The sequence below is a fragment of the Triticum urartu genome, chromosome 7 (assembly GCF_003073215.2).
Source record: "Triticum urartu cultivar G1812 chromosome 7, Tu2.1, whole genome shotgun sequence".
Lineage (NCBI taxonomy): Eukaryota > Viridiplantae > Streptophyta > Magnoliopsida > Poales > Poaceae > Triticum > Triticum urartu.
Genome location: NC_053028.1, coordinates 230,749,346 through 230,820,249, shown reverse-complemented (window position 1 = coordinate 230,820,249; position 70,904 = coordinate 230,749,346). Strand labels below are relative to the sequence as shown.

Sequence of the window (70,904 nt, the reverse complement as noted above, 5' to 3'; positions counted from 1 at the left end):
TTTTCAGTGAACTGATGCAATACATATATACCATGTTACTCCATCTGACCCATATTACTTGTTGATTTAGTACAAAGTTAGTACAACTATGGCATTGACATGAGCCTTTTCTCAACTAGACTATCAGAGCTTGATCATGATAAAATGAAGGAACTCGGACCCGATCTAGACAACTTGAGGAGAAAGTTAGAGCTATTAAGAATTCATGGATAAGATCCAAGCAGATCTAGCCGAACATATGCAACAACATGGTGAAGAGTTTCAAGCTCAAAAAAATTACAACAACATTTTGAGAAGCAATTAGGTTTTTCTATTTTTGAAATGTAGAGAGGTTAGTGGCTTCAACCTCACACAAAGAGGATAGATGCAACACCTTTTGACGCCAAAATATAACTTTGTACTAAACCAACAACAAGTAATATGGATTGAAGGGAGTACAAATTTCCAATTCGATGGACAAATAAATTCGTCCATTAATACTTCTATGTTGGAGTTTTTTTAAATTTGTATGATAAGTTAAATATACATCGTGTCGACTCAATTATTGTATTAGAACTTGTTTCGCGGTGTTTGTGTGTGGGCACAACTCACAACAGTTGTCTTTTTGGAAACATGCCATAGTTCACAGCTTACAATAGCTTTATCAGAATCCACAATACAACCAAACACCTTGATTCTTAGGAAAAGTTGACGAAAATCATAGAATGAGAAAATTTTCTATGGTGACACTATTCATGCATGTAATTCAAAGGAATGGACTATATGAATGGAGTAATTTTTCTTTGGATCAAAGTTTCATAGGAAAAAAAAGGTTGACAATCCACTCAACCTCAATTTTACATTGCTATGCACAAAGAACAAGACAAATGTCATAAGTAGCATAATATTAACTTCATCTTACCTTTACATATGTTTTTTACCTTAATTTAACCATGATTTTTAGGATTCTTGTGTTTTTCCTATTTATGCGAGCCAAACATCCAGTTCCGTAGAATCAATACACACTTCCGCAAATTTATGTGTTTTCACAATCCTCTACTTTGGACATGCAATCCTACCTAATTCCCATGTTTTGAAATTCTGGAATCAAAGAGGCCCTCAATGTTTCTAAGGGCCTCTTTGGATCATATGATTTTAGGAGATTCAAATCCTAAGAATTTTTTTCCGTAAGGAAGCCCTTTGACATGATCGGGGTTTTAAAATTCCTATGGAATCCATTCCTATATACACATTCCATGGAAATATGAATACGAGCTCCAACCTCATTTTCTTTTTTCCTTTTAGAAGTCCAATGCACTTTCACTCTATCTCCCTCCACCCTCTCTCCTCAATCCTCTAAAGTCCACATGTTTCTTTTTCCTGTGCACCATCCAAAGGCATATATTGCAGAATTCATGTGTTTCAAAATCATTTAGGATTCCATGCTACACGACATCTAAATCCTGCGTTTTTTCCTACCTACGCTTCAAATCCCTATACCTGAGTATATCAATCAGGCTCACACTATCTGCATAGGGTCAGTCCTTATGACTGACAAGGCTGTTGAGGATGCACCACAGGTCACTGCCCCTGCACTTCAGACAGAGGTGGATCTTCTTGGAACAGCAGGTGCTAAGATCTGGAAAACCCATTTTGCTCGATCTCATCACAGCAAGGATATTATTCAGGTTCCATCTGATTGGGTTAATTGTTTGGCAGTTAATTTCTTATCACCAGAAAAGTTTGATTGGGCCAAGAGTTTTGTTAACTCCAATGTATGGACTATCATTGTGTAAGGATCTACTTGTCCTACCTCTCTGCCTTTTGTTATCCCTGAAAAGTGCCCTGAGCCTACCAATCTCACTAACTCTACTTCACTTTCTGAACAGGCCACCTCTACAGAAGCTGACCCACCCGAAGTGACTTCTGCTTCCTCCACTTCAGGGCTGCAGAACAAGAAAAAGAGGAAGGACAAAATCCCACTGGTTGAGACTGAGGTAAGGAGAAGTTGTAGACTCATAAAGCTATCTAAGGGTTATAAACAATCAGTATGTTTGGACAAAGATTGTTTTGCTTGTTCTACTAGGCCACCCCTATCTCTGCTAAAGTGGTTAAAAGTCTGAATATCTCTTTCTGCAAGGTTACTAACAAAGACACCACTGAAGAAATCCTATCCAAGAGGCCCAAGAAGTCCAAAGGTGTATGCTCTCTGCAGGATGGCAGCAAGAACTGTTGGGTTTCGTAGTAATTTCAAAAATTTTCCTACGCACACGCAAGATCATGTGATGCATAGCAACGAGGGGGAGAGTGTTGTCTACGTACCCAACGCAGACCGACCGCGGAAGCGATGACACGACGTAGAGGAAGTAGTCGTACGTCTTCACGATCCAACCGATCAAGCACCGAAACTACGGCACCTCCGAGTTCGAGCACACGTTCAGCTCGATGACGATCCCCGGACTCCGATCCAGCAAAGTGTCGGGGAAGAGTTCCGTCAGCACGACGGCATGGTGACGATCTTGATGTACTACAGCAGCAGGGCTTCGCCTAAACTCCGCTACAGTATTATCGAGGTATATGGTGGCAGGGGGCACCGCACACGGCTAAGGAATAGATCACGTGGATCAACTTGTGTGTCTAGAGGTGCCCCTTGCCTCCGTATATAAAGGAGTAGAGGGGGGAGGCTGGCCGGCCAAGCTTGGTGCGCCAGGAGAGTCCTACTCCCTCTGGGAGTAGGATTCCCCCCCCCAATCCTAGTTGGAATAGGATTCGCGGAGGGGGAAAAGAGGAGGAGGGGGCCGGCCACCTCTCCTAGTCCTAATAGGACTAGGGGAAGGGGGGAGGCGCGCAGCCCATCTAGGGCAGCCCCTTCTCTTTTCCACTAAGGCCCACTATGGCCCATATAGCTCCCGGGGGGTTCCGGTAACCCTCCCGGTACTCCGGTAAAATCCCGATTTCACCCGGAACACTTCCGGTATCCAAATATAGGCTTCCAATATATCAATCTTTACGTCTCGACCATTTCGAGACTCCTCGTCATGTCCCCGATCTCATCCGGGACTCCGAACTCCTTCGGTACATCAAAACTCATAAACTCATAATATAACTGTCATCGAAACCTTAAGCGTGCGGACCCTACGGGTTCGAGAACAATGTAGACATGACCGAGACACGTCTCCGGTCAATAACCAATAGCGGGACCTGGATGCTCATATTGGCTCCCACATATTCTACGAAGATCTTTATCGGTCAGACCGCATAACAACATACGTTGTTCCCTTTGTCATCGATATGTTACTTGCCCGAGATTCGATCGTCGGTATCTCAATACCTAGTTCAATCTCGTTACCGGCAGGTCTCTTTACTCGTTCCGTAATACATCATCTCACAACTAACATATTAGTTGTAATGCTTGCAAGGCTTATGTGATGTGTATTACCGAGAGGGCCCAGAGATACCTCTCCGACAATCGGAGTGACAAATCCTAATCTCGATATACGCCAACCCAACATCTACCTTCGGAGACACCTGTAATGCTCCTTTATAATCACCCAGTTACGTTGTGACGTTTGGTAGCACCCAAAGTGTTCCTCCGGCAAACGGGAGTTGCATAATCTCATAGTCATAGGAACATGTATAAGTCATGAAGAAAGCAATAGCAACATACTAAACGATCGTGTGCTAAGCTAATGGAATGGGTCATGTCAATCAGATCATTCAACTAATGATGTGACCTCGTTAATCAAATAACAACTCATTGTTCATGGTTAGGAAACATAACCATCTTTGATTAACGAGCTAGTCAAGTAGAGGCATACTAGTGACACTTTGTTTGTCTATGTATTCACACATGTATTATGTTTCCGGTTAATACAATTCTAGCATGAATAATAAACATTTATCATGATTATAAGGAAATAAATAATAACTTTATTATTGCCTCTAGGGCATATTTCCTTCAGTCTCCCACTTGCACTAGAGTCAATAATCTAGATCACATCACCATGTGATTAACATTGATAGTTCACATCATCATGTGATTAACACCCATAGTTCACATCGCTATGTGACCAACACCCAAAGGGTTTACTAGATTCAGTAATCTAGTTCACATCGCTATGTGATTAACACCCAAGGAGTACTAAGGTATTATCATGTTTTGCTTGTGAGAGAATCTTAGTCAACGGGTCTGCCACATTCAGATCCGCATGTATTTTGCAAATTTCTATGTCAACAGTGCTCTGCATGGAGCTACTCTAGCTAATTTCTCCCACTTTCAATATGTATCTAGATCGAGACTTAGAGTCATCCAGATCAGTGTCAAAACTTGCATCGACGTAACCCTTTACGGCGAACTTTTTTGTCACCTCCATAATCGAGAAATATATCCTTATTCCACTAAGGATAATTTTGACCGCTGTCCAGTGATCTACTCCTAGATCACTATTGTACTCCCATGCCAATTAGTGTAGGGTATACAATAGATCTGGTACACAGCATGGCATACTTTATAGAACCTATGACTGAGGCATAGGGAATGACTTTCATTCTCTTTCTATCTTCTGCCGTGGTCGGGCTTTGAGTCTTACTCAATTTCACACCTTATAACACAGGCAAGAACCCTTTCTTTGCTTGATCCATTTTGAACTTCTTCAAAATTTTGTCAAGGTATGTGCTTTGTGAAAGTCCAATTAAGCGTCTTGATCTATCTCTATAGATCTTAATGCCTAATATGTAAGCAGCTTCACCGAGGTCTTTCATTGAAAAACTTTTATTCAAGTATCCCTTTATGCTATCCAGAAATTCTATATCATTTCCAATTAGCAATATGTCATCCACATATAATATCAGAAATGCTACAGAGCTCCCACTCACTTTCTTGTAAATACAGGCTTCTCCGAAAGTCTGTATAAAACCAAATGCTTTGATCACACTATCAAAATGTTTATTCCAACTCCGAGAGGCTTGCACCAGTCCATAAATGGATCGCTGGAGCTTGCACACTTTGTTAGCTCCCTTTGGATCGACAAAACCTTCCGGTTGCATCATATACAACTCTTCTTCCAGAAATCCATTCAGGAATGCAGTTTTGACATCCATCTGCCAAATTTCATAATCATAAAATGCGGCAATCGCTAACATGATTCGGACGGACTTAAGCATCGCTACGGGTGAGAAGGTCTCATCGTAGTCAATCCCTTGAACTTGTCGAAAAACCTTTCGCGACAAGTCGAGCTTTGTAGACAGTAACATTACCATCAGCGTCAGTCTTCTTCTTGAAGATCCATTTATTCTCAATTGCTTGCCGATCATCGGGCAAGTCAACCAAAGTCCATACTTTGTTCTCATACATGGATCCCATCTCAGATTTCATGGCTTCAAGCCACTTTGCGGAATCTGGGCTCACCATCGCTTCTTCATAGTTCGTAGGTTCATCATGATCTAGTAGCATGACTTCCAGAACTGGATTACCGTACCACTCTGGTGCGGATCTTACTCTGGTTGATCTACGAGGTTCAGTAGTATCTTGTTCTGAATTTTCATGATCATTATCATTAACTTCCTCACTTATTGGTGTAGGTGTCGCAGAAACAATTTTCTGTGATGTACTACTTTCCAACAAGGGAGTAGGTACAGTTACCTCGTCAAGTTCTACTTTCCTCCCACTCACTTCTTTCGAGAGAAACTCCTTCTCAAGAAAGTTTCCGAATTTAGCAACAAAAGTCTTGCCTTCGGATCTGTGATAGAAGGTGCATCCAATAGTTTCCTTTGGATATCCTATGAAGACGCACTTCTCCGATTTGAGTTTGAGCTTATCAGGATGAAACTTTTTCATATAAGCATCGCAACCCCAAACTTTAAGAAACGACAGCTTAGGTTTCTTGCCAAACCATAGTTCATACGGTGTCGTCTCAACGGATTTTGATGGTGCCCTTTTAATGTGAATGCAGCTGTCTTTAATGCATAACCCCAAAACGATAGTCGTAGATCAGTAAGAGACATCATAGATCGCACCATATCTAATAAATTACGGTTATGACGTTCGGACACACCATTACATTATGGTGTTCCAGGTGGCATGAGTAGTGAAACTATTTCACATTGTTTTTAACTGAAGGCCAAACTCGTAACTCAAATACTCTTCTCTACGATCAGATCGTAGAAACTTTATTTTCTTGTTACGATGATTTTTCACTTCACTCTGAAATTCTTTGAATATTTCAAATGTTTCAGACTTATGTATCTACAAGTAGATATACTCATATCTGCTCAAATCATCTATGAAGATCAGAAAATAATGATACCTGTCGCGAGCCTCAATATTCATCGGACCACATACATCAGTATGTATGATTTCCAACAAATCTGTTGCTCGCTCCATTGTTCCGAAGAACAGAATCTTAGTCATCTTGCCCATGAGGCATGGTTCGCAAGCATCAACTGATTCATAATCAAGTGATTCCAAAAGCCCATCAGCATGGAGTTTCTTCATGCGCTTTACACCAATATGACCTAAAAGGCAATGCTACAAATAAGTTGCACTATCATTATTAACTTTGCATCTTTTGGTTTCAATATTATGATTATGTGTATCACTACGATCGAGATCCAACGAACTATTTTCATTGGGTGTGTAACCATATAAGGTTTTATTCATGTAAACAGAACAATAATTTATTCTCTTACTTAAATGAATAACCGTATTACAATGAACATGATCAAATCATATTCATGCTCAATGCAAACACCAAATAACACTTATTTAGGTTCAACACTAATCCCGAAATTATAGGGAGTGTGCGATGATGATCATATCAATCTTGGAACCACTTCCAACACACATCGTCACTTCACCCTTAACTAGTCTCTGTTTATTTTGCAACTCCCGTTTCGAGTTACTAATCTTAGCAACTGAACTAGTATCAAATACTGAGGGTTTGCTATAAACACTAGTAAAGTACACATCAATAACATGTATATCAAATATACTTATGTTCACTTTGCCATCCTTCTTATCCGCCAATCACTTGGGGTAGATCCGCTTCCAGTGACCAGTCCCTTTGCAGTAGAAGCACTTAGTCTCAGGCTTAGGACCAGACTTGGGCTTATTCACTTGAGCAGCAACTTGCTTGCTGTTCTTCTTGAAGTTCCCCTTCTTCCCTCTGCCCTTTTCTTGAAACTAGTGATCTTGTCAACCATCAACACTTGATGTTTTTCTTGATTTCTACCTTCGTTGATTTCAGCATCACGAAGAGCTTGGGAGTTGTTTCCGTTATCCCTTACATATTATAGTTCATCAAGAAGTTCTACTAACTTAGTGATGGTGACTAGAGAATTCTGTCAATCACTATCTTATCTGGAAGATTAACTCCCATTTGATTCAAGCGATTGTAGTACCCAGACAATCTGAGCACATGCTCACTAGTTGAGCGATTCTCCTCCATCTTTTAGCTATAGAACTTGTTGGAGATTTCATATCTCTCAACTCGGGTATTTGCTTGAAATATTAACTTCAACTCCTGGAACATCTCATATGGTCCATGACGTTCAAAACGTCTTTGAAGTCCCGATTCTAAGCCGTTAAGCATGGTGCACTTAAACTATCAAGTAGTCATCATATTGAGCTAGCCAAACGTTCATAACTTTTGCATCTGCTCCTGCAATAGGTCTGTCACCTAGCGGTGCATCAAGGACATAATTCTTCTGTGCAGCAATGAGGATAAACCTCAGATCACGGATCCAATCCGCATCATTGCTACTAACATCTTTCAACACAATTTTCTCTAGGAATATATCAAAATAAGCATATGAAAGCAACAACGCGAGCTATTGATCTACAACATAGATATGCTAATACTACCAGGACTAAGTTCATGATAAATTAAAGTTCAATTAATCATATTACTTAAGAACTCCCACTTAGATAGACATCCCTCTAATCCTCTAAGTGATCACGTGATCCAAATCAACTAAACCATGTCCGATCATCACGTGAGATGGAGCAGTTTCATTGGTGAACATCACTATGTTGATCATATCTACTATATGATTCACGCTCGACCTTTCGGTCTCCGTGTTCCGAGGCCATATCTGTATATGCTTGGCTCGTCAAGTATAACCTGAGTATTCTGCGTGCGCAACTGTTTTGCACCCGTTGTATTTGAACGTAGAGCCTATCACACCCGATCACGTGGTGTCTCGGCACGAAGAACTTTCGCAACGGTGCATACTCAGGGAGAACACTTATTGATAATTTAGTGAGAGATCATCTTATAATGCTACCGTCAATCAAAGCAAGATAAGATGCATAAAAAGATAAACATCACATGCAATCAATATAAGTGATATGATATGGCCATCATCATCTTGTGCCTGTGATCTCCATCTCCGAAGCACCGTCATGATCACCATCGTCACCGGCGCGACACCTTGATCTCCATCGTAGCATCGTTGTCGTCTCGCCAATCTTATGCTTCCACGACTATCACTACCGTTTAGTAATAAAGTAAAGCATTACATCGCGATTGCATTGCATACAATAAAGCGACAACCATATGGCTCCTGCCAGTTGCCGATAACTCGGTTACAAAACATGATCATCTCATACAATAAAATTCAGCATCATGCCTTGACCATATCACATCACAACATGCCCTGCAAAAACAAGTTAGACGTCCTCTACTTTGTTGTTGCATGTTTTACGTGGCTGCTACGGGCTTAAGTAAGAACCAATCTCACCTACGCATCAAAACCACAACGATAGTTTGTCAAATAGACTCCGTTTTAACCTTCGCAAGGACCGGGCGTAGCCATACTTGGTTCAACTAAAGTTGGAGAGACAGTCGCCCGCAAGCCATCTCTGTGCAAAGCACGTCAAGGGAACCGGTCTCGCGTAAGCGTACGCGTAAGGTTGGTCCGGGTCGTCTCGTCCAACAATACCGCCGAACCAAAGTATGACATGCTGGTAGGCAGTATGACTTGTATCGTCCACAACTCACTTGTGTTCTACTCGTGCATATAACATCAACATAAATAACCTAGGCTCGGATGCCACTGTTGGGTTTCGTAGTAATTTCAAAAATTTTCCTACGCACACGCAAGATCATGTGATGCATAGCAACGAGGGGGAGAGTGTTGTCTACGTACCCAACACAGACCGACTGCGGAAGCGATGACACGACGTAGAGGAAGTAGTCGTACGTCTTCACGATCCAACCGATCAAGCACCGAAACTATGGCACCTCCGAGTTCGAGCACACGTTCAGCTCGATGACGATCCCCGGACTCCGATCCAGCAAAGTGTCGGGGAAGAGTTCCGTCAGCACGACGGCGTGGTGACGATCTTGAGCGTGCGGACCCTACGGGTTCGAGAACAATGTAGACATGACCGAGACACGTCTCCGGTCAATAACCAATAGCGGAGCCTGGATGCTCATATTGGCTCCCACATATTCTACGAAGATCTTTATCGGTCAGACCGCATAACAACATACGTTGTTCCCTTTGTCATCCATATGTTACTTGCCCGAGATTCGATCGTCGGTATCTCAATACCTAGTTCAATCTCGTTATCGGCAGGTCTCTTTACTCGTTCCGTAATACATCATCCTGCAACTAACTCATTAGTTGCAATGCTTGCAAGGCTTAAGTGATGTGCATTACCGAGAGGGCCCAGAGATACCTCTCCGACAATCGGAGTGACAAATCCTAATCTCGAAATACGCCAACCCAACAAGTACCTTCGGAGACACCTGTAGAGCACCTTTATAATCACCCAGTTACGTTGTGACGTTTGGTGGCACACAAAGTGTTCCTCTGGTAAACGGTAGTTGCATAATCTCATAGTCATAGGAACATGTATAAGTCATGAAGAAAGCAATAGCAACATACTAAACGATCAAGTGCTATGCTAACGGAATGGGTCAAGTCAATCACATCATTCTCCTAATGATGTGATCCCATTAATCAAATGACAACTCATGTCTATGGTTTAGGAAACATAACCATTTTTGATCAACGAGCTAGTCAAGTAGAAGCATACTAGTGACACTCTGTTTGTCTATGTATTCACACATGTATTATGTTTCCGGTTAATACAATTCTAGCATGAATAATGAACATTTATCATGATATAAAGAAATAAATAATAACTTTATTATTGCCTCTAGGGCATATTTCCTTCAGTCTCCCACTTGCACTAGAGTCAATAATCTAGTTCACATCGCCATATGATTTAACATCAATAGTTCACATCACCATGTGATTAACACCCATAGTTCACATCGACATGTGACCAACACCCAAAGGGTTTACTAGAGTCAATAATCTAGTTCACATCGCTATGTGATTAACACCCAAAGAGTACTGAGGTGTGATCATGTTTTGCTTGTGAGAGAAGTTTAGTCAACGGGTCTGCCACATTCAGATCTGTAAGTATTTTGCAAATTTCTATGTCAACAATGCTCTGCACGGAGCTACTCTAGCTAATTGCTCCCACTTTAAATATGTATCCAGATTGAGATTTTGAGTCATCTGGATCAGTGTCAAAACTTGTATCGACGTAACCCTTTACGACGAACCTTTTGTCACCTCCATAATCGAGAAACATATCCTTATTCCACTAAGGATAATTTTGACCAATGTCCAGTGATCTACTCCTAGATCACTATTGTACTCCCTTGCCAAACTCAGGGCAGGGTATACAATAGGTTTGGTACACAGCATGGCATACTTTATAGAACCTATGGCTGAGGCATAGGGAATGACTTTCATTCTCTCTCTATCTTCTGTCGTGGTCGGGCTTTGAGTCTTACTCAATTTCACACCCTGTAACACAGGCAAGAACTCTTTCTTTGACTGTTCCATTTTGAACTACTTCAAAAACTTGTTAAGGTATGTACTCATTGAAAACTTATCAAGCGTCTTGATCTATCTCTATAGATCTTGATGCTCAATATGTAAGCAGCTTCATCGAGGTCTTTCTTTGAAAAACTTCTTTCAAACACTCCTTTATGCTTTGCAGAATAATTCTACATTATTTTTGATCAACAATATGTCATACACATATACTTATCAGAAATGATGTAGTGCTCCCACTCACTTTCTTGTAAATACAGGCTTCACCGCAAGTCTGTATAAAACTATATGCTTTGATCAACTTATCAAAGCGTATATTCCAACTCCGAGATGCTTGCACCAGTCCATAGATGGATTGCTAGAGCTTGCATATTTTATTAGTATCTTTAGGATTGACAAAACCTTCTAGTTGCATCATATACAACTCTTCTTTAATAAATACATTAAAGAATGCAGTTTTTGTTTATCCATTTGCCAGATTTCATAAAATGCGGCAATTTCTAACATGATTCGGACAGACTTAAGCATAGATACGAGTGAGAAACTCTCATCGTAGTCAACACCTTGAACTTGTCGAAAACCTTTTTGCGACAATTCTAGCTTTGTAGATAGTAACACTACTATCAGCGTCCGTCTTCCTCTTGAAGATCCATTTAATCTCAATGGCTCGCCGATTATTGGGCAAGTCAATCAAAGTTCATACTTTGTTCTCATACATGGATCTCATCTCAGATTTCATGGCCTCAAGCCATTTCGCAGAATCTGGGCTCATCATCGCTTCCTCATAGTTCGTAGGCTCATCATGGTCAAGTAACATGACCTCCAGAACAGGATTACCGTACCACTCTGGTGCGGATCTCACTCTGGTTTACCTACGAGGTTCGGTAGTAACTTGATCTGAAGTTACATGATCATCATCATTAGCTTCCTCACTAATTGGTGTAGTAGTCACAGGATCAGAATTCTGTGATGAACTACTTTCCAATAAGGGAGCAGGTACAGTTACCTCATCAAGTTCTACTTTCCTTCCACTCACTTCTTTCGAGAAAAACTCCTTTTCTAGAAAGGATCCATTCAAAGCAACGAATATATTGCCTTCGGATCTGTGATAGAAGGTGTACCCAACATTTTCTTTTGGGTATCATATGAAGACGCACTTCTCCGATTTGGGTTAGAGCTTATCAGGTTGAAACTTTTTCACATAAGCATTGCAACCTCAAACTTTAAGAAACGACAACTTAGGTTTCTTGCCAAACCGTAGTTCATACGGTGTCGTCTCAACGGATTTAGATGGTGCCCTATTTAACGTGAATGCAGCTGTCTCTAATGTATAACCCCAAAACGATAGTGGTAGATCGGTAAGAGACATCATAGATTGCACCATATCTAATAAAGTACGGTTATGACGTTCGGACACACCATTACACTGTGGTGTTCTAGGTGGCGTGAGTAGTGAAACTATTTCACATTGTTTTAACTGAAGGCCAAACTCATAACTCAAATATTTTACTTCTGCGATCATATCGTAGAAACTTTTATTTTTGTTACGATGATTCTCCACTTCACTCTGAAATTCTTTGAACTTTTCAAATATTTCAGACTTGTGTTTCATCAAGTAGATATACTCATATCTGCTCAAATCATCTGTGAATAACAGAAAATAATGATACCTGCCACGGGCCTCAATATTCATCGGACCACATACATCAGTATGTATGATTTCCAACAAATCTGTGGCTCGCTCCATTGTTCCGGAGAACGGAGTCTTAGTCATCTTGCCCATGAGGCATGGTTCGTAAGCATCAACTGATTCATAATCAAGTTATTCCAAAAGTCCATCAGCATGGAGTTTCTTCATGCGCTTTACATCAATATGACCTAAACGTCAGTGCCATAAATAAGTTGCACTATCATTATTAACTTTGCATCTTTTGGTTTCAATATTATGAATATGTGTATCACTACGATCGAGATCCAATGAACCATTTTCATTGGGTGTATAACCATAGAAGGTTTTATTCATGTAAACAGAACAACAATTTATTCTCTTACTTAAATGATAAGTCATGAAGAAAGCAATAGCAACATACTAAACGATCAAGTGCTATGCTAACGGAATGGGTCAAGTCAATCACATCATTCTCCTAATGATGTGATCCCATTAATCAAATGACAACTCATGTCTATGGTTTAGGAAACATAACCATTTTTGATCAACGAGCTAGTCAAGTAGAAGCATACTAGTGACACTCTGTTTGTCTATGTATTCACACATGTATTATGTTTCCGGTTAATACAATTCTAGCATGAATAATAAACATTTATCATGATTATAAGGAAATAAATAATAACTTTATTATTGCCTCTAGGGCATATTTCCTTCAGAACTCCAAGGAGCCTTGAAAGAAATGGATTTAGTCCATTCCTTCATATTATCAGTAGTAGTCTTTTGGGTGCTGAGTTGGCTGTTAGAGATGGTATCCAGTGGGTTGTGTTAAGTGATTTATATCTTGTAAAAGACTTCTCATATCTACTTCTGCCATGTGTGTCTGTATGAACTTTGGAACAATTTTGTTCTTTTGGGGGCCTGTTGAAAAGGGGACTCACTTTTATCTGTACTAATTGCAAACACCTGCTATGTGTGACTGTTTGATCTGCTCCCCTCAATTTTCTGTGAAAGTTCTGCATTACCATCCATCATGAACAGAGAATGGAATATTCTAAATTGGAATATCAGAGGCATTAATGACCCCAAGAAAATGGACTGCTATTAATAACAAGATTGAGGAGTCACAATGTGCTATTGTATGTCTTCAAGAAACTAAAAGAGAGACTTTTGACAGTTCATATCTCAAAAGTTTCTGTCCCAGGAGAATTGGAAATTTTGAATATCTTCCCTCAGTAGGAGCAGCAGGTGGAGTACTAGTTGCATGGAATGAACATATTTTTGGGGGTCAGGTTATTCACAGTAACAATTATGCTCTCTCTATCCAATTCACCTCTAAACATAATGGGGAACAATGGATTCTTACCAATGTTTATGGTCCCCGTGAAACTCAAGAGAAACAATTATTCATTGACTGGTTTAAAAATTTCCACATTGCAAATGATATTAGTTGGATTGTTTTGGGAGACTTTAACTATATCAGGTACCCTCATAACATGAATAGAGGGGAAGGTTGCATTGAGGACATGCTCAGTTTTAATGAGGCCATTAACCACCAAGCTTTGATTGAAATTCCCCTAAAAGGCATGAACTATACTTGGAGCAACATGCAAGATGCTCCTCTGCTGGAAAAGTTGGATTGGTGCTTTACCTCAGAATCATGGACATTACAATACCCTAATACACTTGCTTATCCTTTGGCCAAGGCTACCTCTGATCATGTGCCCATCAATATAAAAATTGGCTCTTCTGTCCCTAGATCTAACATCTTCAGATTTGAAAATTTGTGAATCAAACATCCACAGTTTAAAGAGGTGGTCAAATTGAAGGAAATATGCCCTAGAGGCAATAATAAAGTTATTATTTATTTCCTTATATCATGATAAATGTTTGTTATTCATATATCATGATAAATGTTTATTATTCATGCTAGAATTGTATTAACCGGAAACATAATACTTGTGTGAATACATAGACAAACAAAGTGTCACTAGTATGCCTCTACTTGACTAGCTCGTTAATCGAAGATGGTTATGTTTCCTAACCATAAACAAACGAGTTGTTATTTGATTAACGGGATCACATCATTAGGAGAATGATGTGATTGACATGACCCATTCCATTAGCTTAGCACCCGATCGTTTAGTATGTTGCTATTGCTTTCTTCATGACTTGTACATGTTCCTATGACTATGAGATTATGCAACTCCCGTTTGCCGGAGGAACACTTTGTGTGCTACCAAACGTCACAACGTAACTGGGTGACTATAAAGGAGCTCTACAGGTGTCTCTAAAGATACATGTTGGGTTGGCGTATTTCGAGATTAGGATTTGTCACTCCGATTGTCGGAGAGGTATCTCTGGGCCCTCTCGGTAATGCACATCACATAAGCCTTGCAAGCATTGCAACTAATGAGTTAGTTGTGAGATGATGTATTACGGAACGAGTAAAGAGATTTGCCGGTAACGAGATTGAACTAGGTATTGAGATACCGACGATCGAATCTCGGGCAAGTAACATACCGATGACAAAGGGAACAACGTATGTTGTTATGCGGTCTGACCGATAAAGATCTTCGTAGAATATGTGGGAGCCAATATGAGCATCCAGGTTCCGCTATTGGTTATTGACCGGAGACGTGTCTCGGTCATGTCTACATTGTTCTCGAACCCGTAGGGTCCGCACGCTTAAGGTTTCGATGACAGTTATATTATGAGTTTATGAGTTTTGATGTACCGAAGGAGTTCGGAGTCCCGGATGAGATCGGGGACATGACGAGGAGTCTCGAAATGGTCGAGACGTAAAGATCGATATATTGGACGACTATATTCGGACATCGGAAAGGTTCCGAGTGATTCGGGTATTTTTCGGACGGGGAGTTACGGGAATACGTATTGGGCCTTTGGGCCATACGGGAAAGAAGAAAAGGGCCTCAAGGGTGGCCGCACCCCTCCCCTTGGTCTGGTCCGAATTGGACTAGGGAAGGGGGCGCCCTTCCTTCCTTCTCCTTTTCCCTTCCTCTTTTCCTATTCCATATGGGAGGTGGAATCCTACTAGGACTAGGGAGTCCTAGTAGGACTCCACACTTGGCGCGCCCCCTCCTAGGGCCGGCCTCCTCCTCCCTTGCTCCTTTATATACGGGGGCAGGGGGCACCTCTAGACACAAGTTGATCCACGTGATCATATTCTTAGCCGTGTGCGGTGCCCCCTTCCACCATAATCCTCGATAATATTGTAGCGGTGCTTAGGCGAAGCCCTGCGACGGTAGTACATCAAGATCGTCACCACGCCGTCGTGCTGACGGAACTCTTCCCCGACACTTTGCTGGATCGGAGTCCGGGGATCGTCATCGAGCTGAACGTGTGCTAAAACTCGGAGGTGCCGTAGTTTCGGTGCTTGATCGGTCGGGCCGTGAAGACGTACGACTACATCAACCGCGTTGTGCTAACGCTTCCGCTTCGGTCTACAAGGGTACGTAGATCACACTCTCCCCTTCGTTGCTATGCATCACCATGATCTTGCGTGTGCGTAGGAATTTTTTTGAAATTACTACGTTCCCCAACAGTGGCATCCGAGCCTAGGTTTTATATGTTGATGTTATATGCACGAGTAGAACACAAGTGAGTTGTGGGCGATATAAGTCATACTGCTTACCAGCATGTCATACTTTGGTTCGGCGGTATTGTTGGATGAAGCGGCCCAGACCGACATTACGCGTACGCTTACGCGAGACCGGTTCTCCCGACGTGCTTTGCACAGAGGTGGCTTGTGGGTGACAGTTTCTCCAACTTTAGTTGAACTGAGTGTGGCTACGCCCGGTCCTTGCGAAGGTTAAAACAACACCAACTTGACAAACTATCGTTGTGTTTTTGATGCGTAGGTAAGATTGGTTCTTGCTTAAGCCCGTAGCAGCCACGTAAAACTTGCAACAACAAAGTAGAGGATGTCTAACTTGTTTTTGCAGGGCATGTTGTGATGTGATATGGTCAAGACATGATGCTGATTTTTATTGTATGAGATGATCATGTTTTGTAACCGAGTTATCGGCAACTGGCAGGAGCCATATGGTTGTCGCTTTATTGTATGCAATGCAATCGCGATGTAATGCTTTACTTTATCACTAAACGGTAGCGATAGTCGTGGAAGCACAAGCTTGGCGAGACGATAACGACGCTACGATGGAGATCAAGGTGTCACGCCGGTGACGATGGTGATCACGACGATGCTTCGGAGATGGAGATCACAAGCACAAGATGATGATGGCCATATCATATCACTTATATTGATTGCATGTGATGTTTATCTTTTATGCATCTTATCTTGCTTTGATTGACGGTAGCATTATAATATGATCTCTCACTAATTATCAAGAAGTGTTCTCCCTGAGTATGCACCGTTGCGAAAGTTCTTCGTGCTGAGACACCACGTGATGATCGGGTGTGATAGGCTCTACGTTCAAATACAACGGGTGCAAAAGTTGCACACGCAGAATACTCAGGTTATACTTGACGAGCCAAGCATATACAGATATGGCCTCGGAACACGGAGACCGAAAGGTCGAGCGTGAATCATATAGTAGATATGATCAACATAGCGATGTTCACCATTGAAAGTACTCCATCTCACGTGATGATCGGACATGGTTTAGTTGATTTGGATCACGTGATCATTTAGATGATTAGAGGGATGTCTATCTAAGTGGGAGTTCTTAAGTAATATGATTAATTGAACTTAATTTATCATGAACTTAGTCCTGATAGTATTTGCAATTATGTTGTAGATCAATAGCTCGCGTTGTTGCTTCCCTGTGTTTTTTGATATGTTCCTAGAGAAAATTGTGTTGAAAGATGTTAGTAGCAATGATGCGGATTGGATCCGTGATCTGAGGTTTATCCTCATTGCTGCACAGAAGAGTTATGTCCTTGATGCACCGCTAGGTGACAGACCTATTGCAGGAGCAGATGCAGACGTTATGAACGTTTGGCTAGCTCAATATGATGACTACTTGATAGTTTAGTGCACCATGCTTAATGGCTTAGAATCGGGACTTCAAAGACGTTTTGAACGTCATGGACCATATGAGATGTTCCAGGAGTTGAAGTTAATATTTCAAGCAAATACCCGAGTTGAGCGATATGAAGTCTCCAACAAGTTCTATAGCTAAAAGATGGAGGAGAATCGCTCATAGTGAGCATGTGCTCAGATTGTCTGGGTACTACAATCGCTTGAATCAAGTGGGAGTTAATCTTCCAGATAAAATAGTGATTGACAGAATTCTCTAGTCACCATCACCAAGTTAGTAGAACTTCGTGATGAACTATGATATGCAAGGGATAACGGAAACGATTCCCAAGCTCTTCTAATGCTGAAATTGACGAAGGTAGAAATCGAGAAAAACATCAAGTGTTGATGGTAGACAAGACCACTAGTTTCAAGAAAAGGGCAGAGGGAAGAAGGGGAACTTCAAGAAGAACAGCAAGCAAGTTGCTGCTCAAGTGAAGAAGCCCAAGTCTGGTCCTAAGACCTGAGACTAAGTGTTTCTACTGCAAAGGGACTGGTCACTGGAAGCGGAACTACCCCAAGTGATTGGCAGATAAGAAGGATGGCAAAGTGAACATAGGTATATTTGATATACATGTTATTGATGTGTACTTTACTAGTGTTTATAGCAACCCCTCAGTATTTGATACTAGTTCAGTTGCTAAGATTAGTAACTCGAAACGGGAGTTGCAGAATAAACAGAGACTAGTTAAGGGTGAAGTGACGATGTGTGTTGGAAGTGGTTCCAAGATTGATATGATCATCATCGCACACTCCCTATACTTTCGGGATTAGTGTTGAACCTGAATAAGTGTTATTTGGTGTTTGCGTTGCATGAATATGATTTGATCATGTTTATTGTAATACGGTTATTCATTTAAGTAAGAGAATAAATTGTTGTTCTGTTTACATGAATAAAACCTTATATGGTTACACACCCAATGAAAATAGTTCGTTGGATCTCGATCGTAGTGATACACATAATCATAATATTGAAACCAAAAGTGCAAAGTTAATAATGATAGTGCAACTTATTTGATAGTGCAACTTATTTGTGGCACTGCCGTTTAGGTCATGTTGGTGTAAAGCGCATGAAGAAACTCCATGCTAATGGGTTTTTGGAATCACTTGATTATGAATCAGTTGATGCTTGTGAACCATGCCTCATGGGCAAGATGACTAAAACGCCGTTCTCCGGAACTATGGAGCGAGCAACTGACTTACTGGAAATAATACATACTGATGTATGAGATCCGATGAGTGTTAAGGCTCGCGGCGGGTATCATTATTTTCTGACCTTCACAGATGATTTGAGCAGATATGGGTATATCTACTTAATGAAACACAAGTCTGAAATATTTGAAAAGTTCAAAGAATTTCAGAGTGAAGTGGAGAATCATCGTAACAAGAAAATAAAAGTTTCTATGATATGATCGCAGAGGTAAAATATTTGAGTTACGAGTTTTACTACTCACGCCACCTAGAACACCACAGCATAATGGTGTGTCCGAACATTATAACCGTACTTTATTAGATATGGTGCGATCTATGATGTCTCTTATCGATCTACCACTATCGTTTTGGGGTTATGCATTAAAGACAGCTGCATTCACGTTTAAAAGGGCACCATCTAAGTCCGTTGAGACGACACAATCTGAACTGTGGTTTGGCAAGAAACCAAAGTTATCGTTTCTTAAAGTTTGGGATTGTGATGCTTATATGAAAAAGTTTCATCCTGATAAGCTCAAACCCAAATCGGAGAAATATGTCTTCATAGGATACCCAAAGAAGACTGTTGGGTACACCTTCTATCACAAATTCGAAGGCAAGACTTTTGTTGCTAAATTCGGAGTTTTTCTAGAGAAGGAGTTTCTCTCGAAAGAAGTGAGTGGGAGGAAAGTAGAACTTGATGAGGTAACTGTACCTGCTCCCTTGTTGGAAAGTAGTTCATCACAGAAATTTGTTCCTGTGACTACTACACCAATTAGTGAGGAAGCTAATGATGATGATCATGTAACTTCAGATCAAGTTACTACCGAATCTCGTAGGTAAACCAGAGTGAGATCTGCACCAGAGTGGTACAGTAATCCTGTTCTGGAAGTCATGTTACTAGACCATGACGAACTTGCGAACTATGAGGAAGCGATGATGAGCCCAGATTCCGCGAAATGGTTTGAGGCCATAAAATCTGAGATATGATCCATGTATGAGAACAAAGTATGGACTTTGATGGATTTGCCCGATGATCGGCAAGCCATAGAAAATAAATGGATCTTCAAGAGGAAGACGGACGCTGATAGTAGTGTTACTATCTACAAAGCTAGAATTGTCGCAAAAGGTTTTCGACAAGTTCAAGGTGTTGACTACGATGAGAGTTTCTCACTCGTATCTATGCTTAAGTCTGTCCGAATCATGTTAGCAATTGCCGCATTTTATGAAATCTAGCAAATGGATAAACAAAACTGCATTCCTTAATGTATTTCTTAAAAAAGAGTTGTATATGATGTAACCAGAAGGTTTTGTCAATCCTAAAGGTGTTAACAAAATATGCAAGCTCCAACGATCCATCTATGGACTGGTGCAAGCATCTCGGAGTTGGAATATACGCTTTGATAAGTTGATCAAAGCATATAGTTTTATACAGACTTGCGGTGAAGCCTGTATTTACAAGAAAGTGAGTGGGAGCACTACATCATTTCTGATAAGTATATGTGTATGACATATTGTTGATCGGAAATAATGTAGAATTATTCTGCAAAGCATAAAGGAGTGTTTGAAATGGAACAGTCAAAGAAAGAGTTCTTGCCTGTGTTGCAAGGTGTGAAATTGAGTAAGACTCAAAGCCCGACCACGGCAGGAGATAGAAATAGAATGAAAGTCATTCCCCATGCCTCAGCCATAGGTTCTATAAAGTATGCCATGCTGTGTACCAGATCTATTGTATACCCTACACTGTGTTAAGCAAGGGAGTACAATAGTGATCTAAGAGTAGATCACTGGACAGCGGTCAAAATTATCCTTAGTAGAATAAGGAAATATTTCTCAATTATGGAGGTGACAAAAAGGTTCGTCGTAAAAAGTTACGTCGATGCAAGTTTTGACACAGATCTGGATGACTCTAAGTCTCGATCTAGATACATATTGAAAGTGAGAGCAATAAGCTAGAGTAGCTCCATGCAGAGCATTGTTGACATAGAAATTCGCAAAATACTTACGGATCTGAATGTGACAGACCTGTTGACTAAAATTATCTCACAAGCAAAACATGATCACACCTTAGTACTCTTTGGGTGTTAATAACATAGCGATGTGAACTAGATTACTGACTCTAGTAAACCCTTTGGGTGTTGATCACATATCGATGTGAACTATGGGTGTTAATCACATGGTGATGTGAACTATTGCTGTTAAATCACATGGCGATGTGAACTAGATTATTGACTCTAGTAAAAGTGGGAGACTGAAGGAAATATGCCCTAGAGGCAATAATAAAGTTATTATTTATTTCCTTATATCATGATAAATGTTTATTATTCATGCTAGAATTGTATTAACCGGAAATATAATACTTGTGTGAATACATAGACAAACAAAGTGTCACTAGTATGCCTCTACTTGACTAGCTCGTTAATCGAAGATGGTTATGTTTCCTAACCATAAACAAACGAGTTGTTATTTGATTAACGGGATCACATCATTAGGAGAATGATGTGATTGACATGACCCATTCCATTAGCTTAGCACCCGATCGTTTAGTATGTTGCTATTGCTTTCTTCATGACTTGTACATGTTCCTATGACTATGAGATTATGCAACTCCCGTTTGCCGGAGGAACACTTTGTGTGCTACCAAACGTCACAACGTAACTGGGTGACTATAAAGGAGCTCTACAGGTGTCTCTAAAGATACATGTTGGGTTGGCGTATTTCGAGATTAGGATTTGTCACTCCGATTGTCGGAGAGGTATCTCTGGGCCCTCTCGGTAAATCTCTGGGCCCTCTCGGTAATGCACATCACATAAGCCTTGCAAGCATTGCAACTAATGAGTTAGTTGCAGATGATGTATTACGGAATGAGTAAAGAGACTTGCCGAGTAACGAGATTGAACTAGGTATTGAGATACCGACGATCGAATCTCGGGCAAGTAACATATATGACAAAGGGAACAACGTATGTTGTTATGCGGTCTGACCGATAAAGATCTTCGTAGAATATGTAGGAGCCAATATGAGCATCCAGGTTCCGCTATTGGTTATTGACCGGAGACGTGTCTCGGTCATGTCTACATTGTTCTCGAACCCGTAGGGTCCGCACGCTTAAGTCGATGACAGTTATATTATGAGTTTATGATTTTGATGTACCGAAGAGTTCGGAGTCCCGGATGAGATCGGGGACATGACGAGGAGTCTCGAAATGGTCGAGACGTAAAGATCGATATATTGGACGACTATATTCGGACATCGGAAAGGTTCCGAGTGATTCGGGTATTTTTCGGAGTACCGGAGAGTTACGGGAATTCGCCGGGGAGATATGGGCCTTATTGGGCTTTAGGGGAAAGAGAGAGGAGAGGTTGGGCGCCCCCCCAAGGCCTAGTCCGAATTGGACTAGGAGGGGCTGCGCCCCCTCCTTCCTTCTCTTCTCCTTCCCTTGCCTTGACTCCTACTCCTACTACTTGGAAGGGGGGAATCCTACTCCCGGTGGGAGTAGGACTCCCCAGGGCGCGCCATAGGGCCGGCCCTCCCCCCTCCTCCACTCCTTTATATACGTGGCCAGGGGGCACCCCATAGACACAACAATTGATCTTGATCTCTTTAGCCGTGTGCGGTGCCCCCTCCACCACACCTCGATAATATTGTAGCGGTGCTTAGGCGAAGCCCTGCGACTTAGGCGAAGCCCTGCGACGGTAGAACATCAAGATCGTCACCACGCCGTCGTGCTGACGGAACTCTTCCCCGACATTCTGCTGGATCGGAGTCCGGGGATCGTCATCGAGCTGAACGTGTGCTAGAACTCGGAGGTGTCGTAGTTTCGGTGCTTGATCGGTCGGGCCGTGAAGACGTACGACTACATCAACCGCGTTGTGCTAACGCTTCCGCTTTCGGTCTACGAGGGTACGTGGACAACACTCTCCCCTCTCGTTGCTATGCATCACCATGATCTTGCGTGTGCGTAGGATTTTTTTTTGAAATTACTACGTTCCCCAACACAAATCTATCTGGTCACAAGATGTGAATGAAGTGGATAGTGCCAAAACTATTGCAGCCAAATTCAAAAGATTAAGAAAAGGGCTGAAGATTTGGGCCAGACAACTCTCAGACCTGAAGAGCACTATTGCAGATACTAATTTCCTTATCCTCTGCTATGATCATTTTGAAGAATTCAGGCCACTTACCACAGAGGAATCAAATGGGAGGAGAATCCTTAAGGAGCATATTGCTCAACTACTTGATCATCACAGAATTTATTGGAAACGGAGAGCCACCATTAGACAAATTCAGATGGGGGAGGCCAATACCAAATATTTTCAAGCCAAGGCCACAATCAAACACAGAAACAATTGTATTGCTATGCTTAGAGATGAAACTGATAATGAATTTCATGATCACCAGGCTAAGGCAGCTATCCTTTTCAGAGCATTCAGAGACATGCTGGGCACAAAAATCCCTTCTGAGAATCCCCTCAACCTTCATGAGCTTCTGCATGCTTCAGTTGATTTATCAGAGCTAGAAATTCCATTCACCAACAAGGAGATTGATGAGGTGGTAAACCATATGCCATTAGACAAGTCACCTGGGCCAGATGGTTTTAATGCAGCTTTCCTTAAGGCATGTTGGGATATTGTTGCTGTTGATTTTTACAGGCTCATTCATGATTTCTACCACGGCAATGTAAATATTCAAAGCATCAATTATTCCTTTATCACTCTAATCCCCAAAATAGATGCTGCTTCTGGACCATCTGATTTTAGACCCATCTCCTTGCTCAACTGCACACTCAAGATCATAACCAAGCTGTTGGCCAATAGACTGCAAAAAGTTATCCTCAAATTGGTCCACACCAACCAGTATGGATTCTTGAATAATAGATGCATCCAGGATTGCCTTGCATGGTCTTATGAATATATCCATCAATGCTTTCAAAGCAAAAAAGAATTGGTCTTATTAAAGCTTGATTTGAGAAGGCATTTGACATGCTTAATCATGACACCATCATCCAGATCACGAGAGCTAAGGGTTTTGGACCTAGGTGGATTCACTGGATACAAATGATCTATGGGTCTGGGTTTTCCTCAGTCCTTCTCAATGGAGTTCCAGGTAAACAGTTTCTCTATAAGAAGGGTGTTAGACAAGGTGACCCCTTATCACCCCTCATCTTTGTGATTGCTGCTGATCTACTTCAAACCATGATGAATGAAGCCATGCACAACAATTTACTACATTCTCCATTGATACATCATTCATGCCCTGACTACCCTATCATTCAGTATGCTGATGACACTATTCTGGTGGCCAATGCTGATAGTAGGCAGCTAGAACACATCAAAAACCTTCTGCTCCATTATGCTGCATACACTGGGCTCAAAGTGAACTGCTCAAAGTCAACTCTCATTGCAATCAACACCCCCTAGGACAAGATGGACACTCTTTCTCAGTTATTGGGCTGTCAGATTGGAGCTTTGCCACACAAATATCCGAGTCTTCCTTTGTGTCATACTAAGCCCAAGATTGTGGATTTTCTCCCAATATTACAAAGGATTGAATCAAGGTTATTGAGTTGCTCTACCTTGCTATCCTTTGGTGACAAATTGACCCTCATTAAATCTGTCTTCACCAGCATGCCCACTTTTGTTATGTGCACACTTTGGATCCCTAAAACAGTGGTCAAGCAGATTAATTCTTATCTTATGAACTGTTTCTGGAGGAAATTTGGCACTCAGGATAGAGGTATGGTTCTGGTCTCTTGGGATAAGGTTTGTCAGCCCAAATCGCATGGTGGCCTGGGAGTCCTAGATATCTATAAGCATAATCAGGCCCTGCTTATGAAATTCTTGCATAAGTTTTTCAACAAAGATGACACACCTTGGGTCAAGATTTTATGGGAAACCTATTACCAAGATGGTCTGCCGAGTAACAAATTGGTGGGTTCTTTCTGGTGGAAAGGCATTCTGCAGACTTTGCCTGAATAGAAGAAACATGCTAGATGCATACCAGGAAAGGGGGAGACTATTCTGTTTTGGCGTGATAATTGGTCGGACCTACCACTCCATCTAAAGATGCCTGAACTCTATTCTTTTGTCATCAACAAAGACATCACAATGAACCAAATGCTAGAGCAACAGGAACTGGAGACCTGTTTCCACCGACCTCTCTCTCAACAGGCTTTTAACCAATTCAACCTCTTTCAAGATCAACTGCATGGTCTGATTCTCACTAAGGACACTGATAAGTGGAGATATAACTGGGCCTCACCAACCTTCTCAGCTATGAAGATGTACAATAATCTGATTGACAAGAATAAAGCACACTTCATCTTCAGGCAGTTATGGAAATCGAATTGCAAATTAACGCACAAGATTTTCTTTTGGATGCTACTCTATGACAGAGTTAGTACAAGGAATCTGCTACACAGAAAAAACATGCACCTGCCTGACTACAACTGCGCTCTTTGCTTGGACAGAACCCAATAAACTTTAATTCACCTGTTCTGGGACTGCCACTTTGCACTTAACTGCTGGAATTGTATTCTCCCAACAGACAGAGGGGTATTTCGACCTATGATGAGGTTGGACTGATGATTAAGCATCTTCCCCAAGATTTGGCTATGGAGATCATTACCATGGGCCGCTGGGGAATATGGATGGTCAGGAATGATAAGATATTCAGATCTACTCCACCTAGTTTGAACACCTGGAAATTCTATGTTCAGGAAGGCATGCAACACATTAAACTCAGAACGAAGGAAGCCAAGGCTGCAAAGATAGATCAGTGGATTGAACAGACCCTGTGATTCATTCTATTATGATACCTAGAACTGGCATTGGGTGATTTGTGGTTGGTTTTTGTACTTTGTAGTTTGTAGTTTGTATATATTACATTTAATGAAAATACCGTAGAACAATTGTTCTACGGTCACAGGGTAAAAAAAACGCTTCAAATCCATGCAATTCAAAGTGGTGTTACAAAATCAAAAGAATACAATTGGAATAGTGGAGTCCATATGTCTTATATAGGCAAACCCATTTTCAAGCTATTTTTGCTATGCATTAGTACACTACAAGTACATTTTAAATCCCATTGCATTCAGCTGTGATATCTAAACTACTATTATGTTAAGTTTTTTGTGTTTTAGCTTTACACAAACTTCTCATATATTTAAATCATAAGAATGAATTTATTATTCTATACAATACGTAAAATACTATCGAATTACGCGGCAACACGCTGGATATTTCTATGAACTCATATGCACTCTGTTGGAGCAGTGGAGTTCTAAAATTTATTTCATAACTATGCACTATATGCCACATATTACATGTGAAGTCTTGGAAAAGACTCACGAACTACTTGTTTGTACATATCATCTACAACATAAATACACTCTTCCTAAAGAAAGGATAAACACACTTTTTACTCATGATTGGTCCTTTTTTCCTTTTTTCCTGTGAATGAGGTCATGTTTAGTCTGATTTGTCGGTGTAGCTCGTTGCCCCATGTCGTAAGTGTTTACCTCTCGTGTATTGCTTTTGGACCACTAGGATTTGGGTCACAGGGTCATGGTTAGTTGTTTTGGTGTTGTGTGAGTCGTGCCATCTCGACGACGTAAACATCGCTACATTGTTCGAGTCACATCTTCATTGACGATGTAAAGTCGTGTTATCTTCAGTGTTATATTTTCTTTCTAATGAATCACACGCTGCTCCAATCCTCCCGAGGGACGGACAGATATTGAAAACGCGTGTATTTTTGTCTCTGATTTTTCATCAAGTTTGAATTGCTTATCACATGTGCCATGTGGTTGTTTATGACTAGTTTCTTGAAGGATGTTGTTTATGGTTTCTTGATAAGGATGATGACACACTTTGCGGTTCGAGTCGAGCCTCGGCACATGGATTGCCGTGTGGGGGGAGGATCATGCAATCAGCTGGCTTCTTCGTCTAATCTTCTCGCACGCGACAAAAGTTCAACCCGAGTTTCCCCCGCATCGGAGCCAAAGCAGAGTATTATGATCCGCTAGAGTCGAGTCTAGAGCAGCACCCGTTAACGCACAGGTCCACTCCGCGTCCTCCCCCTCCCGCGTCCCGTCAGCCGCAGCAGATTCCCGGAGAGCTCGCCGCCGAGCCGATGGCGTCGCAGGACGGCGGGTGGGGCGACGGCGGCGACTCGCTCTTCGAGGGCATGGTCCTCTTCGCCCCCGCTGACCCCGCAGCCGCCGAGGCCGAGGAGGCACCCGAACCCCCCAAGCCGCCCACGCCCTCTCCCGCCGCCGCATCCGCCTCCGCCTCCGACGCTGAGTCCAGCGCCGCCTCCCAGCCTCTGGACGAGGACCTCTTCTCCGATCTCACCCTGCTCGCCCCTCAGCCTCCACTAGACCAGGACCAGCACCCCCAACCCCAAGCCCAAGATCAGAACCACCGCCCCCCCTCGCCGGTCACGCCTACCCCCGCCGCCGCTGCCCTCTCGCGCCAGCCGTCCTCCTCGTCGCTCCGGAAGAAGAAGAGGGCCGTGCGCATCGGGTACGGCCGCTCGCCTCAAACCGCCCCCACTCTGCCGCCTACCGTGCCAATCGCTAACACCGCCGCCGCCCCCGCCCCCGCCGCCGCTGCTGCTACGGCTACTATACTTCGTACTACGAGTAGTAGTAGTAGCCTCTCCGATGCTTCTACATATGACGCTGCTCCCCCTATCCCCGTCCAGTACCTTGACCAGCCAGGCAATGACGATGAGAGAGATGCAGCTGTGGTGGATCCGGATGCCAATTCTCTGGATGCAGTCAGCATCAGTTCTTTGGATGCGAAACAGGAGGCGAAAGAAGAAGATGGTGTCAAGGATGCTGAAGAGGCTGGAGTTGCAGTAGTGGGGATCGAGGAGAGGTTGGCTCTGCTTAGATCTCAGATATCTGGCAAGCTTGATTCAGTCCAGCAGAGAGCTGCAGCCGTGGCAGCCAAGAGGAGGCAGCTGGCAGGTAGGCAGAGGAAGGTTGCGGAGGACGTCGGTTCCGCGGCATCCAAGCACAAGGATTTGGAGAGGGAGCTGGAGGAGGCGTGCGAGGCCGAGGACTTTGAGAGGGCCGAGAGGATCAGTGAATCCCTTGCCGCTCTGGAGAAGGACAAAGATCGGTTGTTGACTGCGCTGCGTGATGCGGAGCTTGATTATGATTCGGTGGATTTGGAGTTGCAGGATGTGCTTGAGTCCCGCATAGCCGTGGAGGAGGAAGCTGCTGCCCTTCTCGAGCAGTTTGCAAAGGTAAATCAGCTGTGCGTTCTTTTCCTCACCTTGCATAAAACTGTAATGTCGATGAAAGATGTACTCCTTGAATTCAGGCATCCTTTTAAATAACCATAACTTTGAAATAGATAGGCTTTCATTGCATCAAACCTAGTATTTCTAGAGAGCTACTCAAACATGTTTTCATGTTAACTATCTGACAATGCTTATACTTTTTTATTGGATACAATATAATATTTGATTTGATGATATCGTAATACATGCATTGCATTGTGTTGATGGCTGCCATCGCTTCCAACAAGATCCATTGGCATAATAATCCAATATGATAAGTATCTAAAAGGTACTGAAAGGTTCGAACAGCAAGATAGTCGTGAAAGAGAAGGATGATTTGAAGTTTTGGACTAGTCCAAACGAATCAATTTGATCAGTTCTATATGATCACGAAAGGACACCAGTGTCCATGTTTACCAGAGCCAGGGAATGGTATTCCCCTTATGAAACTTACTGGCAACTATCTTATATCTACCTGAATACAGTGACAGTTAAATAGATATAGTAATCTATGTTGCTAGAATTTTTGGCAACAACTAATTATGAACCTCTTAAGGATTCGCTACATTTCAGTTTCTGTTCTTCTAGCTCATTAACATTCAATCTCTGTCTTTCTTAGGATGCCACAGAGCATGCTGATTCCGTAAGCAAACAAGCAGAAGAAATGTCCTCGAAAGAAATAGAAGGGTGGCAAACATCAATGGAGTTACTACAAATAAAGAAGCTAGAGATGGAGGTTGAAACAGAATTGGTTTTAGCAGCACGTTCAGGGTTAGAAGGTTCAGTAGAGCATTTGATTAAAGACGATAAGAGAGAAAAGGACATGCTAAGTAAGAAGGGAGATACCCTCACAGTGGAATTAGCTGAGCTGCTGGAGTTGGTGAGATTGAAAGAAGCAGAGATAGCTGAAAACAATGCTCAGATCCAGGAGGTTCAAGAAAGGATCAGTGCAGTGGTCTCCAGATTTCATGGCTCCCAGTCAGATATTGACATGAAGATCAATTCCTTGCAGGAATCCCAAACTAAAATTGATCAAGATACCGAGGCACTTGTCTTAAAAAAGAATGAAATCGTCAACTGCATCTCTTCAGCAGAGCAGAAAGACTCAGACTTACGGGAAATCATCAATGCTTGTTCTTCCGAAGCAAAAGCTTGCCAACAATCAGTTGAAATCAGAAGGAAGCTTGCATTATCAATCTTGAAGTCAAGGCAGGATAGAATTGGGTTATTAAAAATGGAGGAGGAAATTTCGCAAGACATCCAAATGCTCAGGCAACAAACAACTGATGCTAGAACTAGTCTTCAGGTACAACATCTATTCTTTAAATGATTTCTTTTTGCTGATAAAGAACATTGGGTATATACTGAGATATTTTTCAGTGCTGATAAGATCCTCATTCTGAATATTTCTTAATTGATGGGTCTGCAGGAGATATCTTCAAAGAGAGCAGGCATACAGCAAGAGATGGCTACATGTAAGCAGAAGCTGAGCTTTATTGACAAAAGAGGCCCTGAACTAGAGGCTGAAAAGAAGGTTGCTGCTGCTGCAAGGAACTTTAAGGAAGCAGGGAGAATAGCCGCAGAGGCAAAAGCACTGAATTCTGAGAAGGAAGAACTGCGTGCTAAATTGGAGAAAGCTGGTACTGATCTGGAGGTTATAGAAAAGGATATCACAGCAACCACTGACAAGATACAGGAATGCGAAGGGCTTATTGTGCTCAAAGAACAAGAGTCAGCCATGGCAAGTTACAAAAGGCTCCGTCTGGACTCCTCCGCTGCTAGAGCAGAATTGACTGCTGCAACTGAAACGGATGACGGTGAGGAAGTGGAGATATTACGCAAAGAAGCTGAAGCCGCGGAATCTAAAGCGCTGGAACTCAAAACATTGTATAACCTCCAACCGGATAGTGACGAATATATATTTCAGCCTGTAGTTCCTATAGCATTCATAACGAATTCAACATGGCAGCACTTGGCAGAGATGGCATCTTCTTTTGGCCTCTCCCCTGAGACATGAATTGGATAGTGGACTTTTAGACATGGCTGTGCTTTGATACACTTGGTAAAGTTTTGCCCCGTAGCAGAACCCTCCTCCCGGCGAATATGCCTACCTCATTGTTCCTCTAAGCTATCGGCATCTGGGATCTACTCCAAACAGGAGTAGTGTAAATTGAGTGTATACCACCTGTTTTGCATACTCTGAACTCTGAGGAATTTTTTTCCTCCCTCATTTTTGTGTACATTAAGACTGTAATTCTTTTGTTGTGCTGGTTTCTGATTGAATTTACAGCGACGGGTTATCAGTCAAAATGTAATCAGAATAATATATCCATGAATAAAGCTTCTTCTGCTTTGCCATCACATCTTGCAGAAATTGGATGAGCAAACTGTTACAACTTACAAATAAATCAGTGGATGTGTATTCTTTTTGGCAAGACTTTTGGTAAAGCTGTACCTCAGTAGACTGGTTTCTGGTGTGTCTTTTAATATATTTTTGACAGCAGGTTTTCCTGGGCTTTTAAAATGCGATCTTGTGTAATGTACTATGACCAAGCACTGGAGCGTGGAAGCTGTGAACCTCCTAACCTACTCTCTACCTGCCGAACAGAATCACCAAAAGGGGGTGACATACCAGTATGTCTTTCTGCTTGTTCTACTTGTACAATAGATACTTCATGTTGCATATATAAGTTGATGTGTCAAATTTCATGAGCACTTCCAGCTTCAGAGAATGGCGAATACTTCCAAGGGCAAGGTGTGTGTCACTGGAGCCTCTGGCTTTGTTGCCTCTTGGCTTGTCAAGCGACTTCTCGAGTCAGGTTATCATGTTCTAGGGACAGTCAGAGACCCAGGTCCTTCTCCTCTCACTCTAATGATCCACTCTCTTATTCCTCTCGTTGCTGCTAATGATGGAACCCGTTCTTGTTTCTTATTGATAATGCGCAATTGTTGAAAGTGATAGCAATGTGACGGACATATTTTATTTCCTAATTGGATAGGCAATCAGAAGAAGGTAGCACACCTCTGGAACTTAGCAGGTGCTAAGGAGGGGCTGGAGCTTGTCAGGGCTGACCTCTTGGAAGAAGGGAGCTTCGACGATGCCGTGATGGCCTGTGAGGGCGTCTTCCACACCGCATCGCCTATCATCACTAACGCTGATTCCAAGGCATGCTATACTAACTATGATCACTTCACTGCCCATCTTCTTTTTTTCCCAATTTTGGAAGGTAAAGATGTCCTGTGGTGGTGGGTCTTAATTGGTAGACATGTGATTCCACTTCAATCGCAGGAAGAAATGCTTGATTCGGCGATAAACGGCACTCTAAACGTGCTGAGATCCTGCAAGAAGAATCCATTCCTCAAAAGGGTTGTCCTCACGTCTTCGTCGTCGACTGTGAGGCTGAGAGATGAAGCTGAATTCCCTCCCAACGTGCTGCTGGATGAAACATCATGGAGCTCCGTGGAGTTCTGCGAAAGCATCCAGGTAAATGAATACGATGCTTCGTTTTTATGCCGATGCATCTTTCTTTCCAAACATTTCCCTGAAGAAAGAGTGGGTTGGTTTTCTTCTCGACGTGCTTGGCAGATATGGTACGCTGTTGCGAAGATCCTCGCTGAGAAATCAGCCTGGGAGTTCGCCAAGGAGAACAACATCGACCTCGTGGCCGTTCTTCCGACGTTCGTCATCGGCCCTAACCTCTCCCCTGTGTTAGGCCCCACCGCCTCAGATGTCCTTGGCTTGTTTAAAGGTATATGTTAGCATTTCTGCTGGTCTGATTTGTTCATGTCTTGGGGGTGCCAGCCTGAAGTTATGCTGCTACCCTATGCATCACACACTCAAGGCCCTAAACTGAACCATATCGCAGGGGAGACGGAGAAGTTCACCATCTTCGGGAGGATGGGGTACGTCCACATCGACGACGTCGCGAGCTGCCACATCCTGGTCTACGAAACCGCCGACGCCAAGGGGAGGTACATCTGCAACTCGGCGGTTCTGGATAGCAACGAGCTGGTCGCCTTGCTCGCGAAACGGTTCCCGTCGTTCCCCATCCCGAAGAGGTCAGTCACCGGCCACCACGCCGGAAGCATATATACATCATCATCGCTGTTGATCATCTGAACACTGCCAGCCTTAGTTTGTTAGCATATATCACCATTCTGAAAATTTGTGTGCAGTTTACCGAACATTTACGGGGAGCAGACGTACGGCTACAACACGTCAAAGATCCGGAAGCTGGGGCTTGAGTTCAGAGGCGTGGAGGAGATGTTCGACGACTCGGTGGAGTCGCTCAAGGCGCATGGCTATCTGCGCGAGGGCGCCGCGTGATGCGGATGAGCGGACAGGATCGATCCGCCGGAGGGAAGAATATGAGGCCGTGGTGCCTGCTCTAGAAGCATTTCAGTTATTACTAACACATGAGAAGAATGCGTTCCCTTTCTTGTCTTTATTTCTGCTTTGGGTGTTCCCTTGCCACTCTGCAGACAGTCATGAACGACAAGGAAATGAAATGTACTCCATGTTGCATTACGTGCCATGTTTCATCCTTTTAGCTCATGGTCAAAGTGGTCTAGAACAGGGACTTCGCTTCCAGGACAATGTTTAGCAAACGTCAACACCATTTTTGCCGCCGAGCCTATGCCCATGCTCGGGGAAGCCTTGTGGACCCCGTAGACCATACCTTTGTCACCGTCGACCTCTGTTTTGCCGGTGGCGGTGGACCGGTGGTCGCTGCCATTAAAGGGTGTCATCTCGGTGTCTCGCTCATGTAGGCCGACTGCAGCCCTGAAGAGGAAGACATCAAAACACCGGTGGAGAGTAATTGTCGTCGGAGCAAACCCTAAAAACTTGTCGTTAAGTGCGGCTTTCATCCCTCAACTTTTTCGGGCGCAACATTTGTCCCTGACAGCGATATTTCTCAGTCAAACCCGGCTGGAACAAGGGCTTTGCTCCGACGATGATTTCTTGCACTTTACTTTTTAAAAACATTCATTTTCTAAAAGTGTGTGTTTAAATAATATTCATAAACACTTTAAAAATGTTCTCAAATTTAAGAAAATGTTTTATTCCAAAAATATATTTCCTCCCATGTTTTAGGAAAAAGAAAACACTCGCTATAGACTACAGTAGACAGGTTTTTTTAGACACAACTACAGTAGACAGGTAGCTACAGTATCTCGCCATTGGGCCGGCCCAGGGAACGTGGAAGAGCTCCTCGGCCCAAACTGGTTAAATCCAAATCACACATGCCGTCGATTGATGCAAAGCGCAAGATAAGCCATTTTTAGACTTCTAGCGCACTCGCTCCAGTCCAGGCTCAGGCAGGGCTTCCTCATCCTCTCTTATCCTCCTCTTCCGCGGTCACACTTCACATCTCTGTCTTCTTCTACATCCCGCCTCGATCTGGATCGACAAGGTGGGTTATATTCTCATCGATTATCGCCCTCCGCTATGTCCGATTATGGTAGCACCCAATTTCCACCATGCTGTAGATTTTGGGGGGAAAGAGAAACCATCCGTCAACAGCAATGTCCATGGTTTTACGACCGCTCCCCCTTTAGCACTGCCACGGATTACGCCTTTTTCGTACGTACCATCAGATCAATGTGTGCATATGATGATATATATGAACCAACTGAACCTTCTTGTTTGATTCGATGTCCTTAGTTAGTCACCTGCACCGTCGGTGTTCGACGAATTGCTTCACTGCCATGTTTCTTAGCTGAATGAGTGCACCAGGATTCCAAACTGATAACCTGGCATTATATGTATGATGCTTCATCGCATTTCAGTTGTCGTGCAGAGATTAGCCCTGCAATGGCCAGCGTTGGCGGCGATGCCAAGAAGAGCCTGACGCAGTGGCTCAGGGAGAAAGGGTTCGACGAGGAGGCCATCGGGCGCATGTCGAAGCGGTGCAGGAACCTGCCGAACCTCGACGCTGGCGAGGCCTCCGGGGTCTGGGACTACCTCCTCAACGACGTCAAGATCGAGCAGCGGAAGCTGCGGTATGTGGTGACCAAGTGCCCCAAGGTGCTCACCATGTCCGTCAATGACAAGCTCGTCCCCACGGTCCAGTGCCTCACCACGCTGCAGGCCAAGCCCGGGGAGATCGCGCAGGCCATCGTCAAGTTCCCGCCGATACTGTTCCACAGCGTGGAGGAGAAGCTCTGCCCTCTCCTCGCCTTCTTCCAGACGCTGGCCATCTCCGAGAAGCAGCTTGCCAAGCTGCTCATGGTCAACCCGCGCCTCATCAGCTACAGCATCCAGGCCAAGTTCTCCCAGACGGTCGACTTCCTCGTCGGCCTTGGCATCGACAGGGAGGTCATGATCGGCAAGATCCTGACCAAGGAGCCATACATCATGGGATACAGCATCGATAAAAGGCTGCGCCCTACTGCCGAGTTCCTCAAGTCCGCAGTCGGGTTGCAGGGGTCATATCTCCAGAGGGTCATCATGAATTTCCCTAGCATACTGTCACGAGACGTCGACAAGACTCTGCGGCCCAATTTGGTGTTCCTGCAGAGCGCTGGATTCAGCAAGGATCAGATCATGAAATTGGTGGCTGGATACCCTCCTGTTCTCATCAAGAGTATCAAGCATTGCTTGGAGCCAAGGGTGAAGTTCCTGGTTGAAGAAATGGGGCGGGACAAGGGCGAGGTGGTAGATTACCCCCAATTCTTTCACCATGGTCTCAAGAGGAGCCTGGAGTACCGTCACAAGATACTCAAGCAGATGAATTCAAGGTGCAGTCTCAGTGAGATGCTCGACTGTAATCAGAAGAAGTTTGCCATGAAATTTGGTTTGATCCCAGTAGCTTAGGGCCTGGTCTTCTTGTCTCTTCAGTTCCCATGTAGCATGTTTTATATTCAGGTGAATGTTTTATTTTTGTACCATTGGCCGTGTTGTTTCTTGAACATTTTGGGCATTGAGAATCCAAGCATTTTGCTTTAACTAGATGTTTTCCGAATGTTCAGTGCAACTGCCTCTTTCAACAAGTGGCTTGAGTATGTATTTTTCATATTTCTTCCAAGGAAAGCGTGTGAATTTTCCAGCTGTCATGTTCTATTCATTTCAAATGCATAATTTTACTCCCCTAAAATACTATCACAGTCACCTAATTACACAGTTACGCACACACACACACACACACACACACACACACACACACACACCAGTTAATGATTTCCAGTTCATTACTTACAAGCACAATTTGGGAAAGCAAAATACAGTGCCTACTCAGCCAAATTTCTGTGTACAGTGTATCTGAAAGAAGACTTATAGGGCAACCATTCAACACACTTATCTATCCTCCTCCTAAGACATTTATTTATTTCTTTTTGCTGTGCTTCAGGCATACTCTTGCATACCATCTCAATCAGATCAGGCAACTCCAGTGTAGCATCCTTTGCATAGTAGTGGAGAATTTTGGGAAGAAAGATGATATGCTTCCTGACCATGACATTAGCTCTAATAAACTCAGTCTTAGCTTGATCCAGTTGATGGTACAATTTCTTGGCTGTGTACAACCTTACCTGCATAGATTTTGTACAGTAAGAATAATGTGATCACTTTACAGTTAAATGCAGAGATTTCTTACAGTAAGAATAATGTGGTCATTTTGCAGTTAAAATGTCAGCATTAGCTGTAAAACTTACAGGTGGATCTGAAAATGCTCCAGTTGAAAGACTAAAGTGAGCAAGCGGCTCTGGCTGATGAAGAGCATATGGATGTGTGGAGCTTCCTGATGCTGATTTCTTCGTGGGAGTAAATAGCGTGCGAACCCACTGTATGACCATTAATTTGTTAGCGCCTTTCCTTTTAAAATTTGATTGTGTTTGTACTGCTAATGGAAACTGCAATGCAGGTGCATGCCATACCAGGGAAGGACGATGGGATTGACATCCAAGAATTGAGTTCTGAATAATCTGAGAGTTTACTGAATGCCCGCCCACGTCATATGCAGCCTGACAAACATATTTCTCAAGTAAAGTTAAGTTCAAATATGACTAGTGATGACAATATAGTCATTCAAATTTCGATAATTGTATATGTACCTTCAGAATCATGTCTGAACTTTTCATGCGTTTGTCCTGAAGTCCATAAGCCATAAAAGCCTGTCATATTTAAGAAGCCTCTGCGGGTTAGACATGAATATATTTTGAGGTTAACATGAACACATTTAAAGTAAGAGTTTTTATCTATATTGAACATACATGCATCACTAAAGCGTTGTGGATGTTGATCCAAAAACAGAGCTGCTCCTCATGTGCCATCTTTGTAGGGTCGATTTTCTCAAGCCGCTTTATCAATGCTCTGAGACCAAGACAAAATGCGATGTTGAGATGGAAGAGTGGTTTATTGTTTTGCATATTCATTTTCAGAGTTGCTTACCTGATAGTTTCAAGCATTTTAGAGGCATAGTCGAACTTGTCTGCATCAATATTTATCCTTGGAAAAATTATCATCCCACTGTACTGGTCATTATTCTCACTCAATGTACCATATTTGTCAGAGCTTGCGTCAACGTTGCAGCTGAGTCGGGGGCTCCAACTATCGACACGGTGCTTTAGAGAAAAGGTACTCGATGCAGAAGAGAAGGAAGGAGTTGACAAAGTCTCGGAATCAACATCCTGTGATGGGCTGCTCGCGAGTTTGCAGTACACCGCAGAAATGCATCTTAGAATGTCCTCGGAAAGCTTGCATGCAATCCTGGGCACATATTCTGCAATAGAAGCACTCAAGAAATTTGCAAGACTAGAATGCCCTGAAGTTGATCTTGGCAGTCCCTGTGAATACTTCAATGATATGAAAGCTGCATCAGATCATCTCACTTTGGGAGGTTTCATTAGAAAAAGCTAAAGCTTGTATTCTCAAAGAAAGAAAGAAAAATATTTAGATAACATTGGCATGAGTTTGGGGGATTAAGCTGACTAGCTTTGATGGTAAATAATGAATGAACGAAGAAGAAAAACCGTCCATACATGTCTACGATCTGAAACTGTTGGCAGGTTGTAGGATGCTGACTCCTTGATATCTCTCAACCGGAGAGCACCTTCATCGGCTTTCTTTCTGCTGCCTTGACGGTGCGTTTCTTGACCCATCTGACCATAAACTTTATAGCCTTAGTACACGGTCTGCTATCTGAATTTCTATGCAGTATAAAGTCCCAACATTGAAATCCTTCGAAGGTGGCAGGCAGAGTGTGTACCTGACCAGAAACACGAGGGGAGATGCCCAGGTATTGATCAAATGTCGCCCTGTAGAGCGAAAGCAAATGCAGTTCCCTGCGTACGACTTCCTCCTCAAGGGCTGCTATCTCCCAAACCAATTCTGCAACGGGCTGCATTCCCCACAAGAACAATCATAACTTGGTTAAAAGGCAGCATAGCAAGCATGTATAATTAACTTATTATTAATTTTCTTCTGTACTATTTAAAGTTGAAAGCTGACATACTGTTCCTGAGTATAGAAGATAGGCAATTTAAAGGGGGGAAAAGAGAGCATAATCATGGCTCATGGCCTTGGTTACAACTCCCTAGATATGACAAACATCATTTTGTTGCTAAAGGTGATAAACTTAAGGTAGTGAGAAAAGGTAAGATGATGATAGCTTTATAAAGTATTGATACAAGACCTGCATTGAACAGCTTTACTTCAGCTTTTGGAAACGATTAGGCCGTTGAGATCATGAAATAGTTTATTTGTATCTGGAACAAACCTTCGACATAGCCTTTTCATTTGGTTCTGCTGTAGTAATCATGGGGTGGTCTTGAAACTGCTCTGCTAGGTTGAGTGAATATCTTCTATGGGGAATATTATCCTGATTGGTTGTCTGCACGATCATTAAAGCATGAAGGAGAAAGAAACTCAGTAAGAAAGTAGAATCTGAAGAGTAGTAGCATTACTATTTTTATGTACAATAGTACAACATATAAAATTCATCAGTAAGAGCAAAAACAAAAGGGGAGCCTAGATTACCCACAGGTTTGTTATACGAGAATCGCGGTGTTATGTCCGATAGATTTCCATGTGTGCTTGCAACACTGAAAATATAAGAAATGAAGTTAGAAAATGCTTAGTCAGGCACATATTCATTTAAAGTAACTGTTTGTCCAAAAAAGAGAGAATTAAATAAATGCAAAAACTGGATATCTTTTGTATTGAAATATATAATGTTCTGTCATTTGAAAAAGAAGAAAAAGAAAAATCAAATGTTCTTTTGGTCAAAAGGACTAGCAAGACTGCAAGAACATTAGGAAACATACACGGTGCTGGAAAATGATGTGCAAGTACAACTGTCAACATTGGTATTCCCCTTTACATTCAGAAAAGAAGGGGAAAACATCAGCGCTGCTACGGCACGGCTTCGGTAATATTATGATGCTGATACAACCGTGTAAGATTGGCAAAAAATATACGTAAATATTGATCAAAACGGCTAGAATTGTCCTGCATATATGCATGCTCTGTCAAAACTGCTCTTTATACCTTTTTACTCCCTCCGTAAACTAATATAAGAGCGTTTAGAATACTAAATTAGTAATCTAAACGCTCTTATATCAGTTTACGGAGGGAATACCAGTTATCATCTCGCCGAAAGAAAGAGCTTACCCTGGAGAACTGCTAGAAGAACAAATTTGATGATCACCATGCTGAAAAGATTGGTGGAACTGCGTATACTAACCTTCGGGTGTGGCGGTGTTGCAGGCGAGAAGACGAGTGGCCAACCTTTGGTGTCTCCATGGCTAATGCTGAGTTCTGCTTCTCCTTGGTTGCTGCTTCTGCTTAGCCCGTGCTTGAGTCACCAAGAACCTGCCAACCATCGAGGCCAAAGCACGTACTGCAATCAGTATCCAGTTCTCCATAGCTAGCTGGAGAGAAGGACAAAGTCATCTAATCACTCGGCTAATGAACTTACCAAGCTCGTACATCATGAGTTACTGCTGTGTACTACAAGCCGCCAATGGAAACAGAAGAACTTAAGGAGGCTATGATTGATCAGCCTGGTCCGGGTGATGAGAAAACCTTCTCTACCTCTCCCAGCTCCACCAGACAGAGAAGGCAAAGGGAAGGGAAGAAAAATTGGAAGGAAAATGCAGAGTTTTGCTCGACAACGGTACTAGAGACAAGCAAGAGCCAATGGAGCTCAGCTCAACAGAAATGATGAGCAGAGGACGCACTAATGCCGGCAGTTGTATATAGGCATAGGGAGATAATCATGAGCCATATGTACGTTATAGGAGATGGTATTTAAGACTCAACGAGAGGAGCAGCTAAGGATTAGCCAAAGGGCGAGGTGAGCTGACCCACGGAGGCCAAAGAAGCAAAGGGAAAGCAAATGCAGCCTGCAGGAAGATACGGTGCAGTGAAAGGATGGTAAAACTCAAGGGAAAAGCAGAGGTTAAAAGGGAGCGAGGAGGAAGAAGAAAAGAAGAGAAAATGGAGGAGCAGTGGCGCCTATCAGTGTGTCTCCCTCCCCCCCTGCCGATTCCTCCATTAAAAGAACAGAGAAAGGCGAACGGCTACACACAGTGGGATGTCATGGCGAAGTGGACGCAATGATAGGATTAAGATGTCTGTAGGGAGAGGTTTTTGTGACGGCACAGCAGCTGCAACATGGACAGCGACCGGCACCCAATCTCACTAGTGTGATGTAGTATATATTTCGAAATTCAGTGACATGATGACCTATTTTTTAGAAAAGGAAAAAATTGTAATCATCATCTTTCTTAGTTTATGGAACAAGAAGGAAATCAATATGAGCAAACCATGATCCAGACAGAAAAAATCTCAGGGGGGAAATAAAATGGATCGAGTATGGGAGAAAGAGTGTGCATGATTAGGTGGGCGTGGGCGTGGGCGGGGGGCAGGGCGAGCAGCTGGGGATTAGGTTGGGGTGTTGCTGCCACCCTTGGCCCATTTTTGAGTAGAAACAATTAATAGGCCCGCAACCACCGCAACCACTGCGCTGCGCATCGCATCGCATGCCTTCCCTCGTCAGGCGTCTCGTCGGAGCTTCAGCTAACCCATTCATTATTACGTGCATGGTCATGCATGATGCGTGCGTTCCGTTTGCAGCTTACAGGAGCCGTTTGGTGTACCGGAAGCCAGTTGGATTTGTTAAATTAGCTACTCCCTCCGTTCACTTTTATAAGTCGTTTCAGACAAGTGAAATTGTGCTGTTTTGCACATTGTCTGAAACATCTACAAAGCCTTATAAAAATGAACAGAGGGAGTACTAGCAGTGCAGTGCTGGAAACATCGCAGAGATTCGGATGCATGTAGCCCTAGGTGAACTATGCTACTGCTAGTACACAGTAGAACGGGAGATGGTGAGATTTTCTTGATTGTTGGCTTTCCGGCGGTTGCTCATGGAAAGAAACTCTGCAACGACGTTGGTGTCTGGCTACAGTAGATGCTGCTGGATAGCTGGGATGTGGACACCAATTTAGTTGAGGAGAAGCTGGCAAAGATGGGGCCTGGCCAAAGGGTGCCATGGATGGAATGGGACCGGCTGCAGTCGCATGCATACTTGCATAGCGGTGAAAGACGGTGAGCGAAAGAGGAGGAAAGCTCTCTCTCGGCGAGGCGCGCGCGGCAACCGGCCGGCCGGCCGGCAGGTAAAAAAGTAGAGACGAAAGGGCCTCCATCAACCCGGACGTCGTCAAAAGGAAAGGGAGAGAGATACAGTCGTTGCTGGGGAACGACTTATCTAATATAAGTACTACAACTTGAAGAAAAACACACATATACTCCAGGAATTCGTCCTCGTCAATTTAGATATGTGCAGCCATGCAAAAAAATAAAATTAGATATGTGCAGTAGCGGAGATAGGATTTATACATGTCTACTGTCATCTGTGGTAGACAAGAGGGAGAAGAGAAAACATGTGGGGTCAAGCTTAATATCATTCAGGTTTAGCGAAGAACTCTTCTCCATGCCTAGCCTAGGCCCAAGTCTCTGGCTGCCGGGACCTATCTCTACCTCGTGCGAGTATGCCAAGTGGTTGCGTGCATCACTCGATAATGCAGATGCCAAGGGTCTTTCCTTTTTTTCACATAAAAAACTTTGTTTGAATGTGCGAGATACTAGTATTACTTGCGTCTGGGTTGATGAGGAGGGTTTGAATATGCTTGAAACTTTGTTGATACTAGTATTACTTGCGTCTGGGTTGAATATGCTTGAAACTTTGTTATAATGCAGATGCCAAGGGTTTATTAATACTCATTGTATTCTAGGCCAAGTTTAACAACATATTTGTTAATGTATGCCGCAACAAAATATTGTTGGATTCAAATGTAGTTTTCAATGCTAGTATTATTTTTATTATATGTATCTTATATTTTATTAGTTAAAATCATGGTTAAATGACCCAAATATGAAGGGGCTAGTAAACACATACCTGGTGTTCTTGATAGGTGTCACTGTCACTGACTGGAGACTTCTTGTGTGGCAAAATCAGACTACTCCCTTCGTTCCTAAATATGGGCCAGTTCTTTTCGGCGATTCTCCCAGAATCGTCCCCCTCCCCAGCTTCTTCCAGAATCACCATTCTATATATTTTTTACAATCCTAGATAATTAGATCTTAACTAGATAGGATTGTAAAAAATATATAAAGTGGCGATTTTGAAAAAAGCTAGGGAGGGGGGCGATTCTGGAAGAATCGTCCAAAAGAACTGGCCCTATAAGTCTTTCTAAATATTCTAATATAGACTACTACATACATACGGAGTGAAACGAGTGAATGTACACTCTAAAATATGTTTATATTCATCCGTATGTAATCCATATTCAAATCTCTAAAAAAACTTATATTTAGGAATGAAGGGAGTAGTATACAGGTCCAAGCATCTGTTCTGCTATCAAAATGTTTCCAACCGGTGATCCAGTATGCTGTGAAAAATTAGGCGCGAACAAAAGATTTTGTTGAACTTTTCCAAGTGTTAGGGTCATATATGAAACTCTAGATCCAAAAAGTTATGGTTATTTCGCAAAAAGAAGAGAAAAAAAAAACACCGCGCGAGCGACTCTGCCGCTGCTCTGCCTCCAAGTTGAAGTTGGCCCAGCTGCGCGCGTTTATCTATCTGCCGGCAGGTGCTGGTCCTGCCGACACTTTACAGCTTACAGCACAGACGGGCGAGCTTCTCCCGCGCATGATCAGTGAAGGCAAACAGCAAGAACGACATGGAAGGAATAGGGTTGAGTATATTGGGTACGTGTATATTTGTGTGTAGGATTTACATTATATTTCGTTTGTATAGTTAAGGTTGTAGTCCATCTCTGTATTTATATATACGTGTCTAATGCACCGATCAACATATCGAGATTGCACAACCCATAACTTGTTCTTTTATATGGTATCTATTACAGCACGATCCTAAACACTAAAGCCGCCGCCGCCGCGGCGCCTCTACGCGCCACCAGCCGCCGCCGCGCCTCTACGCGCCACCAGCCGCCGCCGCCCTCCTCCTCCTGGTCGCCGTCACCGCCGCCTTTCTCCACCAACTAGCCCGCCGCTGCCGCCGCCTCGTCCCGAGGCCGCCGCCGCCGCTTACTCCTGCTTCCGCCTACGCCCTCCCTCTCCCGCACCTTCCCCTCCCACCCGCGCCACACCTGCATCACCCTGCCTCCTGCGCCGCCGCACCCCGTCTTCCTCCGCCCGCGCTGAGTCCCAAACCCTAACCCGCGCCATGAGTTCCTCCTCGACCACCGTCTCCAACCCGTTCGCCGGTCCCGATGTCACTCTCGTCCGCGACCTCAACATTCATGAGCGTGTTCCGGTCAAGTTTGATCACACCACCGTGTCCTACTCCGTCTGGAAGCGGTATTTTTCGCTTGTGTTCCGTGAGTACCTCCTGCACGGCCACGTGGACGGCACTGTGGATTCGGTGCTCATGATCAACGACGAGGGGTGGATGATCCTCGACGCCACCATCATCCGCTGGTTCTACCTCACCATCTCCAGCGACCTCTTCCACACCGTGGTGGACGACGAGGACGATGCCCATGCAGTCTGGACCAAGCTCAACGGCCTCTTTACCGACAACCGGCTGCAGTGCAAGGTCCTGCTCGACGGTGAGTTTTACGGGTGCCAGCAACTTGACTCATCCATCAATGATTTTTGCATGCGTCTCAAGAAGCTCGCCGATGAGCTCCGCGATCTCGGGGAAAAGATCGGCGACGAGCTCCTCACCAGCACCCTCTCCGGCGGCCTCAACGAGGATTTCGGGAACGCCGCCTCCAACCTCACCCTCATCCCGGAATCTACCTTCGCTAAGGTGGTCGTGTACCTCAAGTTGGAGGAGCGCCGGATGCGGGTGACGCGGACTCGCGCGACCCACACCGCCCTCGTCACCGGCACCCACGGGGGTTCAGCCCCGCCATCATCGCGCCCGACGCCGCCACAGCCGGCGGCGCCCGCCTTCCCGCCAGGCTTCCCGCATGCCCCGGCCGCCCCCTTCCCGCCGCCCCAGCCGGCGGCCAATGGGGGAGGGGTCGTCGCGGCGGCCATCATGGTGGCCGCAAGCAGGGGGCGCAGGCGCTTAGGGAGGAGCACCCCACCCACCGCAGCAGGCTTCTCAGCCGGCCTCGTGGTACGCCAGCCAGAACCCATGGACCGGCGTTGTGCACGCCTACTCCATGCCGGCACCTCGGGCCCCTGCCCCGGGACTTCTCGGCGCCCGGCCACAGTCACACCAGGCGTTCTACACCGCGCCGCAGCCCTATGCGGCGCCCTACGGCCAGCAGCCGCAGCCAGGTGGGCCGCCGCCGCTGCCCCTGACGGCCGCGCCGTCTCTTCCGCCGGCACCGTGGGACCCGGCCCTTCTGGCGGCTCTCCACAACACTCCTTCACCGTCCAGCTACACCGGCGGCGGCGACTGGTACATGGACAGCGGCGCCACCGCTCACATGGCGGCGTACCCCGGTAACCTCCACACCGCCCATCCCGTCCACACTTCTAACCGCATCACCGTCGGTGACGGATCTTCTCTTCCTATCACCCATATTGGTCATGCATATTTTCCGTCTAACTCCACTCCAATATCCATGTCTAACATCCTAGTTTCTCCTGAACTTATTAAAAATCGTGTTTCTGTTCGTTCTCTTACACGTGAAAATCCGGTTACCGTTGAATTTGACGCATATGGTTTTTCTGTTAAGGACGCTCACACGCGGATGGTGCTCCACCGATGTGACAACCCCGACAAGCTCTACCCGGTTCACTCTGTCACCTCCACCACTTCCGCCGCCCCTGTCGCTCTCGCCACCGGAGTGGATCTTTGGCATGCTCGCTTGGGTCATCCTAATCCTGCCATCCTTCGCCACATACTTCGGAGTTTTTCTTTCACGTGTAATAAGAACGCGAATCACTCGTGTCATGCATGTCGCCTCGGCAAACATGCTCGTCTTCCGTTTAGGGCTTCTTCTTTTGTTGCATCGTACCCATTTGAGTTAATTCATAGTGATGATTGGACCTCTCCTGTTGCGAGTAATACGGGCTTTCTTTATTATCTTGTCATCCTTGATGATTTTTCGCATTATGTATGGACCTTCCCGTTGCGCCGCAAGTCGGATGTTATATCCACTCTCGCCGCTTTCTACTCCTATATTCTCACGCAGTTTGGTCGTCCCATTCTCGCGTTGCAGACAGACAACGGGAAGGAGTTTGACAACCTCGCTGTTCGTAATCTTCTCACCACACATGGCACGATTTTTCGTCTCACTTGCCCGTACACCTCGCAGCAGAACGGTCGCGCTGAGCGCATCCTTCGCACTCTCAATGACTGCGTTAGGACTCTTCTCTTTCATGCCAATGTGCCTCCGCGCTTTTGGCCTGACGCTCTCGTCACCGCTTCTCTCCTCATCAACATCCGCCCATGTCGTACTCGCGGGAACTTTACACCTCATCATCTTCTCTTCGGTGCACCCCCCTCTTATGATGGGCTTCGCATCTTCGGCTGCCTTTGCTACCCTGGCATCGCCGCTACTGCGCCTCATAAGCTTGCACCCCGCTTCGTCGCCTGCATCTTTCTCGGCTACCCACCCAACACTAAGGGCTACCACTGCTATGATCCCGTCTCCCATCGTGTTTTCACCTCCTGACACATTTACTTTCATGAGATGGTGTTTTCGTTTCAGCAGCAGGTACCTCCTGTCGCCTCGTCACCGCCGGCCACCGGCGGCTCTTCGACAACTACGTCAGGCGGACGGTCTCGTTCGGCCCGTGGACCGCCTCTGGGCTTTGGCGGTCCTCGCACCCTCACGCCGGCGCCGGCCCCCTCGGCCTCCTCGGCCGACCCTGCCGGCACAGCTGGCGTCCCCCTTCACCTGTCGCCCCCGACTCGGGCCCCGCGGGGTCGGGCGCTGCTGGCTCGGCCGCCTCTTCAGCCGCCTTGACGCCGACCTCCTCGCCGGCTCCGACGTCGGCCACCTCGCCGGCCCTGACGCCGGCCTCCTCGCTGGCTCCGACGCCGGCAACCTCGCCGGTCCCGACACCGGCCGCCTCGCCGGCCGCCTTGCCGGCTGCCTCGCCGGTGGCTCCGACGGCGCCGTCTGGCCCCGTTACACGGGCTCGTACCGGCGTTCATCGTCCGAGCCTCCGGTACTCGAGCGACGAGTATGTCCTCACAGCCTCCACCGCGGAGCCGTCGCCTCTTCCCGCGTCCGTTCGCGCCGCCCCCCGTGATCCTCACTGGCTTGCGGCGATGCAGGAAGAGTTCGATGCTCTTCTACGGAACCGCACCTGAACACTGGTTCCCTGGTCTCCTCGCGCCAACGTCATCACCGGCAAGTGGGTCTTTCGCCATAAGACCCGCTCGAATGGTACTCTCGAGCGCTACAAGGCTCGCTGGGTGGTCCGTGGTTTCTGCCAGCGCGCTGGAGTGGACTTCACTGAGACGTTTGCCCCGGTTGTAAAACCGGGCACGATCCGCACCGTCCTCCAGCTTGCCGTGTCCCGCGGCTGGCCCGTTCACCAGATGGATGTCTCCAACGCCTTTCTCCACGGCCATCTTGAGGAGCAGGTGTATTGTGAGCAACCCATCGGTTTCGTCGACGCCTCACTTCCTGGCCATGTGTGTCTGCTGTCCCGCTCTCTTTACGGGCTCAAGCAGGCACCCCGCGCCTGGTACCAGCGGATCGCCGGGTTTCTTCAGACACTGGGCTTTAGCGTCACTCGCTCGGACGCCTCACTATTTGTCTATCACCACGGTGACACGACTGCGTATTTGCTTCTTTACGTCGATAACATCATCCTGACGGCCTCCTCCGCAGCTCTTCTTCAGCAGATTACTCTCCGGCTGCGTGACGAGTTTGCCATTAAGGACTTGGGTGCTCTACATTATTTCCTTGGCATTGAGGTCACTCGGCGCCCGGATGGTTTCTTTCTTCATCAGCAGCAGTATGCACATGAGCTTCTTGAGCGTGCTGGCATGCTCAACTGTCATCCTGTTGCTACTTCTGTTGACACGAAGGCCAAGGTCTCTGCTCTTGAGGGCTCGCCTGCGTCGGATGCTCCTTTCTACCGGTCTATCGTCGGCGCTCTTCAGTATTTGACTCTCACCAGACCGGATCTTCAGTATGCTATTCAGCAGGTGTGTCTCCACATGCATGCCCCCCGTGACTCCCATTGGACTCTCGTGAAGCAGATCCTTCGTTACATCCACGGCACGATGTCCCTCGGATTGACACTCACGGCGTCTACTTCTCTGGAGATGGTGGCCTACTCTGCCGCAGACTGGCCTGGCTGCCCCGATACTCGTCGGTCCACCTCTGGCTACTGCGTCTACCTCGGTCCTTCACTCGTCTCGTGGTCGTCCAAGCGACAACCCACGGTTTCGCGCTCCAGCGCGGAGGCTGAGTACCAAGTTGTGGCCAACACTGTTACCGAGTGCACCTGGCTACGACAGTTACTTCAGGAGCTGCATCACGACGTCTCCCAGGCTACGGTTGTCTACTGCGACAACGTTTCTGCGGTGTACCTCTCTGCCAACCCCGTTCATCATCGCCGGACTAAACACATTGAGCTGGACATTCACTTTGTGCACGAGCAGGTGGCTCTTGGACGTATTCGGGTTCTCCATGTGCCGACTGCACAACAGTTCGCCGATGTGATGACGAAGGGACTGCCGACTTCTACCTTCGAGGAGTTTCGTTCCAGTCTTTGCGTCACTGGCGCCGCTTCGACTGCGTGGGGGGGGGGGGGTGTTCAGTATATTGTGTACGTGTAATTTTGTGTGTATGGCCCACCTCATGTTTCCTTTGTATAGTTGAGGTTGTGGCCCACCTTTATACTTATATATATGTGCCTGGTGCACCGATCAATATATCGAGATTGCACGGCCCATAACTTGTCCTTCTACAAATAGTTAATCAGCCGCGTATGCAGGTCTCTTCTGTGTAGTTCAGGAAACAGTAAGGACAAAGTATGTCTGCCATCCAACGATCTAATCTAATCAATAATGTAGTAATGTGCGCAGCGCCACACGGTGCACTGCTGTACACGGCAACGCCCGTATACGTGCTGACCATGCCATAATCAAGCCTGTCCGACCGTCGTCTTACGGGTCACGGGGGTCTGCACTCAAAATAAAACAGCGAGACAGCGCCGCGGCAACGGCCGATGGAAATAGAATGGACGTTGCCGTCCGTCCGTCCGTCCGTCCATCGGTTTCCGCACAGTGGTTACGGACGATCGATTCTGCAAGTGGTTCGTTACAGTAGTAGTAGTAGGACGTAGCCATCAGCCAACCAGTAACGCCATGCACGCGAGGGCCCTCCGGAACCGGGAAGAAAGCGGCGCCGCACGGATAAAATGGATCATCATCCATCCATCCAGGCATGCATCCAACGGGTTATCGCCCACCGACTTCCCGCGGGGGCACGCGCCTAATCAAGCCTAGCTCCGGGCTCCGTTTATGCGCGCGTGCGGGGGTGGTGAAACCTGCGCTCGTGCATCATTGTGCTCGGTTGGGTTTCATGCGTCCATCATGGGGGCGGACGGAGTTCAAATTAAAGACGAGAGAGGAGGAGGAAGAGGAGCTCGCCTCTTTTAATCGGTGCACGTGTGGTTCATCATGGCCGGGCCATGCAGATGATGATGCGGGAGAGGAGAGCGAGCGGGAGCACAGGTCCACCGGAGTAGGGTCAATGGGATGGGCCACGCGCGCGACCAGCAAGCGGGCCAGTCGGTGGACAGACGACGACGGGTCCGAACGCGAAAGCCCCATGGGCCAACGCGCAAACGCGAGCGATGGTTATGCATCTTCCGTCGAGATCAGAGATGGGCAATAGGAGTTGATGCATGAGAAGATTTAAAGTCCTTGGATTGATTAGCGGGAATGCCGAGTTTAAGTGAAAAAAAAGGAATGAGAGTTCAGGGAGCCAATTCTCACTGATTTTATCTCATGAGATACTCCGATTTCTTCGAAGACCATGAAGGCAACCATCAGGGTGGTTATGCCCTTGTGATGGCGATGCTTGCGCGTCGTTTCTTTCTTGAAGGCGTCACTTGAAGAACCCTTCTCGTAGTCCTTGTGTTATGAAGAGATGGTTGGTGCTGATGGTCCTTTTTTTTTCTTCACCTATGCATAACTTCGGTCTTGTATGACTTTGCTTTTGCTAGTGTGATTTTTGTGTGTGTGTGTTAGTGCTGGCTGTGTGCATCATAGTCATGCAAAGGCCGGATGTGTTCTTATTATGTTTTGTATCCCCTTGATGCTATATTATGAGTCAATAAAAACACCCTTTGTCGGAAAAAAATGCCCTTGTGATGGAAGGCGTCTTTGGTCTAGCTTGCGTTGAGGCGATTGCGAGCGGAGAAGCTTTATGCTTGGCACTGGACCTGAATCTTAAACCGACGATCATTGGTGTGATTTGTCCGCAGTGGTCAAAGGGATTGTAGAAGGCACACAAGGAGCAAATGCAATGATCATTGCAGAGATTAGAAATATGCTTATAACAAATACCGAGTTTATGTTTAAGTTTGAGAGTAGAGATTCAAATGTAGATGCCCACAACATAGCTAAGAACTCTTGAGACCTAGCTCCTAGCCGCAACTTGTGGCTTTTGGACACCCCCAAGAATGGCGCGTCAAGAATAACCATGGCCCCCATGGGCCATCCCGCCTCCCCGTCCTCCGCCTCTCCCCATGCCGCTGCGCGCGTGGACCCGGCGTCCTACCGGGAGGCACTGTTGTCCCCTGCGTCCTCCTCCACGACATTGATGGTGGTGGGTGGGCGTTGCTCCAACGAGGCTGCCGAGATATCCCCCGCCTGAAGTCCATCATTACGGTGCCAGAGCAGGACCGCGGCATTGATGGCGGGGAGTGGGTCGCCGTTGGCCCCGGCGGACGTTCCATCCATGACTCACTGCCGCGTCCTCCTCCTCAAGAGCGTGACGAGCGCTTCCGGGCTCTCCTCTTTAAGAAGGCTCGGGGGTGTTGCTTCAGGTGTTTCTCCCCTGGGCACCGCATCGCAGACTGCAGGAACAAGGCCCGATGCTTGTTGTGCGGCGAGGTCGGCCACAAGGCGCGGTGGTGCGTGATACGTCCATTTTGCATCATGCTTTTATATCGATATTTATCGCATTATGGACTGTTATTTTACTTTATGTCACAATACTTATGGCTTTTATATCGAGAATGCCGGCAGCTGGAATTTTGGTCTGGAAAAGGAGCAAATATTAGAGATCTATTCTGCGCAACTCCAAAAAGTCCTGAAACTCCACAGAACGTCTTAAAAGAAATAAAGAAAAATCCACGCCAAAGATGAAGGCCAGGGGCCCACACCCTGCTCACGAGGATGGGCCCCCCCTAGGGCGCGCCCCTACCTAGTGGGCCCCCTGGTGGCTCTCCGACGCCCATCTTCTCCTATATGAGGTTTTTCGATGAGAAAAAAAGAAGAAGGAACTTTTTGGGACGAGACTCCGCCGCCACGAGGCGGAATCTTGGCGGATCCAATCTAGAGCTCCGGCAGAGCTGTTCTGCCGGGGAAACTTCCCTCCGGGAGGGGGAAATCATCACCATCATCATCACCAATGCTCCTCTCATCGGGAGAGGGCAATCTTCATCAACATCTTCACCAGCACCATCTCATCTCCAAACCCTAGTTCATCTCTTGTATCCAATTCTTGTCTCAAAGTTCGGGATTGGTGCTAGTAGGTTGCTAGTAGTGTTGATTACTCCTTGTAGTTGATGCTAGTTGGTTTAATTGGTGGAAGATCATATGTTCAGATTCTATATGCATATTATTACCCCTCTGATTATGAACATGAATATGCTTTGTGAGTAATTACGTTCGTTCCTGAGGACAAGGGAGAAGTCTTGCTATGAGTAGTCATGTGAATTTGGTATTCGTTTGATATTTTGATAAGATGTATGTTGTCTAGCCTCTAGTGGTGTTATGTGAACGTCGACTACATAACACTTCACCATTATTTGGGCCTAGAGAAAGGCATTGGGAAGTGGGTTGCTAGAGTGACAGAAGCTTAAACCCTAGTTTATGCGTTGCTTCGTAAGGGGCTGATTTGGATCCATATGTTTCATGCTATGGTTATGTAACGCCCCACATATACTTTCCATAATTGTATCCAACTCTTGCCGTTTCCGGCGCTAAGTTATATTTATTTCTCGGGTTCGGGTCTTTGTCTCCGTGTGTTGTTTTCTTTTTCGTGCATCTCATATCATGTCATCTCGTGCATTGCATTTGCATACATGTTCATCTCATGCATTCGAGCATTTTCCCCGTTGTCCGTTTTGCATTCCGGCGCTTCGTTCTCCTCCGGTGGTCATTTCTAGCTTTCTTTCATGTGTGGGGATTAAACATTTACGGATTGGACCGAGACTTGCCATGCGGCCTTGGTTTACTACCGGTAGACCGCCTGTCAAGTTTCGGGTCATTTGGACTTCGTTTGATACTCCTACGGTTAACCGAGGGACCGAAAAGGCCTCGTGTGTGTTGCCGCCCAACACCCCCAAATTTGTCCCAAAACCCACCAAACTCTGCTCCATGTCCTAGAGCGTTCGATCACGATCGCGTGGGCGAAAACCGCACCTCATTTGGACTCTCCTAGCTCCACTTATGCCTATATATACACCCCCCCATTCCTAATCTCAGATTCCTCCCCGTCCTCCTCGAAAAAAAACAGATCAACCCCTCCCCCCCACCGACGGACGTGTCCGGATCCGACCGGACAACGTCCGCCTGCCGCCGCCAGCCACCCAGCGCCCGCCACCTATCCCCAGGGCGGGACCGCATCGCCGCCGGCCCGCCTGGCCCGCGCCCGGCCCCCGCGCGCCGCCTCCCGGGCCCAGGCGCCCCGCGCCTCCCCACCTCCAGCGCCGCCGCCCCTTCCGGCTCCGGCGGCCGGAGCAGCCGCCGCCGCCGCGCCGCAACTCCGCCGCCGGCGCACGCCTCCCCGTCCGAGCCGGCCGCCGCCGCCTCGCCGTCCCCGGCGCCGCGCCGCGCCGCCCGCCTCCACGCCGGCGCCGCCCCCGGCAACCTCCTCCCCGACCGGCGGCCCGCGTCTCCGGCGAGCTCCGACTCCGGCGAGCTACAGTACCCCGGCCGCCTCGGTTCCCGTGCCTCGATCTGGATCTCAGATCTAGAATTTTGAAACCCTAGGGGTTGACTTTCCCCTCCCCCGTCTAATTATTTTATGCAACTTTGACTGCTTGTATCTCCGCAACCGTAGCTCCGTTTTGGGCGTATGATATATCAAAATCTTCGTCTCGACATGTACATCATTTCATTCCATTGCATCATTTGCATTTGAGGTAATATTGATGCCCAAAATGCTGTTAGAAGGAGGCTTCGTGAGTTAAATTGCAGATCCGTTAGTTCATCATAGACTTTTGTCATTTTTTCCATGTTTAATCCGTGCATGATATGCCTGTGCCCCTTTGGGATGAATTGTTAAGCATTTTGTTTCCTTTCCAGAGGTGCAACCCATGCATTTTTAGGATGTGTGTGTTGTCTTGTGCAAGCTTGCGAAGAGAGGTACCTGAGATTGCTGATTTCAGGGACTTAGTGATTTTCACTAAGTCTGGGATATTCTAGTTCATGATGCCATATGTCCAGCTTGTTTCCTAGTGATCCGTGCCTCTTTTGAGGATGATCAGTAAGGGAGTTTTGATATTTATGTTATGCTCTATCCATCCATGTCTTTGTTTGCATATGTGGAGTGCTCTAGGTTGACTCAATCGAGCTCAACTTTTGCTTCGTTGTTAATCTGGGCAGATCGTCAACTTGTTTGCGATTTTGCCGATGCTACCGTTAGTGTTCCATGCAGGCTATGTCTTTGTTCCTGCCATGTGTAGCTAGCCATATTGTGTCTTCTTGCTGGTATATATGCTTGCCTTGCCATGACTTGCACCGTAGTGAGTGCATCGAGCTCGTTTACATGCCTTCGTGAGTTAAATTTCTGCATGTCTCAGTTTTCACTAAGTCTGAAAACTGATTGTGTTCGAGCTATGTTCGTGAGCTCGGTAGAGTATTTTGTGAACCCTTTTGGCCCCAGGTCACTTTGGGTGTTTTGTTAAGCTTGTTGAGTAGCTCCATTCCATGTTCTTACTTGTCATGTTCAGGTCATTATCATGTTGTTTTGCTGCTCCAGAAGAGAGCTTCGTGATCTGAAATTTCAGGCTAGTGTTAATTTCACTAAGTCTGGAATCTGTTTTGCATATTCATTTTTGCCATGCTTGTTTGAACCTCTTAATGGATGAATTTGCCTATGGCTCAGTGCTAGTGTTTTGTTAACCATCTTGTGTACATCACTGCCATGTATTTTGTTTTCATGTTTGGTGGCTGTAGCATGTTCATTTCGTTGCATTTAGGAGCCTACTTGCTGTATATCGCAGATCGGTTCGTTTCGTAAAACGCTTGCCATTTCCAAACCGTAACTCCGATTCCAATGATCTTTATATCGTTTTCAAGCGATTTCATCCCCTCTATCCAGTGGCACCCTTGGAATTCCAAGTTGAGGCCAGGTTCATGCATTTCCTGTCATATCTTGCATTTTGCATCCCGCATCGCATCCCGCATAGCATGTCATCATTTCATCATATTGCTTGGTCTTGCACGTGGTTGATTGTATCCTTGTTGCTTGTTTGTCTTGTTGGGTAGAGCCGGGAGACGAGTTCGCTACCGAGGAGCCCGTTGAGTTTGCTTGTGAGGATCCAGTCAACTCTGACAACTGTGCAGGCAAGATGATCATACCCTCGAAATCACTACTATCTTTGCTATGCTAGTTTGCTCGCTCTTGCTTTGCCAATGCTACGATGCCTACCTTTGCTTGTCAGCCTCCCAATTGCCATGTCAAACCTCTAACCCACCTTGTCCTAGCAAACCGTTGATTGGCTATGTTACCGCTTTGCTCAGCCCCTCTTATAGCGTTGCTAGTTGCAGGTGAAGATTGGAGGCCGTTCCTTGTTGGAACATCTTTTATTTACTTGTTGGGATATCATTATATTGCTATGTTATCTTAATGCATCTATATACTTGGTAAAGGGTGGAAGGCTCGGCCTCTCGCCTAGTGTTTTGTTCCACTCTTGCCGCCCTAGTTTCCGTCATATCGGTGTTATGTTCCCGGATTTTTGCGTTCCTTACGCGGTTGGGTTATAATGGGAACCCCTTGATAGTTCGCCTTGATTAAAGCTTTTCCAGCAATGCCCAACATTGGTTTTACCATTTGCCACCTAGCATCTTTTCCCCTGGATTTCCGGAGCCCGAGGGTCATCTTATTTTAACCCCCCCCCCGGGCGAGTGCTTCTCTGAGTGTTGGTCCGACCGAGTAGACTGCGGGGCCACCTCGGGGAAACTTGAGGGTTGGTTTTTACTCGTAGGATGTCTCATCTGAGTGTGCCCTGAGACGAGATAATGTGCAGCTCCTATCGGGATTTGTCGGCACAATTCGGGCGGTGTTGCTGGTCTTGTTTTTAACCTGTCGAAGTGTCTTGAGTTACCGAGATGCCGAGTCTGATCGGAACGTCTTGGGAGGAGGTCTTTTCCTTCGTTGACCGTGAGAGCTTGTCATGGGCTAAGTTGGGACTCCCCTGCAGGGATTGAACTTTCGAAAGCCGTGCCCGCGGTTATGGGCAGATGGGAATTTGTTAATATCCGGTTGTAGACAACGTAAACCTTAATTAATTAAAATGAATCAACTGAGTGTGTTACCGTGATGGCCTCTTTTCGGCGGAGTCCGGGAAGTGGACACGGTGTTGGAGTAATGCTTGCGCAGGTTGTTCCTTCTAGTTTCTCGCTCGCGCTTTGCCTCCTCTTCTCGCTCTCCTTTGCGAATAAGTTAGCCACCATATATGCTAGTCGCTTGCTGCAGCTCCACATATACTTGCCTTATCCTGTCCTATAAGCTTAAATAGTCTTGATCGCGTGGGTGCGAGATTGCTGAGTCCTTGTGGCTCACAAATACTATAATTCCAGATGCAAGTCCAGGTGATTCCGCTCCAGGTGACGAGTATGAGCTCAAGTGGGAGTTCGACGAGGACTCTCAGCGTTATTATGTTCCCTTTCCCGATGATCAGTAGTGGTGCCTAGTTGGGGTTCGATTCAGGGCCTTGTCGCATGTTGGGTTCTTTTCCATTTCGGCGCCGTAGTCGGGCCATGAGTGTTTGTTTGATGGATGTTATTTATGTACTCTGATGTGACGTGGCGAGTGTAAGCCAACTATGTTATCTCCCCCTTTTATTATGTATTACATGGGATGTTGTAATGATTGCCTGACTTGCGACATTGCTTTCAATGCGGTTATGTCTCTAAGTCGTGCCTCGACACGTGGGAGCTATAGCCGCATCGAGGGCGTTACAAGTTGGTAATCAGAGCCTTCCCCGACCTTAGGAGCCCCCATTGCTTGATCGTTTTTAGAAGCCGAGTTGTGTCTAGAAAAATGTTTTGAGTCACTTAGAAATTATATATCGGAGAGCTTAGGAATTCTTTTTACTTCCCAGTCTCCTCATCGCTCTGGTAAGGCATCCTGACGTAGAGTTTTGACTCTTCTCTTCTCAAATTTCACAAAAAAAAAAATTTAGGATCACGCGAGTATCTTGGTTTTGTTCCGATGGTTTTGTGACGAGAACATTGTTCTTGGTGCCTCCTGTCTTTAGGGGTTGTGGCAGTGTCCCGGGGAGTTGAGCTCCGAGGTGTTGTCGTCACAATTTTATCGTTGCAATTCTAGTATACTTGAGATATGTGCGCGACATCGAAAATCTCTTTTATGCAGTTCGTTGGTGAGATAACCTCGACGCCACCCAGTACTGGGGCGGGAGTTCGGGAGTATCGCCATAACTTGTATAACGGATGCTTTTCGAAGGTTGAGGTAGATGGTTTCCGAAGGTTTCTTGGTTATGTGTTGAAGGATGGATACAGCTGGATGTAGGATTTGCTAGCTTGAGTGAGATATTATGCTCCCTTGTATCCCCAACACCTGATTGCATAACCGGGAAAATTTCGGGAATTTCATAGGTGGGAATTCAAGTAGCCTTAGGATATCTTTCCGACAGATGTATGATATGATTGGGGTTCGACGTCCAGTGGTTCGCCTATTCACGGTCGATTTTACAGTGGTCTCGTTGTGTCTTAAAGAGTCCTTGGCTATGCTGACTCGGGGACGCTTCGTATGTCATGTGCACTGCCTTGTACATGATGGTGCTGTACGATCGAGCCTGTGTAGGTCCCACCACGAAAACTTCGGACGAAATTTCTATCATGTATTTGTTCCGGCTTATTCCGCAAGCCAACCCTTGGTTTTATTTCGAGTTGTGGCATTCGTTTTGCTTCGACGTCATATGTTGATTCCATCCCTCGTTGTTGTACCCCTTCTACCTGATTCTTCGTGGCTTCGCAATTTAGGAATATGTGACCACTTCAAGAGAAGTGCATTCGTTCATTTTGTTCGGATGTGAAGACTTTATGTTGCAATTTTCATCCCGTTGGATTCAGCTTCAATATTTGTCTATCGATGTGCTAATGGTGGTCAACCTGTTCAGGATGGCTCCTCCAACGCGCACGACTCCGAATCCTGACCCGCCTCCACCTCCGCCTCCTCCGGAAGCATGGCAAGCTGTGATGGCCGCTACTAATGCAAATACACAGTTGATCATGCAAATTCTCCAAGAGCGCAATCAAGGCAGTCAAGGGAATCAAGTCAGCAATCAGAACCATTTTGCTACACTGAACCAGTTCCTCGCAAATGGTCCAAAGATGTTCAGCAATTGTGTTGAGGCTACCGATGCTGACGATTGGCTAGTGGATCTGGGCAAGCATTTTGAATGCAGCAACGTCAGGCCTGAAGATTTCGTCAAGTTCGCTTCTTTCCAGCTCAAAGATCAGGCTGCAGAGTGGTTCCAGCAGTACAAGGATTCCAGAGGTGGACGTTTGATCACTTGGGATGATTTCCGTCGTGATTTCCGCGCTCATCACATCCCTCGAAGTGTGGTTGAGAGTAAACGTGAAGAATTCCGCAATCTGAAGCAAGACTCTTTGTCTGTCTATGACTACAACAAGTTGTTCCAGAAGCTCGCCCGTTTTGCCAAGCAGGATGTTCCTGATGAGAAGAGCATGATCTATCAGTTCAGGGGTGGTCTCCGTGAAGAAATTCAGCTCGCTCTTGTCCTCTTTGAGCCGTTGAGATACGATGAGTTCTACAACATGGCACTAAAACAAGAGGCTGCTCAGTTAAGGTGTGATGCTTCCAGGAAGCGAGTCAGAGACACTACGCCTTCTTCCTCTACTCAAGTGGCCAAGCAGCAGAAGTATTGGCTTCCTCCTCCTCCGTTCCGTCAGCCGTATCAGTAGAAGAGCAAAGGTGGCAGTGGTTCTTCCCACCCACCCAACCCAGGCTTTCAGAACAAGACTTCGTCTCAAGCTCCAAGGCCGAGTGCTCCGTACCACCGTCCGCTTTCAGAGGTCACGTGCAACAAGTGCCAACAGAAGGGTCACTATGCCAACAAGTGTACCAACCAAAGGCGTCTTCCTCCTCCTCCTCCTGTCAGGTCGGCAAGTACAGCTGTGGTCAAGCACAATCCCAAGCATGCCAAGGTCAATATGATGAACGCAGCTCAGGCAGAGGATTCTTCAGATGTCATCATGGGTAACCTTCCTGTTAACGATGTTCCCGCAAAAGTACTTTTTGATACTGGTGCATCGCATTCTTTCTTGTCATGCCCGTTTGCATCGAAGCACAATGTTGATACTGAGATTATGCCCAAAGCCATGCAAGTTGTATCTCCAGGCAAGCTTCTGACTTCAAGTTTGGTTGCTCCCGATGTTTCTATCACATTGGGCGATTACAAGTTTCTCTCTTCTCCGGTGGTTCTTGGTAATTCTGACATTGATCTTATTCTTGGGATGGACTGGCTCTCTAAACACAAGGCTCACCTCGATTGTGCAGCCAGGCAGATTCAATTGACTCATTCGTCTGAGGATGTAATTGTCTTTGCCGCTCGGGATAATACCATCCGGTTGTTTTCTCTCAATGAGAAGGGTGAATTGGATGCTATTTCGCAGATTCCGGTTGTTTGTGAGTATCAAGACGTCTTCCCAGAAGAACTTCCAGGGATGCCTCCAAACCGGCCGGTTGAATTTGTTATTGAACTTGAGCCCGGTACGGAACCTGTGTGCAAACGTCCCTACAAGCTCGGCCCCGAAGAGTTGAAGGAGTTGAAGAAACAGCTCGATGAGCAAGAAAGATTGGGTCTCATCCGGCCTAGTACTTCTCCGTGGGGTTGCGGTGTTCTTTTTGTGAAGAAGAAGGATGGATCGAGTCGACTTTGTGTTGATTATCGTCCAGTGAACAAGAAGACCATCAAGAACAAATACCCACTTCCCAACATCAATGAGCTGTTCGAACAACTCAAGGGTGCCCAAGTATTCTCCAAGCTTGATCTCCGTATGGGTTATCACCAGATTCGCATTCGTGAAGAAGATATTCCCAAGACGGCGTTCAGAACAAGCTTTGGTTCATATGAATACACCGTCATGTCTTTTGGCCTCGCCAACGCTCCTCCGACGTTCTCTCGCATGATGAACTTCATCTTCAACCCCTACACCAATGACTTCGTTTTGGTCTATCTCGACGACATTCTGGTTTTCTCGAAGAACAAGGAAGATCATGCCAAGCACTTGCGTTTGGTTCTTGACAAGCTCAGGGAACATCAGTTCTATGCCAAGTTCTCCAAGTGTGAATTTTGGCTCGATGAGGTTCTTTATCTTGGTCATATCATCTCTGCCAAGGGCATTTCCGTGAATCCTGAGAAGGTGTCCGCAATTGTGAATTGGGAACCTCCTCAGAATGTGAAGCAACTCCGCAGTTTTCTCGGTCTCGCAAGTTACTGCCGAAGATTCGTTGAAAACTTTTCTAAGATCGCCAAGCCTCTCTCAAATCTTCTTCAGAAGCATGTCAAGTATGTTTGGTCTCCGGAGTGTGATATTGCTTTCAACACTTTGAAAGAGAAGTTGATCACTGCTCCAGTTTTGACTCCGCCTGATGAAACCAAGCCGTACGAGGTCTTTTGTGATGCATCTCTCCAAGGTCTAGGTGCTGTACTGATGCAAGAGAAGAAAGTTGTTGCTTATACATCTCGCCAGTTGAAGCCTAATGAGAAGAACTACCCCACTCATGATCTCGAGTTGGTGTCAGTTGTGCATGCTGTTTTGACTTGGAGACATCTTCTATTGGGAAGAAAAGTGGACATTTTCACTGATCACAAGAGTCTCAAGTACATCTTCACTCAGCCTAATCTCAACCTAAGGCAAACTCGATGGGTCGAAATGATTCAAGAGTATAATCCGAGTATTGAGTATACTCCAGGCAAGGCCAATGTGATTGCTGACGCTTTGAGCAGAAAGGCCTACTGCAACAGTCTGATTCTCAAGCCTTATCAACCCGAGCTCTGTGAAGCTTTCCGCAAGCTTAATCTGCAAATTGTTCCTCAAGGTTTCCTCGCCAACCTTCAAGTTTCTCCTACCTTGGAAGACCAGATTCGCCAAGCCCAGCTTCTTGATGCTATGGTGAAAAAGGTGAAGATTGGTATTGCAAAGAGTCAGTCCAAGTACAAGTGCTACCGACTTGATGACAAGGACACTCTCTTCTTCGAGGATCGAATTGTCGTGCCCAAAGGTGAACTTCGTAAAGTGATCATGAACGAGGCTCACAACTCTCTCCTCTCCATCCACCCTGGTAGTACGAAGATGTATCAGGATCTCAAGCAAGCTTATTGGTGGACTCGAATGAAGCGCGAGATCGCTCAATTCGTGAACGAGTGTGATGTCTGCAGAAGAGTGAAGGCAGAACACCAAAGGCCAGCAGGTCTCCTCCAACCTCTTGCCATTCCAGAATGGAAGTTTGACCACATCGAAATGGACTTCGTGACTGGGTTTCCAAAGTCCAAGCGTGGCAATGATGCTATATTCGTTGTCATCGACAAGCTCACCAAAGTGGCTCACTTTCTGCCTATCAAAGAGTCGATCACTGCAGCTCAATTGGCGGAACTCTATACCTCTCACATTGTCTCTCTGCACGGTATTCCTCAAGTGATATCTTCAGACCGTGGCAGTATCTTTACCTCCAAGTTTTGGGATTCTTTCCAGAAGGCCATGGGTACCAACATTCGCTTCAGCACTGCTTTCCATCCTCAAACAAGCGGTCAAGTCGAGCGTGTCAACCAGATTCTCGAAGACATGCTCAGGGCTTGTGTGATATCTTTCGGCATGAAGTGGGAGGACTGTCTTCCTTATGCTGAATTCTCATACAACAACAGCTTTCAAGCAAGTTCGGGCAAGGCCCCTTTTGAAATTCTGTATGGCAGGAAGTGCCGTAGCCCTCTCAACTGGTCTGAAACCGGTGAACGCCAGCTGCTGGGTAATGACCTAATCACAGAGGCAGAAGAAATGTGCAAGGTCATTCGTGATAACCTCAAAGCAGCCCAATCCCGCCAGAAGAGCTACTATGATAGTAAGCACCGTGATTTGGCTTTCGAGATCGGAGATCACGTTTACCTCCGCGTCTCTCCTATGAAAGGTACTCGTCGCTTCGGCATTAAAGGGAAGCTTGCCCCTAGATACGTGGGACCTTTCAAGATTGTCAGCAAGAGAGGCGACCTCGCCTATCAGCTCGAGCTTCCTTCAAACTTTGCCAATCTTCATGATGTGTTCCATGTCTCCCAACTCCGAAAGTGCTTCAAGACGCCTGAACGCACCGTCAACTTCGAGGACATTGAGCTCCAAGAAGATCTCTCTTACCGTGAGCACCCAGTTGCCATTCTTGAAGAGACTGAACGCAGAACTCGCAACAAGTCAATTAAATTTCTCAAAGTCAAGTGGTCACACCATTCCGACCGTGAAGCTACCTGGGAACGCGAGGATCACCTCCGTTCTGAGTACCCGGAGTTCTTTCAGTCCTAGATCTCGGGACGAGATCTTTTCGTAGTGGTGGAGTGTTGTAACGCCCCACATATACTTTCCATAATTGTATCCAACTCTTGCCGTTTCCGGCGCTAAGTTATATTTATTTCTCGGGTTCGGGTCTTTGTCTCCGTGTGTTGTTTTCTTTTTCGTGCATCTCATATCATGTCATCTCGTGCATTGCATTTGCATACATGTTCATCTCATGCATTCGAGCATTTTCCCCGTTGTCCGTTTTGCATTCCGGCGCTTCGTTCTCCTCCGGTGGTCATTTCTAGCTTTCTTTCGTGTGTGGGGATTAAACATTTCCGGATTGGACCGAGACTTGCCATGCGGCCTTGGTTTACTACCGGTAGACCGCCTGTCAAGTTTCGGGTCATTTGGACTTCGTTTGATACTCCTACGGTTAACCGAGGGACCGAAAAGGCCTCGTGTGTGTTGCCGCCCAACACCCCCAAATTTGTCCCAAAACCCACCAAACTCTGCTCCATGTCCTAGAGTGTTCGATCACAATCGCGTGGGCGAAAACCGTACCTCATTTGGAATCTCCTAGCTCCACTTATGCCTATATATACACCCCCCCATTCCTAATCTCAGATTCCTCCCCGTCCTCCTCGAAAAAAAAACCCAGATCAACCCCCCCCCCCACCGACGGACGTGTCCGGATCCGACCGGACAACGTCCGCCCGCCGCCGCCAGCCACCCAGCGCCCGCCACCTGTCCCCAGGGCGGGACCGCATCGCCGCCGGCCCGCCTGGCCCGCGCCCGGCCCCCGCGCGCCGCCTCCCGGGCCCAGGCGCCCCGCGCCTCCCCGCCTCCAGCGCCGCCGCCCCTTCCGGCTCCGGCGGCCGGAGCAGCCGCCGCGCCGCAACTCCGCCGCCGGCGCACGCCTCCCCGTCCGAGCCGGCCGCCGCCGCCTCGCCGTCCCCGGCGCCGTGCCGCGCCGCCCGCCTCCACGCCGGCGCCGCCCCCGGCAACCTCCTCCCCGACCGGCGGCCCGCGTCTCCGGCGAGCTCCGACTCCGGTGAGCTACAGTACCCCGGCCGCCTCGGTTCCCGTGCCTCGATCTGGATCTCAGATCTGGAATTTTGAAACCCTAGGGGTTGACTTTCCCCTCCCCCGTCTAATTATTTTATGCAACTTTGACTGCTTGTATCTCCACAACCGTAGCTCCGTTTTGGGCGTATGATATATCAAAATCTACGTCTCGACATGTACATCATTTCATTCCATTGCATCATTTGCATTTGAGGTCATCTTGATGCCCAAAATGCTGTTAGAAGGAGGCTTCGTGAGTTAAATTGCAGATCCGTTAGTTCATCATAGACTTTTGTCATTTTTGCCATGTTTAATCCGTGCATGATATGCCTGTGCCCCTTTGGGATGAATAGTTAAGCATTTTGTCTCCTTTCCATAGGTGCCACCCATGCATTTTTAGGATGTGTGTGTTGTCTTGTGCAAGCTTGCAAAGAGAGATACCTGAGATTGCTGATTTCAGGGACTTAGTGATTTTCACTAAGTCTGGGATATTCTAGTTCATGATGCCATATGTCCAGCTTGTTTCCTAGTGATCCGTGCCTCTTTTGAGGATGATCAGTAAGGGAGTTTTGATATTTATGTTATGCTCTATCCATCCATGTCTTTGTTTGCATATGTGGAGTGCTCTAGGTTGACTCAATCGAGCTCAACTTTTGCTTCGTTGTTAATCTGGGCAGATCGTCAACTTGTTTGCGATTTTGCCGATGCTACCGTTAGTGTTCCATGCATGCTATGCCTTTGTTCTTGCCATGTGTAGCTAGCATTTTGTGTCTTCTTGCTGGATATATGCTTGCCTTGCCATGACTTGCACCGTAGTGAGTGAATCGAGCTCGTTTACATGCCTTCGTGAGTTAAATTTCTGCATGTCTCAGTTTTCACTAAGTCTGAAAACTGATTGTGTTCGAGCTATGTTCGTGAGCTCGGTAGAGTATTCTGTGAACCCCTTTTGGCCCTAGGTCACTTTGGGTGTTTTGTTAATCTTGTTGAGTAGCTCCATTCCATGTTCTTACTTGTCATATTCAGATCATGTATCATGTTGTTTTGCTGCTCCGAAGAGGGCTTCGTGATCTGAAATTTCAGGCTAGTGTTAATTTCACTAAGTCTAGAATCTGTTTTGCATATTCGTTTTTGCCATGCTTGTTTGAACCCCTTAATGGATGATTTGCCTATGGCTCAGTGCTAGTGTTTTGTTAACCATCTTGTGTACATCACTGCCATGTCTTTTGTTTTCATGTTTGGTGGCTGTAGCATGTTCGTTTCGTTGCATTTAGGAGCCTACTTGCTGTATATCGCAGATCGGTTCGTTTCGTAAAACGCTTGCCATTTCCAAACCGTAACTCCGATTCCAATGATCTTTATATCGTTTTCAAGCGATTTCATCCCCTCTATCCAGTGGCACCCTTGGAATTCCAAGTTGAGGCCAGGTTCATGCATTTCCTGTCATATCTTGCATTTTGCATCCCGCATCGCATCCCGCATAGCATGTCATCATTTCATCATATTGCTTGGTCTTGCACGTGGTTGATTGTATCCTTGTTGCTTGTTTGTCTTGTTGGGTAGAGCCGGGAGACGAGTTTGCTACTGAGGAGCCCGTTGAGTTTGCTTGTGAGGATCCAGTCAACTTTGACAACTGTGCAGGCAAGATGATCATACCCTCGAAATCACTACTATCTTTGCTATGCTAGTTTGCTCGCTCTTGCTTTGCCAATGCTAAGATGCCTACCATTTGCTTGTCAGCCTCCTAATTGCCATGTCAAACCTCTAACCCACCTTGTCCTAGCAAACCGTTGATTGGCTATGTTACCGCTTTGCTCAGCCCCTCTTATAGCGTTGCTAGTTGCAGGTGAAGATTGGAGCCGTTCCTTGTTGGAACATCATTTATTTACTTGTTGGGGATATCATTATATTGCCATGTTATCTTAATGCATCTATATACTTGGTAAAGGGTGGAAGGCTCGGCCTCTCGCCTAGTGTTTTGTTCCACTCTTGCCGCCCTAGTTTCCGTCATATCGGTGTTATGTTCCCGGATTGTTGCGTCCCTTACGCGGTTGGGCTATAATGGGAACCCCTTGATAGTTCGCCTTGATTAAAGCTTTTCCAGCAATGCCCAACATTGGTTTTACCATTTGCCACCTAGCCTCTTTTTCCCTTGGGTTTCCGGAGCCCGAGGGTCATCTTTATTTTTAGCCCCCCCACGGGCCAGTGCTCCTCTGAGTGTTGGTCCGACCGAGTAGACTGCGGGGCCACCTCGGGGCAACTTGAGGGTTGGTTTTACTCGTAGGATGTCTCATCTGAGTGTGCCCTGAGAACGAGATATGTGCAGCTCCTATCGGGATTTGTCGGCACATTCGGGCGGTGTTGCTGGTTTAGTTTTGACCTGTCGAATCATCTTGTTGTACCGGGATACCGAGTCTGATCGGTGTGTCTTGGGTGGAGGTCTATTCCTTCGTTGACCGTGAGAGCTTGTTATGGGCTAAGTTGGGACTCCCCTGCAGGTATTGAACTTTCGAAAGCCGTGCCCGCGGTTATGGGCAGATGAGAATTTGTTAATATCCGGTTGTAGACAACGTAAACCTTAATTAATTAAAATGAATCAACTGAGTGTGTTACCGTGATGGCCTCTTTTCGGCGGAGTCCGGGAAGTGGACACGGTGTTGGAGTAATGCTTGCGCAGGTTGTTCCTTCTAGTTTCTCGCTCGCGCTTTGCCTCCTCTTCTCGCTCTCCTTTGCGAATAAGTTAGCCACCATATATACTAGTCGCTTGCTGCAGCTCCACATATACTTGCCTTATCCTGTCCTATAAGCTTAAATAGTCTTGATTGCGTGGGTGCGAGATTGCTGAGTCCTTGTGGCTCACAGATACTATAATTCCATATGCAGGTCCAGGTGATTCCGCTCCAGGTGACGAGTATGAGCTCAAGTGGGAGTTCGACGAGGACTCTCAGCGTTATTATGTTTCCTTTCCCGATGATCAGTAGTGGTGCCTAGTTGGGGTTCGATTCAGGGCCTTGTCGCATGTTGGGTTCTTTTCCATTTCGGCGCCGTAGTCGGGCCATGAGTGTTTGTTTGATGGATGTTATTTATGTACTCTGATGTGACGTGGCGAGTGTAAGCCAACTATGATATCTCCCCCTTTTATTATGTATTACATGGGATGTTGTAATGATTGCCTGACTTGCGACATTGCTTTCAATGCGGTTATGTCTCTAAGTCGTGCCTCGACACGTGGGAGCTATAGCCGCATCGAGGGCGTTACAAGTTAGGTTTACCTTAATACTTTTGTTGTAGTTGCGGATGCTTGCAATAGAGGTTAATCATAAGTGGGATGCTTGTTCAAGTAAGAACAGCACCCAAGCACCGGTCCACCCACATATCAAATTATCAAAGTATCGAACGCGAATCATAAGAACGTGATGAAAACTAGCTTGACGATATTCCCATGTGTCCTAGGGAACGCTTTTCCTATTATAAGAGTTTGTTCCGGCTTTTCTTTTGCTACAAAAGGATTGGGCCACCTTGCTGCACTTTATTTACTTTTGTTACTTGTTGCTCGTTACAACCTATCTTATCACAAAACTATCTGTTACCACTTATTTCAGTACTTGCAGAGAATACCTTACTAAAAACCGCTTATCATTTCCTTCTGCTCCTTGTTGGGTTCGACACTCTTACTTATCGAAAGGACTACGATAGATCCCCTGTACTTGTGGGTCATCAAGACTCTTTTCTGGCGCCGTTGCCGGGGAGTGTAGCGCCTTTGGTAGGTGGAATTTGTTAAGGAAAAAATTATATAGTGTGCTGAAATTTACTATCACTTGTTACTATGGAAAGTAATTCTCTGAGGGGCTTGCTCGGGGTATCTTCACCCCGTCCAGTAGAGCAAAGAGTTGCTCCTCAACCTACTGAACCTATTGAGAATGAAACTCCTTTTAAATTTTCTTCGGGTATGATGGAAAAACTACTAGCTAACCCTTTTACAGGAGATGGAACAAAGCATTCTGATGAGCACTTAATATATGTGGATGAAGTTTGTGGATTATTTAAGCTTGCAGGTTTACCCGATGATGTCTCTAAGAAGAAGGTATTCCCTTTATCTTTGAAGGGAGACACATTGATATGGTATAGGCTATGTGATGATATGAGATCATGGGACTATAAAAGATTGAAGCTGAAATTTCATCAAAAGTATTACCCTATGCATCTTGTTCATCATGATCACAATTATATATATAATTTCTGGCCTCGCGAAGGAGAAAGAATCGCTCAAGCTTGGGGGAGGATTAAATCAATGTTATATTCATGCCCCAATCATGAGCTCTCATGAGAAATAATTATGCAAAGTTTTTATGCTCGGCTTTCTAAAAACAATCGCACCATGCTCGATACTTCTTGTGCTGACTCTTTTATGATGAAGACTATTGAATTCAGATGGAATTTATTGGATAGAATTAAACGCAACTCTGAAGATTGGGACCTCGACGAAGGTAAGGAGTCAGGTATGACACCTAAGTTTGATTGTGTTAAATCTTTTATGGACACCGATATTTTCCGTAAGTTTAGCACTAAATATGGACTTGACTCTGAGATAGTAGCTTCTTTCTGTGAATCTTTTGCTACTTATGTTGATCTCCCTAAGGAGAAGTGGTTTAAATATCATCATCCCATAGAAGTAAAAGTAGCTGCACCTATTAAAGTTGAAGAAAAGACTTTCACTTATAATGATCCTATTGTTCCTACTTCTTATATTGAGAAACCACCTTTCCCTGTTAGAATAAAGGATCATGCTAAAGCTTCAACTGTTGTTCATAAAAGCAATATTAGAACTTATACACCTCCTGAGCAAGTTAAAGTAGAACCTAATATTGCTATTGTTAAAGATCTCTTGTTTGATAATATTGATGGGCATGTTATTCAGTTCGAAGGTGAAACTGCTAGAATTGCTAAACCTTGTGCTAAAGATAAACATAGAACTGTGGTAGGAGTGCCTGTTATTTCTGTTAAAATAGGAGATCATTGTTATCATGGCTTATATGATATGGGTGCTAGTGCTAGTGTTATATCTCATGACTATATAAAGAAATTATGCATGATATTGCACCTGTTGAGTTAGAAGATATTGATGTCACAATTAAACCTGCTAATAGAGATACTATTGCACCAATTGGAATTGTTAGAGATGTTGAAGTCTTGTGTGGGAAAACTAAATATCCTGCTGATTTTCTTGTTCTTACTTCCCCACAAGATAGCTTTTGTCCCATTATATTTGGTAGACCCTTCTTAAATACTGTCAATGCTACCATAGATTGCACTAAGAATGTTGTTACTGTTGGCTTGGATGATATGGTTCATGAGTTTAATTTCTCTAAATTTAGTAAACAACATCGTGAGGAAGAATTACCTAGTAAGAATGAAATTACTAGTCTTGCTTCTATTGCCGTGCCTCCTAGTGATCCTTTAGAACACTATTTGCTAGACCATGAAAATGATATGTTCATGAATGAAAGAAGGGAAATATATGAAGTATTCTTTAAACAGGAACTTATTCTGCATCACAATTTGCCTGTTGAAATTTTAGGGGATCCACCTCCACCCAAGGGTGATCCCGTGTTTGAGCTCAAACCTTTGCCTGATAATCTTAAATATGCTTATCTTGATGAAAAGAAGATATATCCTGTTATTATTAGTGCTAACCTTTCAGAGCATGAAGAAGCAAGATTATTGAAAACTCTGAAGAAGCGCCGTGCTGCTATTGGATATACTCTTGATGATCTTAAGGGCATTAGTCCCACTCTATGTTAACATAAAATAAATTTGGAAGCAGATGCCAAACCAGTTCGTGGTCCTCAACGACGTCTGAATCCTAAAATGAAAGAAGTGGTAAGAAAAGAAATACTAAAGCTTCTGGAGGCAGGTATAATCTATCCCGTTGCTGGTAGTGAGTGGGTAAGTCCTGTCCATTGTGTCCCTAAGAAGGGAGGTATTACTGTTGTTACTAATGATAAAGATGAATTGATTCCACAAAGAATTATCACGGGTTATAGGATGGTAATTGATTTCCGCAAATTAAATAAAGCTACTAAGAAAGATCATTACCCCTTACCTTTTATTGATCAAATGCTAGAAAGATTATGCAAACATACACACTATTGCTTTCTAGATGGTTATTCCGGTTTCTCTCAAATACCTGTGTCGGCTAGAGATCAATCAAAGACTACTTTTACATGCCCTTTTGGTACTTTTGCTTATAGACGTATGCCTTTTGGTTTATGTAATGCATCTGCTACCTTTCAAAGATGCATGATGGCTATATTCTCTGACTTTTGTGAAAAGATTTGTGAGGTTTTCATGGATGACTTTTCCGTCTATGGTTCCTCTTTTGATGATTGCTTGAGCAATCTTGATCGAGTTTTGCAGAGATGTGAAGAAACTAATCTTGTCTTGAATTGGGAAAAGTGCCACTTTATGGTTAATGAAGGTATTGTCTTGGGGCACAAAGTTTCTGAAAGAGGTATTGAAGTTGATAAAGCCAAGGTTGATGCTATTGAAAAGATGCCATGTCCCAAGGAAATCAAAGGTATAAGAAGTTTCCTTGGTCACGCCGGATTTTACAGGAGGTTCATTAAGGACTTCTCAAAAATTTCTCGGCCTCTGACTAATTTATTGCAAAAATATATACCATTTGTCTTTGATGATGATTGTGTAGAAGCATTTGAAATACTTAAGAAAGCATTAGTCTCTACACCTATTGTTCAGCCACCTGATTGGAATTTACACTTTGAAATTATGTGTGATGCTAGTGATTATGCTGTAGGTGATGTTCTATGGCAAAGAGTTGATAAGAAATTAAATGTTATTCATTATGCTAGTAAGACTCTAGACCATGCTCAAAGAAATTATGCTACTACTGAAAAAGAGCTTTTAGCAGTTGCATTTGCTTGTCATAAGTTCAGATCTTATATTGTTGATTCTAAAGTAACTATTCAAACTGATCATGCTGCTATTGAATACCTTATGGAAAATAAAGATGCTAAACCTAGACTTATTAGATGGGTTCTCTTACTACAAGAATTTGATTTGCATATTGTTGATAGAAAGGGAGCTGAGAACCCCGTTGCAGACAACCTGTCTAGGTTAGAAAATATTCTTGATGACCCACTACCTATTAATGATAGCTTTCCTGATGAACAATTAAATGTTATAAGTACTTCTCGTAGTACTCCATGGTATGCTGATTATGCTAATTATATTGTTGCTAAATTTATACCACCTGGCTTCACATACCAGCAAAAGAAAAAGTTCTTCTATGATTTGAGACATTACTTTTGAGATGACCCACATCTTTATAAAGAAGGAGTAGATGGTGTTATTAGACGTTGTGTACCTGAGCATGAAAAGGAACAGACCCTACGCAAGTGTCATTCTGAGTCTTATGGAGGACACCACGCTGGAGATAGAACTGCACATAAGGAATTGCAATCTGGTTTTTATTGGCCTACTCTCTTCAAGGATGCCCGTAAGTTTGTCTTGTCTTGTGATGAATGTCAAAGAATTGGTAATATTAGTAGACGTCAAGAAATGCCTATGAATTATTCACTTGTTATTGAACCATTTGATGTTTGGGGCTTTGATTATATGGGACCTTTTCCTGCCTCTAATGGATAAACACATATTCTAGTTGCTGTTGATTACGTTACTAAGTGGGTAGAAGCTATTCCAACTAGTAGTGCTGATCATAACACTTCTATTAAAATGCTTAAGGAAGTTATTTTCCCGAGGTTTGGAGTCCCTAGATATTTAATGACTGATGGTGGTTCACACTTTATTCATGGTGCTTTCCGTAAAATGCTTGTTAAATATGATGTTAATCATAGAATTGCATCTCCTTATCACCCACAGTCTAGTGGTCAAGTAGAGTTGAGCAATAGAGAGCTCAAATTAATTTTTCAAAAGACTGTTAATAGGTCTAGAAATAATTGGTCCAAGAAACTTGATGATGCATTATGGGCTTATAGAACTGCATACAAAAATCCCATGGGTATGTCTCCGTATAAAATGGTTTATGGAAAAACATGTCACTTACCTCTCGAACTAGAACATAAGGCGTATTGGGCCATTAAAGAGCTCAACTATGATTTTAAACTTGCTGGTGAGAAGAGGTTATTTGATATTAGCTCACCTGATGAATGGAGAATCCAAGCTTATGAAAATGCCAAGTTGTTTAAAGAAAAAGTTAAAAGATGGCATGACAAAAGGATACAAAAGCGTGAGTTTAATGTAGGTGATTATGTATTGCTATACAACTCTCGTTTAAGATTTTTTGCAGGAAAACTTCTCTCTAAATGGGAAGGTCCCTATATTATCGAGGAGGTCTATCGTTCCGGTGCCATAAAAATCAACAACTTCGAAGGCACAAATCCGAAAGTGGTAAATGGTCAAAGAATCAAACATTATATCTCAGGTAATCCCATAAGTGTTGAAACCAATATTATTGAAACCGTAACCCCGGAGGAATACATAAGGGACACTTTCCGGAATGTTTCAGACTCCAAAAAGGAATAGGTATGTGGTACGGTAAGTAAACTGACTCCAAAATAATTTTTAAGGCAATATTTCTCCGTTTTGGAATATTTAGAAAAATAGAAAAATAAGTAGCAGTTCGGGAAGGACACGAGGGCCCCACGAGGGTGGTGGGCGCGCCCTACCCCCTGGGCGTGCCCCCTACCTCGTGAGCACCTTGTGTGCCTTCCGGACTCCGTTTTCTTGCACGATACGTATTTTGGTCGGTAAAAATTCATTATATATTCTCCCGAAGGTTTTGACTCCCGTATCACGCAAAAATCTCCTGTCTTTGTTTTGAGCTGTTTTCTGTCAGGGTTTTCCAGGCTAGGCATCATATCGTCTCCCTCCTCCAACAATGGTGACAACGATTCTTGGCTAATGAAGATAGATCTGAAGAGGGAAGAACCCATGAGGGTCAACAAGGATGAAATGTAACGCCCCGAGACCGATGTGCCAGGTGTCCTCCAGTTATTCGCTGTTGTTGCCTTGTCATTTCTTGCGTATCATGCATCGCATATCATGTCATCATGCGCATTTCATTTGCATACATGTTCATCTCATGCATCCGAGCTTTTTCCCCGTTGTCCGTTTTGCATTCCGGCGCTCCTATGTCACCCGGTGTCTCTTTCTACCTCTTTTCATGTGCGGGTGTTAAACGTTTCCGGATTGGACCGAGACTTGTCATGCGGCCTTGGTTTACTACCGGTAGACCGCCTGTCAAGTTTCGTGCCATTTGGAGTTCGTTTGATACTCCAACGGTTAACCAAGGGACCGAAAAGGCCTCGTGTGTGTTGCAACCCAACACCCCTTCAAAGTGGCCCAAAACCCACCTAAAACCCTTCCATCATCTATA

General features: G+C 45.1%; 4 protein-coding genes across 7 annotated transcripts; 3 read left to right on the top strand and 1 right to left on the bottom strand.

Moving 5' to 3' along the window:
* Nucleotides 1-26,664: 26,664 nt before the first annotated feature.
* Nucleotides 26,665-30,404, top strand: LOC125526060 (GRIP and coiled-coil domain-containing protein C27D7.02c). The gene is made up of 3 exons (XM_048691087.1): nucleotides 26,665-28,007; nucleotides 28,663-29,349; nucleotides 29,473-30,404. The coding sequence occupies exons 1-3, from the start codon at nucleotides 26,886-26,888 to the stop codon at nucleotides 30,058-30,060; spliced, it is 2,397 nt and encodes a 798-aa protein (XP_048547044.1). The 5' UTR covers nucleotides 26,665-26,885; the 3' UTR covers nucleotides 30,061-30,404.
* Nucleotides 30,405-30,415: 11 nt separating this feature from the next.
* On the top strand, nucleotides 30,416-32,571 carry LOC125526061 (tetraketide alpha-pyrone reductase 1-like). Its single transcript, XM_048691089.1, has 7 exons — nucleotides 30,416-30,677; nucleotides 30,766-30,895; nucleotides 31,043-31,209; nucleotides 31,333-31,527; nucleotides 31,630-31,792; nucleotides 31,910-32,102; nucleotides 32,220-32,571. Exons 1-7 carry the CDS (start codon nucleotides 30,567-30,569, stop codon nucleotides 32,368-32,370), a joined length of 1,110 nt encoding a protein of 369 aa, XP_048547046.1. The 5' UTR covers nucleotides 30,416-30,566; the 3' UTR covers nucleotides 32,371-32,571.
* Nucleotides 32,572-33,305: 734 nt separating this feature from the next.
* On the top strand, nucleotides 33,306-34,997 carry LOC125519189 (transcription termination factor MTERF6, chloroplastic/mitochondrial). Of its 2 annotated transcripts, none has more exons than XM_048684065.1 (2): nucleotides 33,306-33,457; nucleotides 33,845-34,997. In XM_048684065.1, the coding sequence occupies exon 2, from the start codon at nucleotides 33,859-33,861 to the stop codon at nucleotides 34,858-34,860; it is 1,002 nt and encodes a 333-aa protein (XP_048540022.1). In that variant the 5' UTR covers nucleotides 33,306-33,457; nucleotides 33,845-33,858; the 3' UTR covers nucleotides 34,861-34,997. The 2 variants fall into 2 exon arrangements, with proteins under 2 accessions (XP_048540022.1, XP_048540023.1); XM_048684066.1 differs by having other exon boundaries at nucleotides 33,834-34,997.
* Nucleotides 34,998-35,081: 84 nt separating this feature from the next.
* LOC125519188 lies at nucleotides 35,082-39,796 on the bottom strand. Of its 3 annotated transcripts, none has more exons than XM_048684062.1 (12): nucleotides 38,960-39,796; nucleotides 38,726-38,853; nucleotides 38,024-38,084; nucleotides 37,760-37,873; nucleotides 37,250-37,381; nucleotides 37,023-37,142; nucleotides 36,433-36,827; nucleotides 36,255-36,354; nucleotides 36,096-36,155; nucleotides 35,919-36,005; nucleotides 35,697-35,825; nucleotides 35,082-35,573 (listed from the first exon to the last, which is right to left on the bottom strand). In XM_048684062.1, exons 2-12 carry the CDS (start codon nucleotides 38,782-38,784, stop codon nucleotides 35,274-35,276), a joined length of 1,557 nt encoding a protein of 518 aa, XP_048540019.1. In that variant the 5' UTR covers nucleotides 38,785-38,853; nucleotides 38,960-39,796; the 3' UTR covers nucleotides 35,082-35,273. The 3 variants fall into 3 exon arrangements, with proteins under 3 accessions (XP_048540019.1, XP_048540018.1, XP_048540021.1); XM_048684061.1 differs by having other exon boundaries at nucleotides 36,433-36,836; nucleotides 38,960-39,793; XM_048684064.1 differs by lacking the exon at nucleotides 38,960-39,796 and having other exon boundaries at nucleotides 36,433-36,836; nucleotides 38,020-38,084; nucleotides 38,726-38,837.
* Nucleotides 39,797-70,904: the final 31,108 nt, after the last annotated feature.

What these genes read in the sequence shown, in the direction of transcription:
- LOC125526060 (XM_048691087.1), top strand. Translation starts at nt 26,886, where the DNA reads ATGGCGTCGCAGGACGGCGGGTGGGGCGACGGCGGCGACTCGCTCTTC. An exon ending in TTCTCGAGCAGTTTGCAAAG is followed by an intron (nt 28,008 to 28,662) that starts GTAAATCAGCTG and finishes TGTCTTTCTTAG; the next exon opens with GATGCCACAGAGCATGCTGA. An exon ending in ATGCTAGAACTAGTCTTCAG is followed by an intron (nt 29,350 to 29,472) that starts GTACAACATCTA and finishes ATGGGTCTGCAG; the next exon opens with GAGATATCTTCAAAGAGAGC.
- LOC125526061 (XM_048691089.1), top strand. Translation starts at nt 30,567, where the DNA reads ATGCGATCTTGTGTAATGTACTATGACCAAGCACTGGAGCGTGGAAGC. An exon ending in CAAAAGGGGGTGACATACCA is followed by an intron (nt 30,678 to 30,765) that starts GTATGTCTTTCT and finishes GAGCACTTCCAG; the next exon opens with CTTCAGAGAATGGCGAATAC. An exon ending in AGGGACAGTCAGAGACCCAG is followed by an intron (nt 30,896 to 31,042) that starts GTCCTTCTCCTC and finishes CTAATTGGATAG; the next exon opens with GCAATCAGAAGAAGGTAGCA.
- LOC125519189 (XM_048684065.1), top strand. Translation starts at nt 33,859, where the DNA reads ATGGCCAGCGTTGGCGGCGATGCCAAGAAGAGCCTGACGCAGTGGCTC.
- LOC125519188 (XM_048684061.1), bottom strand. Translation starts at nt 38,784, where the DNA reads ATGGAGACACCAAAGGTTGGCCACTCGTCTTCTCGCCTGCAACACCGC. An exon ending in CAGTTTCAGATCGTAGACAT is followed by an intron (nt 36,837 to 37,022) that starts GTATGGACGGTT and finishes ATATCATTGAAG; the next exon opens with TATTCACAGGGACTGCCAAG. An exon ending in ACAACGCTTTAGTGATGCAT is followed by an intron (nt 36,156 to 36,254) that starts GTATGTTCAATA and finishes TAAATATGACAG; the next exon opens with GCTTTTATGGCTTATGGACT.